Source organism: Centroberyx affinis, unplaced genomic scaffold (assembly GCF_046629955.1).
Source record: "Centroberyx affinis isolate AG114_WGS23_722 - 3 ecotype Tasmania unplaced genomic scaffold, CSIRO-AGI_Caff_v1 ptg001094l_1, whole genome shotgun sequence".
Classification (NCBI taxonomy): domain Eukaryota; kingdom Metazoa; phylum Chordata; class Actinopteri; order Beryciformes; family Berycidae; genus Centroberyx; species Centroberyx affinis.
In genome coordinates, this window is record NW_027279639.1 from 294,295 (window position 1) to 365,390 (window position 71,096).

Sequence of the window (71,096 nt, forward strand, 5' to 3'; positions counted from 1 at the left end):
AAGGAATAGAGCGTACATTTTTCACTGTGTGTGTGGGTGTGATTGAGAGAGAGAGACAGAGAGAGAGGAGGAGGGAATCCTGATAAGAGCTGTAGATTATTTTATATTAATGCAGATTCCTCCTGTCTCTGCTGATGATTGAAATGTGACCTATCTGTGTGCGTGCAGGCGGACTGAAGACCGGCAACAACCGGCCAACATCTGGCTGGAAAAAGGAAAAAAAGAAAACAAGCTGAACGGCAACACTGGCACGCTATTTCTCTCTCTCTCTCTATTCAATTCTATATGATTTATTAGCATGAATGTGACATTATATAATGCATAATGTTAGTTATATAATAAAACATAGAACAACAAGGATTTGATCCACTTTATAGTTTTACGATGTTAGCAAAGCAAAAATGGTGTTAAAATGGGACAATGCAGCAATAAGCATAACATATACACTATTAGAGTTGTGATGTGAGATGTAGCAGAGGCTTAAAGGGGCAATAAGTAAGATTTTTACTGCACCATAGCACAAAATTACAATAATACATCTGCGGGGGGTTCTGGCTATAAAAACGTACTTTCCAGCTTGTACTAGAAGCCAAAAAAGCAAATCACAAAGTAGTAGTCATAGTATTATTAGCTTGCTCATCTCTGTTGTGAAAATCTGACTTGAATCTGAATTACAGGCCACTGTAGCACTGTAAGTGGGCGCTGTGCCACAGGTGCAAGAGACTATCGATGTTGTTGCAGGTCCTACACCTCCAACAGAGGTCGAGGTCACTACCTTAAAGCGACAATCCATGAGATTATTGTTTTTTCTTGATTTTTGCGACATCTTTGGTCATAAGCGGCCATTGTTTTGCTGTTTTGCACTCAAAAGTAGGCGCTGGCCCAACATACTGTAATGATAAAGACAGTCAGTGTTGACTGCAGCTCCTTATATTTCTTCTGCCTTCTTAAATTTATCCCAAACGAACCTCTGTTGTTGCTTACGTAAACATACAACACATCACTTTCTGTGCAGCAGAGGACAGATGGACAAGCTCATAGATGTTTAGAACAGCATGTATGTATGTATGTATATAAAAGCTTTCATGAACTGGATTTAGGTTGAATCACTTGTATGGTATCAGTCAGCGATAGAGCATCAAAACGGACATTTATTTGTATGAAAAAGTTGCAGCTTATTACTTTCATGTGCCTTTAACCAACCTAACCTCAGTTTACTCCCTTTTTATTTGTGGAAAAGAGTTTACTCACCTTTAAAGGCTGACATGAATAAGTTCAGAGTATCTGGTATCAAAAGGTGTACAGTTCAGAAAGAGCTGGATCTACTGAATTAACAGATAGTAAGAAGGGCTGTTGCCAGGGCGACTGTGCTTTCTGTGATGGTTTATTATAACAAAGATATAAGATTTATTAGGCTGCATGAGATACAATACATGTTTGTAGCATTTGTATACCATTGGACCCACTCTGACTATAAAAGAAGGCTTCTAAGTGGCTTACATTATCTGAACTCAGTTATCAATGGTGAATGAAATTTAGTCCTACTGTTGCATATCAAGTGCGCTGATATTCTTTCATAGGATTCCTGACAACAATTAACAGGCTGCACTCATATTCCACCGGCACAGCCCTGTACGGGCAACATGAGGCGGACTGTGTGAGCATGAACTCTCTTCACATCCTCTGTGACCCAGTATAGGCTACATTAAAAGAAGAATGAACACTGTGTCTTAATGAAGGGCAGCGACAAGAATTGTGTGTGCTATATTTCCTTTTTCCCAGCTGAGTCATATTACTTTTGCCGACCTCATTTCAATCGATCGGTTTCATACGCTGCTCTGGATCTGTCCGTGTTGGGTATTGATCGGCTATTTGTTACAAACCCGGCCTCTTTCATGTGAACACACTCATAACTGGACAGGTAAATCCCAGTGTTTGTGGGGTTTGTGAAGCCGGCTAACGCAAAGTACAGCCTGACTATGTTGAAGTCAGTGTTTACCCACCTTTGTATTTACCACTGCATCACTGGTGTCAATTGTGATGTCAATATAATTTTAGCTTTCAGTTCTCCTCATCATTCTCTCTCTCTCTCTCATACACACACACACTTCTTGCTTTCTTGGCACTGCATATACAGTACATACCACAGAGTCCACGCACACACACACACACACACACACACACATATTCACAGTGACATAACAGCACTTAACTAAAGGAGGGAAAAGGAGTGCGAGCGACTTCACAGACTTGCAGGTACAGGCAGTTTGGCTGGTGCGATATCATCCGGGCCTCAGTGTGTATCAGACACAGTGAACGCCTGTGATGACGGTGTAGCGGGCGAGACGACAGCTGCGGCAGATCAGAAGACGCCGGCTGACACGCGGCGCCTCCGACAGATGTCGGTGTCAAAACACTTTTATAAACTGTCTGTTCCGCTGGATGGGCTCTGATCTGGGAGTCATGTCTGTCTTCCCCTTTCTGCTCGTTCTCCGTCTCTCTGTCGCTGACACTTACACACAAACACACAGAGAGACGCATGCGGTCGTGTTAGTCAAGTCAGGTCAGCCCAGCACAACTGTTCCTGTGTTGAGTTACCCGTGTTTCCTCTTATCGGCGTTTAAACTGAACCAAAATACACAGTCCAGCTCATTTCAGCTCAATGCGACAGACCTGCTCCTGGCTTATAACGGGTGTGATTTGCCACATGGACCATACACCGGGTGGCAGACTGTTTACCGTTTGAATGTCCAGTCCACTGCAGTCCAGGATTGGAGTTAGAGAGATATATTTGTTTGTTGTCATGTCGCCCACCTCCATCATATTGGAGGTTATTCCCTGACCACAGTGACATAAAAGCAGTCTGTAAAACCTGCAATGAAATTCTACTTTCTTTTCACAATTTAGTTATGTGGGCAAAGCAAGATATAACAACAAACATCTGATCCACTTTGTACTGTAGATGTATCCCAGAGTTTCTTCTACAATTGAATAGGTGTGGTGGGTCAGCCTGCCTTAAAGAGCTGGCAACCCACCTAAAAGAATTTAACTAGTGGTTTCAGTGGAGAGTTTTAGTGTCCCATGATGGTCTAAATGCTGTTTCAGAGGCTTTTCCACCCTGACAAGAATCAAATCCAAGGGGAAAACACTGAATTTTTGGGCTTGAAAGTGGTCAAATGTAAAGATATTGAATATCGGCACAAAATGTCGGCTATTGTCAACTTCAGTCTAAAACATCAAATATGTATCAGCCTTGAAAAACCCGTATCAGTGTGAACCCTAAGCCATGTTAGGGTCAATTCACTTCAGCTCTCACCAATTCAGTGCATGGATTTTGTTTAAAATAAAAATATCAATATATCCTACCTCGAATGAAAGTGTGCGTCCATCCTGCATTGTCTTTCTGTCTTGCAGTGTATCAGCACCAATTAACACCATTATAATTGGCAAATAACATTAATTTTGACTGAATTGCATTTTAACTCCACATTTTGAATAGATTAACTTGAAGGTGAATTAAACCCTCAGTCTCTCTTTAATTGCATTTTGGGATTTTTTTATTTATTTATTTTTGGGAGGGGCAAGCAGGATGGAATAGGGGTTTGTGTGTGGGCGGGATGGGAGGGGGGGTAGACTGGTTTTTGTCCCTGTTCTTTGGAAAGTACATTGTAATTCTTGAGTTTTATGCAATGAACTATATTCAGAAAAAGAAATAAACCCTCAGTCTACTGATCCCCGTAAACTGACCTGAGTCTAATTAAGTTTCTCCAGCTCAGCTCATTCCTCTCAGTTCAACCCAGTCTAGTCCAGTTCATGCACTCCGGTCCAGTTCGACCCGTTCCACTCCAGTCCAGTCTTCCGGCTCTGCGGTCATTATCGGGCCTCAGAGTCCCGGTGACTCAGCTGTCAGCCGCTGTGTTCGGGGGGGAAAAGACGAGGTGGCAGCTCCACTGGCATACAAGTGTCACTGAGTCACAGTGAGGCGGACTGATCACAGATGAATGGAGACAAATAGACAGGGGAATAACAGAGTGCACAGAGCAGACATGTTCGACCAAGTCAGCTCTTCTGCCTGTCGTTGGCCCTCCGGCATCATGGGAAATCTGCATGTGAGAGTCTGGACACGTGTGGGTTGATTCTGTGTGTGTGTGTGTGTGTGTGTGGAAACAATCTCAACCTCCGCCTTTAAGTGTTCTTCAAAATGCATTAAGACTTGGAGAGTGTTGAGAAACGGCCCCGTGTCCAATTTCCTTTCTACTTGGCAGTTGATTGTTGGTTTAACAGTCGCTGTGTGGCACGGTGCAATCAGTGCATGAGATGCATGAGCACACACACATGCATACAAATGAACACATATACACATCTCCTTTGTAATTGAAAGCCTCTCAAAGGAGAAAGAAATCCAAATTTTACAGAAGTTCGATATGTTTTAGGGACAAAATACAGTTCAAACCTGCATCATTAAAGATGGCAGTTAAAAGCGGATGAGCGCACACACACACACACACAAACTTTTCTTTGCTACACACACACACTGCCATCTATAGCTATGCACTCACCTGTCTTCCATCCATCATTTGAAGCACCCTCGAATTTACATCAAGTGGTCTGAACAGCGGCACACCAGCCTGTCTCCATGACCGACTGACAACATACGATGTGAGTGGACACACAGTATCTGACATGAGTGCAGCATGATTGTACCCTCAACACACACACACACACACACACACACACACACTGACAGTATCTGTCATGAGCGGTGTCCGTGTCCATGTCTCCATCAGTGAGTCAGAGATGCTTTCCGCAGCATTGAAACCACAACACATCACTTCCATTCTAGTTCACACTCTGAAGGGCTGTGGGCGGCATGAGTGTGTGTGTGTGTGTGTGTGTGTGTGTGTGTAAGTGAGTGAGTGAGTGAGTATGTGAGAAAGGCAGAGACAGAGAGAGAGAGAGAGAGCGAAAGGGCGAAAAAGACAAGATAATTGATGTGTGTGTGAGTGTGTTCTAATTAATTAACAGTGGCTCTGCGCTGTTGATTTCCGAGTGGCTGCAGATTGCCACACTAGTGGTTTTTCCGTTGAGCGAATGGAAGAGCGGGCCCACAGTGGTTTGACATGTGGAAGATGCTGGAGAGGAGAGGCGCTGTCCAAACATGGCACACACACACACACATACATACACACACACACACACAGTGATAAAACACTGATAGCCACACACAACATCTGAAGCACAGTTTCCCCCTGAAGGCACGCAGCCGACCGCAGAGAGAAGAAATGGGACGTTAAAAAAAAAAAAAAAAAAAAAAAAAAAAAAATACACATCCTGGACTTGGAATTGTAAGATTCCTTGTGCCATTTTTTTTTTTGGTCAGAATTGAGTTATTCATATGAAGTAGGTCTACCAAAACTTCACCTGTGGCTGAAGTGAGATTTCGCAAAATTGTTTCTTCAAGTGGGCAAAAAAAAAAAAAAAGCAAATTGAAAAAGTTATATTAGTTTTGCTATGTGGGATATCAAAACTTCTCTGAAAGCAGACGGAACCTCATACTATAATTCCAAGCTCACAATTTTATTATTTAGCCTCCAAAAATACAAACATTAGTGCTAATATTTAAAAGTACAGCTTTTAACATTATGATGCATTCGCAAAATGGTAATTGTAGCACTGCAGCCTCCACTAGAAGCAAAACTGGGGCCAAAACAAGCACAGACATTTGATTAAAAAAAAATCCCCCCCAAACCCCACTGCTACAACAATTACAGAGGAAACACTGATTTAAAGCATTTCAATCCAAAACATAATAAGCACTATAACCTCTATTATTTTCCATATTGAGTTTGTTGAGTTCCAATTTACGTTTCTGCCAGCAATCATTTTGTAAGTGCAGGCATCACATTTTCAAAATGGCAGGTATCTCATTTTGCAATTAAACTCTTCATCTGGAAGAGTGAGTCAGGAGAGGAATTCTAGACTGTTAGTTCATTAAGGCATGAAATGACAAACAGGAAAACAACTTATTGAGAAAAAAATCTAATTAGAGGTATGGTTGGATGTATGGCAGAGGCCCAGGGAGAAGCTCAGCATCTGGACCTGACTGCAGGCAGAGCGTCAGGAAATACTGCAGTTTGAAAAAAGTAAATGGAAAATGTTTGTAAGCAAAACACATTATGATGTTTTCAAACAAAATCTGATCAGAGACGGAGAATGCTGGGAGAGAAATGTGACAGCAGGGCGAAGTCCAAGGAGAAGACCACTGCTGGCAAAGTCAAAGAATCAAGGTTTAGGTCGGACCTCAGAAAATCTAGAAAACATAATGCATGCACAAGGAAATGAGGGATATGTATGAGAAATCATGCTATTATGGAGTGGAAGATTGCCTAGTTTGGTTTGGTAATTTGGTTTCTAGCCTCTTTCAAGTTTATTCAGTTTTGATTCATTTCATTCAGTCATGTGAAAGTTTATACTGTCAAGTGACAGTATAAAAAGTGGGCACTTCTTGTTTTGTATCATTTGAATCATTCATCAATTACACATTATGGGAGAGAACGGCACTGGCCAGTAAACTTTCCCATTTAAGGTTTTCATCCCTTTTCTTGTGGCATCTATTCTCAGTCTAAAAGACAACAACTGACACAAAGACAGCTATCATCACTTCCCGTTTGCTATACAGTTGTTTGAAATGATTGAATTGTTCATTCATTACACTTTATAGGAGAGAAAGGCATTGACCAGTAAACTTTCCCATGGATTCTCCCATTTCCCCTTCCTTACGGCATCCATTCTCAGGAGCTTTCTCAAGAGTTTTAAAGACCTTTTGTCTTCTGTATTGAGCCATAATGTTCTAATGTCATAATGTTATCATGGTGGTTGCAGTGCAGCTCACTGCTATTGGACCGGCCTTGTAAAGGGGAAGCTTGCTGAAAACACGGCCTGTGGCGCCCTCCAGCGGCTGCACGCGGAACGACAAGTCCTCACCTGTAAAATTATGCCGAGTCCAAAATAGCTCCAAAAGCGCACCGTGCGTCAAGGTCCGGATCCGGTGATATGACGCGTGTAACAGCTTTTCCATGGTCACAGTCTGAAACACTTATATAATTTCTGATGTCTGCGCCTAATTAGAAAAAAATGCAGAATCTACAATTAACATTTTAAGATCCCTATCTGTTTTTTTTCTCACCTCAGCCAGCAATGTAAACAACTGTTCTGAGGCGTCCAGCGCGCGGTGACGGAGGAGCTGCAGCCGTTTGTTTATGATGCTTCAGCCTCTTATAAAAAATATATTTTTGAAGAGAAAAAGATGCAACGATGATGATGATGATGATGATGATGATGACGATGATGATGGATGATGATATGTTGCTGATAAATTGATGATAAGTTGAACACAAAAACGCACACACGCACTTTCAACCGCAACGAAGAATCATTGTAATCTTCCTATAATCTTCCTATTGGGAGTTTATCATACTTTATGGGGCTTTTTTATGGTATTACTATAATATTCCTATAGGGACTTATAGTTTTGCTGTGATATGTATGCTATCCTGCTAAAGTTTATTATAGGATTATGAGGGAAACATATACTTTCCACTTTTTCAGTAACTGGCAAAATTAATATTTCTCAGTACAGCTTTAAGTCTTGTCCTGTGCAGAAGGTGTGTGTGTGTGTGTGTGTGTGTGTGTGTGTGTGTGTGTGTGTGTGTGTGTGGTAGGACTGGGGGGGCGAAGGGGGAGCCACTCTGTCTCCGCTGTGACTGTATCACTTCAGATGCTCAGAGAGAATTAAAAATGCGCTCCTCCGCCTTGTCACAGTTGTGCGCATTTTCTTGACAAGCCCGTTGCCACAGCATGGTGCTCGGAGTCAGAAGCTCGCCTGAGGGTCCTCACTGTCTCCACACATAATCACTAAACTATCTCGGACGCCTGATTAGCACGCAGACCGCGCGCAGCACCCGCTACCGCCTCGAGAGAAGGTAAGAGGCTCAAGTTATTGGGGGGAATATTCGCATTACTTAGCTGAAGTGTTCTTCAGAGGAGCGAAGGGTTTTGATTAAAGAGTTACTTGCCTGGAAATAGACAGCGGCAAGTCAAAGCGCCGCGAGTTTCCTGGAGAGTTGGCACGAGCTCAGAAGGTTTCGCCTATCTGCCGTTTCTGGTGTTTTATTTTCTCCTGCCTTTGAACGTCTCTTCTGCTCAAGTTCAAAGCGCGTTGGCGTTTGTTTGTTTAACGTAGTATCCGGTCAGCGGGGCAGTCTTGGTAAACAATGCAGCTCGGTGATTCATGTGTACGTCCTTTGACATGCACACTTTTACCCCCCACTCCGCGTGCAGTTAATTAGCTACTGCATCCACACATGTTTGATGTAAACGTTCGTAAAGCATGTCAGCCTCCCGGGTGATGTCATCCACTCGGCTCAGGCAAATCCCACAATGCAACTTGTGTGCGTTGGGGAAAATCCAATCAGGTCGTTTGATTAATGAGAGCAGTTCAAGGTTCCACAAGAAAAAAAAAAACAATTAGTGAGGGATTTACTGATTCACACTGGCGCTAAAGACAAAGAGGAGGCTCAAAGTATCAAATTACTGTCAGTCACACTTTTATGCTAATTAACCCTCTGGCTATCTTGTTGATTCAACTGGTGCCAGGTCTTGTGTGAGCAGTTGTTTTCACTGTGCGGAGTGGCAGCTAGCTTGCTGGTAAGCTTATAGTTGGTTTGACATGTTTTTTGGTTGATGATGTAAACATGTGAATGCTGTTCCGTAGCAAGGAAAACTTGACACTTTGAATATTTTCAAGCAGAAATTCTCACAGTATTTTTGCAGTAATCTGGATCAGTTTGGTGCAAGATGGTGCTCCAACTGCCAATTTAGATTCATTGATGTTTCCAAATGAGAAAGATATAATCACCGCCAAATAGTCCAAGTATCTCAGATCTTCTTTATTATAGCTTCTGAACTGTGTAAAGCTTAAAACAGCATAGAAATACAAATAGCCAAGTTAGAGCTAAACTGATTTGATTTATACACCTGTGTTTTGGGTGAGCTGTAACTTTAACAGTGCACCGCTCAAGTCTATTAGCCGGAATAGTGTTCAATTAGCCACTCAGACAAATGTGAGTAGCCTTGATCTCTTGTCTCCCCTCTCAGGGCAAAGTGAATGTAATCTCACACCATCGGATTGTTACATAACTTTAAAACTGAAGTGCCATGCTGCCTGCGTAGGAGTGGATGTGATGTTCCCACTTCCTTGCTGTTGTTTTTCTTGTTAATTCTGAGAGGCACATTACTGTAAGCCATGTTTTGTGACTTTGCATCAATGTTAATGTTCAGGCTTTTGGTTGCAGGAGCAGCTCAGAGACAGATAGAAACAAAAAACCTAACCGAGTCTTTTTCAACCCTTGCTGTGATCATGTACCTACTTGAAGTCTGTGAATTGGGAGTGTGGGATGACATGTTAATTTTGAAGGTGGCATGACCAAGTGTGTATGTGTGTGTGTGTGTGTGTGTGTGTGTGTGTGTGTGTAGGGGGGCTGCATTCTGCCCTGTGTTGTGTAGGAGGAGTGTGATCGCAGAGCGCCCAAGCATGACGCTCCAAACTGTTGGAGAGAATACAGTACTGTGCTGAGCAGCCTGTGCTGTGTGCTGGAAGTGGTGCGCAGACAGACAACGTTACAGTAACCTGACTCACGTATATGGCAGGCTTCCCCCATTGGTGCCCGGGAATTATGTCATCATGGCACACACACACACACACACACACACACAGCAGCAGCAGCAGCAGCAGCACCCCCCACACCCACCTCCTCCTCACTGAAAATGAGTTTCTTCCCTAAAACAAATGTCCGCCATTTTGAAAATGTGACACTTATTGTGATAAAATGATGGCTGGCTTGCAAGTAAAACTCATTGTTTACATTCTTAGTTAAAGACTTGTTGCTTACCCAATAGTAACATTTTAGATTATATAATTACATTTTTGATATACTGATCAATGACATCACACAGCATCTTTTGCCAAAATGTAGTTTACCATTTAAATGAATATATTCATATGGAGCCTTTAAAGCAAAAATACACCCTAAAACACCTTAACACTGTTTAAAAAAATCAGTTATTGGCAATGTATCTTGGGTTTTGGTGTCCATTTTGTTGTTTGGTGGTGTATTTTTCTTATTGCAGTGGATAACTGGTCAAACATAGACGATGTGAGGCAGAGAGACCAATTTCTCCACTGACAGCAGCCTCAATAGACCAGAATGCAATGCAGCCACAAGACATGTTGTGTTCTGAGTAAAGGGGTGTGAGTCTCACTTTTACTCAACTGTAAAAGCTCACTCTCTTGCTCTTACTATCGCTATCTATCGTTATCTCTCCACCTACATGTATAAACCACAGCTGATTGGAACAAGTTCAGGCCCGCTCCCTGGGAGTTGTCAAAAGGCATTCTGGGTAACGTAGGAAATCACTAACTGAAGTAGAAGTGGACGAGGCAGGTTGAGGGAAAGCGGATTCACCAAAAAGGGAAATTACAACACTTCATTACCACAAGATCACTCCTGGAAGGCATCGAACGTCACAGGTGATTCCTACCAATCAAAAAAGAGACATAGCTGATTGGCCCCGCCCCCGACATGCCTGAGCCTGGGTTTGACTGGGACTGTGATTGGTGGAAATCATCAGACGTCAGTTTTTGAAACGCTCTCAGAGAGGTTTAGGGATTTGAAAGGCGTGATAATGGAGGAGGACTTGAAAATGAAAAAGTTTGACTCATCAGCTGAGTGTGATGAGTATTAATGCAGCCTATTGTCCTCTTGTGGTCACTGTAACACAATCTTCTAATGGAGGATGAAAGTGATACATCATTGTCACTGTCAAGACTCCACTGAGACAGTTCATGCACCGGGCTGGACAGTCTTAAGAAGCACTACATCATTGTCACTGTCAAGACTCCACTGAGACAGTTCATGCACCGGGCTGGAAAGTCTTAAGAAGCACGGAAAATGAATTGGATTACTTACAAATCTTAGTTATTTTGAGAAAATTGCACAAAAAGTCCAGAGACTTAGAGGATAAAATAAACAGTTTTTCCATCTTAATACACATTTGAGTAAACATTTGATGTAATTGTGGAGTCACTGTTATTTCACATTATTGTGATGTTTGTTTTTGTGAAGAAAAATCTTTAGCTATAGAGAGATATGACCTGATTGACAGTTTATATCAGATTAAACCCTGACCCAAGTAATTAAATCCAGTCAAGAATAGGAAAAACTGCTGAATTAGAAATGAAAAAGAATTGGTTGAAAACCTGCACTGTCCCTTACTTGTTAAAATCAATCTTCATACCCTTGAACAGAAAGAAAAATCCACTTAGTCTGACATTATCTAACAGTCCTTTTCAAAAATAACCTTTTTTATGAAGTGTTCCTTATGACAATTCCTCATCACAATGTTAGTCACACACTGAGTCACAGAGGATCACAGAGAGGTCAAACCGGATCAGCAAAGGCACCAAATGTGACATTAAAAACCTTTAGAAGTGCACAAATCGTATCGATCCACCCACAAATATTCGGATTATGGATTGCAGAATGCAGCTTTAATCCTCAAAATCTTTCCATCTTTGTCTTTCCATCCATTCCAGTGGCCACCTAATTTCAAGAGGAGGGAATTTTATTTTTCCCTCTCACAATGCAAAAATGTCCATGATATCACATCATTTAGTCTTAGTATTCAGTAGTCAATCTGATTTTTTTGTTGAAACGCAAGTGGAAAAATCTACCGCAGCAGATTGAGATTTCACTTGTTTCCAATGCAGTTTCACTTGGACTGGAACCAAGTGAAATGATCTCACCACATTGGCAGATTTTCCCAATTGTTTTAAGAAAAACAGTGTATTTTAAGACTCCATACTAGATGAAATGACGTGTTAGGACGGACATCTTTTGCAGTGCATCTCAAGTACGGCCAGTCATCTGTCCTGGTGCGGGGAGTCTTGGCAGTGAGGAGTTTTCAGCTCTGATGGTCTTGAGTCAGAGCTTGAAAATACAAACTCCACCCTCCCACCCCCTCAATTTGGGCAAATGACCATGAACAGACGACCGTTTTATGCGACCAACCTGTGGTGTCACTATGTAACCAACTGAGTAATCGCATGAACACACAGCTGTCACCAAGGTAAAAGCCCAACTGAATGTATCCTCCATCTATCCTGCATTACTGCTGCTTTTTTAATGTTATACAGTAGAACCAAATTAGTATCTTTTAACACAAAAATTCTGTTATCTCTCAACCAACTTCCAAGAACTGTAAAGTGTGCAAAACTTGATTCCCCCCCCGCAAATAATTCCTCAAGGGGAAGGAGGCCAAAGTGCAGCAACAGCTCATCATATAGATTTCTGAGTTTTAATTTCATTTAACCTTTATTTAACACCCAGAAAATACATTAAGGGATGGGGAGGGCTAAGTGAGAAACGTAAACAAGAGAAAGACACAATATTTATTCACCAATCATCAGTTAAAACATTCACATTTCAAGCGAATCAGGTTCTTTATCAGATTTCTGAACTGTCCCATTGCCACCAAAGTATGTATCAAGTTTCAGAGTATTTCTGCAATTCATCCCAGGTGTGTGGAGTACAAAATTTCCCAAAGTGTTGAGTCAGAGTTGGATTTATTCAAATAAGTGTCACTCTGCAAAGAAAAATGAAGGAAATACACTGTGGACCATTCATGTCAAAATATGAGGCAGTTCCGGAAGCATTACAGGACATTAGAGTACACTTACATAGTGATGGACACATAAAAGATGCACACACTTCTCTCTTTATCATTCTCTCTCTCTCTCTCTCTCTCTCACTCACTCACACACACACACACACACACCATAATGATCTGACAGAACTATTTGTGATAATGCCCCTTCTGAATCACCGCACCAATCAACCGATATGCTTCTAAAATTATGAATATTCACAGTTATGCTAACAGTCCCGTCCCTCTTCTCTCCCACAGCCCAAGTGTCGGTTCTGACTCACACTAATGCCGTTGTACAACTTCATCACACACACACACACACACACACACACCAGCATACATCTCTCACTTCCTTGTCACAGCCCCTAAGTACCATCGCTGGGGCACTTTTCCAGCAGGCATCAAAACGGACACCTGTCATCAGCCGGCAGGCCCCCGTTGCCCACCGTTGCCCCCTGCGGATACTTATAGCCCACTGCAATTATGTTGTTCCATTAGTCATCCTACGCAGTGATGTGCTGCCGGCTATACTTAGCCAGTGTCATGGTCACTCTTCTGCAAATGGGAAATTTTACAGACTACTGCTTGTGATGCCGTTCAGACACGACGGACTCAGATGAAGAATAGGCACTCTCCTTTTTGTTGTAAGATTTTATTTTAGTTTTCAATACAAACACAAGCCATGACATCCCATACTTTTGTTGCGAACAAAAAGATAAATACAAAATAAATATCTGTTGTGTTTTCCCTCATGGTGCAGAGGGAATCAAACCCCCAAAAAGAAAGACAGAAGGTTTCCATACACACATGTAGGGCTGGGCGATTAATCAATATTATCGTTTATCGTCTTTCAGTGGAGTCAAATCGTGATGATTTGGTGATTTTGGGATATTCTGACTCACAATTCTGCTGTCTAAACTGATGATAACAAGCTAATTTTATTTAAAAACCCTTGACAAAATGAGGTATGAAACATTTTAAGTGATTTTGCATGTGAGCCATATTGTGATATATATAACAATATCAAAAAAGATTGATTTCAACCATATTGCCCAGCCATACACCCATGTCACCTTTATTTTCTATGTTTGTGATGCTAGAGAACCTTTGACCATAATGTTAACAATGTGTGTGGAAACTTTCTCTCTTGATATGGACTGTGAACTTTGATTTAGGGTTTGAAACCCTGCACCATGAAGGATAGTAGGATTGAGTGTGTGCCTGTTATTCCTCTCTGTTAGAATAAGATGTACAGGTGATAATTCAAAATCTGGTCTCCATCAAGGAAACCCAAACCTGTAGAGACTAAGGGAAAATCCTATGTTGAGACAAAGGCTCCTCTACCAAATTGCCATATGAGAAAGTTCAGTCCAAGCTTCCATTTGTACCCAGACCAATAGAGGCTGTGGGAAATTAGGGATATATTTATTCTTGTGTCCAAAGTAGGTATCTATGCACTATGTTGAAGGGAAGGCTCCCACCTATGACTGTATGACCTTTTACCGTTTTATCTAAGATAAGATGAAACATTAATGATCCCCATGGGGAAATTGAGTCATTGCAGCAGCAAATAGTGAAGAATACAGCAAAGAAAAATAGAATATCAATAAGAATATAGCAAAAGGGGTCTTATATAAACACTAGATCATGTTAAGTAGAATGTATGAATGGGGGGTGCAAAATAATAGCAGTAGCACTTATTGAGACGAAGAAGAAGTTAATGCATGATATGAATTAATGTATAATATACCAAAAATATGACATATATGCAGAATGCAATAAGTGGAAACAATTATAAAGATATCAGTGTATATGCAATATATAACAAATGAGAAGGAAATGAAGAAAACAAAAGGCCGTACATGTACAGAAAGTGTCCAAGTGTGTAGACATGCATTGTAAAAGAGTATTCACCTCATCAATACATTCAATTTACAGATGTAGATAACATATGTACATTGTGTGCCAATTTGGTTATGTGCATTGCTAGTTGTCCCCTTATCAAAAACTCTGGACGTACATTGTTATGTCACGATCATTACATCTTTATGAGTGGAGGTGGCATACGTGAAGTTGAAGAAAATGTATCCTGAGATTTGTGGAGACTGCGTTGCACCTTGGATGCTCTGTCTGTAGCTGCATCGGCTCAGCACAGAGGGGGTGGGAGAAGTTGTCGAAGATGGAGATCATTTTAGTCCTCATCCTCTGCTACTGCCTCCAGGGTGTCCAGGCTCAGTGTTATGACAGAGCCAGCCTTTTCCACTAGTTTGTTAAAGGAAAAAATCCAACCTAAAACACTGCAACACTGTTAAAAAAAAACAGCTATTGGCAGTGTATCTTACATTTCTGGGTCCATTTTGTTGTTTCTGGGTCCATTTTGTTGTTTCTGTTTTTTCTTATTCCTGTGAATAACTGGCCAAACAAAGACAACGTCACATCGAGATATTTCCAGCGCAGCTACAATGGAGTTTAATGAGAAAGCATCGACAGTAAACGTCAGGTTTTGGTGTCAGTCCCTCAGAATCAAAAAGCGAGGGCTTCTTTCTTGACTCACCGTTTTGCCCCGATGTCCAACAATCACACAGGTACAAATCCATCGTAGAAGAGGCAGAGCGACCAATTTCTCCACTGACAGCAGCCTCAATGGACCAGAATGCAATGCAGCCACAAGAGGTGTTTTGCGTTTTGAGTAAGGGGCACGACTCTCGCTTTTTCTTGACTGGGAACTCTCGCTGTCTTGCTCTTACTGTCGCTGTCGTTATCGCCCTGTCCACCTACACCTAAAGTTCAGCTCAGCGAGTTCACGTCCGTTCTCTGGGGGTTTTCGCAAGTAATTTTGGGAAATGTAGGAAATCACCAACTGCAGTAGAAGTAGAGGAGGCAGGTTGAGGGGAAGTGGATACAACAAAAAGGTGAATTACAACACTTTGGTAGAACTTTGAAAGACCTGAGCCTCCTCAAGAACAACAGTCCACCCTCTCTTGTACAGTGCCTCCGTGTTTTTAGCCCAGCCTGGTTTCTTGTTGATGTTAATGCCAAGTTACTTGTAGGACTGCGCCATCTCCACCTCCTCACCCTGGACTGTTACAGGTGGGTTCTTGCTCTGTCAGAAACCCACTACTAGCTCCTTCATCTTGCTGACACTGAGCTGCTGATGGTTCCTCTTGCACCACAGAGGAGTTATGAGAGAATATCTGGAGGTGGCAAGACCCAGAGCTGAAGGCAGAGGTGTGGAGAGAGAACTAGCGAGGTGAAACCACAGGCGGACAAACTGCGGCCTGGCCATGAGGTATCCTGTGATCCAGGTTGCAGTCAAAACAGCCATGAAGAGCCTCCATAGACTCTCATGCTCTAAAGTTCGAGGTGGCAATGGGCTGCTGCCCAGGCTCATACCTGGTTAACAGATGTGTCAAGTCTTGGTCTGATGAGGGGGGAGACGGGTGGTGATGCTATCTGATGAACAGCTTAGCAGACTAATAGCTCTGCAATGCAAAAACGTCCGTATTAACAAGTCATTTAGCCTGCATTGTTTTCATCGTTTCAGGAATTTTCTAGAAATGAGTGTCAGTCTTGACACAAGTCAGAATAAGGCAGATCACTGCACTACTATAAAGAAAATTACATTTGATTCTCCAACATTCTTGAAGCAAGTTGATTTGCATTGGAAATAAGTGAAATTATCTAACCCCATTATTTTAAGAAAATTCCTATTTTAGGATTCAACTAGTCCATACCTGGAGATGCGCGCGCCAAAAATGCGCATAAACAGCGTAAATTTTGGAAAATGGAAAAATCAGCTTTGTCAGTCCCTGCCTATGCCAATGCTCAATGCCCATGTGCAGTTTCAGATTGATTGGCCAACCCATTGAGGAGCAAAATGGATGCAGACAGACAGAGTTCTCCTCATTTTATAGTAGGATAATATGACTTGTTAAGATGGATTTTTTTTGCAATGTAATAGCTCTTTAGCTGTACATATTCCCCCATTTGTACCAATCCATCCACCCCCAAAATCTAAATAAAACTGCACTACTGGCCAAGTGGAATGGAGTTTTCTCAGATCTCCTGCTGAAAAGTTGTGTTCTGTGAGCGGTCGAATCTCTTCATCAGCCACTGACTCACTCAACCAGCCGGTCGGTCCGTCCTTCTGTCCAGTTTTTGCCTTTCTGTCCAGATCTCAGTCCAAATTTCTCAGCTCTTCCGCAGCAGGTGTTTCCTGCTATTAGTTGGGTTTTCTCCAGTCAGTCCGTCAGTCTGTTGGTCAGTTTTTGCACATGCAAATTTGGGCTTCCCTTTTCCAAAATATATATCAACAACAGGCATTTCTTCGCTGCCCATGTCTAGCACTGTCTCCATTTAACTTTACTGTACTGTAAGTTTACTGCCCACTCCAGTTTTGACTGTACTAGTACATTCCTTACCTAGCAAATCTGTCTCCCAGGAGTCTCCCTGACATTTTAATGCACTAATTTAATATAGTCTGGTTTTCCAACGCTCCACTTCCCCCTGCAGTTCCCTGGAGATTCCCACTACTGGGCCCAGCGCTCCTTTTCATCCCCTTCTCCTAACTTCCTCTCCTTCTCCTTCTCTCTCCATCCCCCTTCAGACAGAAGTGGCCCTATCTGTCTCTTCATCTACTTCCTTGTTAGTGAGCGCGCTCAGTGTGTTCGGCATCAGACTTTGGTATACCCCGCTGGGTTGCAGCCTCAGGTGTAGAAGTACCTTGTTAGACACTCGTCTTGTTTTGCTTATTACGTTCCAGTCTGCCAACTTGAACCGCAGCGCTCGCTGGCCCACGTAATGTCTTTTCACACTGTGATTCCTTACCCAGCTTTAATTTTCAGTCGCAGCTTTTTCTCTTTTTATTGTTTTGTCTTTCATTTTGTCTCCCTTTCTCTCCTTGCTCCGTTCGGTTTCTCTCTCTCTCTGTCTCTCTCTCTTTCTCTCAGGGAATTACATAAGTCCTTCAGTGTGTGGGCAGCATTGCGTTTTATGTAAGGCGAACCTGGAAATGGCTAGCGATACACTTGGGTCTCTCTCTCTCTCTCATAGCTTTTTGTGGTATTGTATGTGGTTAGGTCATCGGACCGTGCGCCTTTGAGGTGGATGACTTCAGATATTCAATAGGGTGACTCTGCAGGCCCACTCAGAGTCAAAGTTTTATACACACTCACTCTCACACACTCACTCACTCTCTCTCTCACACACACGCACACACACATGGCTTATCATTCAAACCACATCTTGAAATCCTAAGTGTAATATAAAGATTGTGATTCTTGTAAAAGTGTCAATGCAGACTGTAAAGCAAGGCTTACGTGAAGTGTGTCTGTTTTTTAAGTTACGCCCATCTGAAGTGCATCTCTGACAGATTAAGTCAGTCACATTCTGTTTTTATAATTGCAATTTTTCTCATGTTCAAACGTAATTGAAAAGTTCTGCCGGAGTTCCTCCCAAAGTCATGAAGATGTCTGAGCAGAACCTGTGATTGTTATATAACACTCCCCCTCCTTTGATTGATATCTCCTGCAGTTGATTCCTAACCCCACTAATGCTGTTTACCTCTGTTAATGGCCCTGCCACTTTCCAATTGGTTCATGTGTATCTGGCTTCCCTGAGCAGGGGGAGAGGGGGGGTAGTTATGTAATAGGTGACAGGAGGAGATGTAGAATGTGAAAATTTCAAATGTGCTATTGGATAAAAATCAATAATTTTCATGATACCGTATCGTGTAAACAATACCACTGAAATAGTCAGCTGTATCTGATTTGGAGCAGGATATTCGTCGCTCGGAAATGAACTTTACTGCTCTGATGTGAGGGAGGAAGCATCCAGGAAAGCTACTAAAAAAAACAAAACAAACCAGATTATTAATGGCATCGCTTTTTGATATTTTTTTTTATTTTTGAAGGGAGGGGAAGTCACGAAAAAGCTTCCTAGAAATAAAACACCTCTGCACCCCAGCCGCCCCGGAAAACCTGTCACCCCTTGAGCACTGTTTGTGTGTGTGTTGTGTGTTGTGTGTCTGTCTGTGTGTGTGTGTGTGCGTGCACATCAACTTGTCAGAGAAGGGGTGTTTCACTGAGTGGGAATGCCTGGTAGGATGTGTAGGCCTGGGTTGCCATGGCAACCATCTGCTGCTACGCTCGCAAACGTTCTCCAGCAGCCCACACAGTGTCACCACGGTGACATCCAGCAGCAGAGGAGAGAGAGAGAGAGCGAGAGAGAGAGAGAGGGAGAGAGATGGAGAGAGACAGAGAGAGGGAGAAAGAGAGAGAAAGGGAGGGAGAGAGGAGGAGAGAAACAGACAGCGAGAGAGAGAGAAACAGAGAGAGAGAGACAGGAGGAGAGTGAGAAACAGACAGCAAGAGAGAGACAGAGAGAGAGAGAGAGAGAGAGGTACTTGTGTGCTGAAAGTAAATCTGTGATTGAATTCTCACATTAAAGTGCCACTTTAGTCAAATATCATCAAACACAAACAAAACAAATGCCCCCGTAACTGAATCATTTTGTTTTAATTACATAAAAATGTGCATTTTTTTTTTCTTAAAATGTGGCGTGTTCAAACACTGGTGTTATTCGTGTGGTGCTGATGGGTGAGTTTTGGTTATGGTGACAGGGAAAAGGTAAGGTGTTGAGTAGTGCTGAAGCCCACAACAATGCTTTTGACAGTTAGAAGGAGGTGGCTGCTTTAAAATCTCCCTAAAATCTAGGAACTTTAAATTGAAGTGCACTGAAGGATAGGGTCGTTAAAATGTGCGTGTGTGTGTGTGTGTATGTGTACCTCAATGCATATGTTCAGGTGTGCATTCATGACTAGTACTGTATGCGTACACATTTGTGTTTGTGTGTATGTGTGATTGGCAAGGGCATAGGTTTCACTTCAACTTGGCAGGACACACTAAATAAAACTCTGGGCAGCAAATCACACCAACATACTGTGGGAATAGTAGTAGCCTAAATACAATTTGTCCTCACTTCGACAACACACAAACAGAAACAAACAGAAAATACAAAACAAATATGTAGAAAAATGTGAACTATGATAGCGAGACTGCGGAGTCGATGTGAAATACAGTAGGCTAAGAAAGTGCTAAGCTGAACCTCTGATCTGAATGGTTAAGAGTAATCAAAATATGAAACATGGCAGTCTAATTTGTTGTGGAAATGGATTTAAGGAGTTTTAAACGACAAGAGGAAGGGCTTCATCTTCTTGTGTGACCAAAGCCGATCAGAGAAAATGTGCTTCGGTAAAACTCAACTGTGCTTCAAGAAATGCAGATACGAGTAAAACTACAAAATATGCGTTTGAGGCATAAGTAATTGCAGGTGGCAGTTCATTCTTCTCCTAATATTGAGGGGTGAAATCTCAAATCTACACTTATTTTTTTTGGATGCTACACCTGTGATGATTGGTGTGTGATACCTGACGTCGGCCCGTCTCTCTCTCTGTGTTGAAGATGCAGGAGGTGGGCTGCCCCCCGCGAGGCTCCCAGAGGGCCTTCAGTGTTTTGGACCGTCTGCTCGTCACGCACCCCGTCTGGCTGCAGCTGTCACTCAACCAAGACTCCGCCCTCTATATCCTGCTGAGAGAGCCTGTCGGGGTGAGGACCAATCAAATTGCCCCTAAGTGCCGAAAACGTAGACACCAACATCGTCCGTGTGTCCCTGGTAGATCGTTCGCTCTGGTGCTTCATGCTAACTCTTTAGCATGAAGTTCAGTCTTCTTATTTTGGTTAATGCTAGTCGCCAACTGTCACTCGTCATGCTAACTCTTTAGCATGAAGAGTGACAGTTGGCGACAAAATAAGAGGACTGACCTTTTAGTAATAACAAGTTGTCAGTGTTTTTTTTTTTATTATATGGCGTGGAAATTCACACATTTTAAAAAAGGAAATATCATTAACTCATATCTGATGTAGCCAGGTTCATTTTTGGAACTATTTCAGGTGCATTCATCATCATCATCATGATTTTTAGTCTCCCATTTTTCACAGAAAATGGAAGTTCAAAACAGTATCTTATTTTTATATCATATTTTGTGTCAGTTTTACCAACCTCCTACACAGACTTAACCACATATCATTTAAAATGACTTACGCTTTAGCTTTAGCTTGGTGGTGAAAGTAAACTGTGGTTGAACTTCACCAAAGTCATAACTTTACTTTTAAGACAATAACATCGGTGTAGAAGAGGCGACCTCTGCACACTTAGATCAATGCAAGTTTTACTCGGTGACTGAGCTTTCGATCTATTTATCCTTAATTAGGGAACACTGATAACATCAACAGGGAGATATAGGGTTGGAGTATAAACTTTTGTCTATCTGCTTTTATATAACTATTATTTTCATGCTTGTAGTTTATGCTATTTGCTCCTTCTGTGCCATCTCCTGAAAAAGATTAATGAAAAAACATACATAAAAAGACAGTAACATTGATGTGTTTTGTTCTTGTTTCTCTGCTGGTTGGCGGTGCTTCCAGACATTTTTGGTGCGTAAATGCAGCTCCACTCAGAGGAAGGTGCTGTGTCTGAGAGTTTCAGGAGACAGAAGTGCCTCCTCTATGAAGGAGTGCTTCATCTGCGAGGAGAACTCCAGTGAGTATGAAACAAGCCGGATTAACGCATATTAACCGCCCGCAGCTACAGCAACACACTTACACTTATCACACACATTTGTCCGCCCAGTATCACCGTTTATGGTATAGTGTCGCTCTCACAGTCATTGAGTAAATTGATGTGGGATGAAGAGTCTGGATCCCTCCCAATTATTCACAAACTACCATACTCCCTGTTAAATTTGAACAAGTCTCCCACTGCCTCCACAGCTGTCAATCAAACTCTGTCTGTTCTATAACCAGCCTTCGCCTTGGAGAGCTCCGCACTCAGCTTCCCAGATTTGTGTCGATTGGTGGCCTTCTACTGTGTCAGCAGGTAGGCTAATGTATTTTAGCGGTATTAACTAACGCCTAACGTCATTCAGCTATAGTACCTGAAGCTCATTCTCCGTCACACGTTTCATGAGTTTGATTTCTAGAGGTGTCAATTTTTTTTTGTCTGCAGGGATGTGTTGCCCTTCCCGTTGCAGCTACCGGAGGCCATTGCTAAAGCCGCGTCCCACAGGCAGCTGGAGGCCATCTCACATATGGGACAAGGTACAGTACTACATGTAGCACTCTTAGTTTTAGTTTAATATCAGTAAATCATCAGTAAATCATTACTAGATTAATTTTGAGACATTAGTATTATTACTGTAAACAAACAAGCACCATCAGCAAGAAGATCGTCAGCCTCTACCTGCCTCTCCACTGCATTTTACATTGTGCGTCACTGGATTGGACCTTGGGAATCTGCTGGATTGCTTTATGGCACAAAACAAGAGGGCACTGTTCTTCAGAGCTAAAGCTTTCAGAGTTTCTTGCAATGGCAGATGGTGGAACAAGTGAATGGATGATGGAAAAATCACTCACAACTTGTTTATACTCTTAAGTAAAGCCAAAAAAAAGCAACTTTTACCAAACATCCAGGAAGCAACAGGATTTCTGGGAAATGTGGTCTTAATTCTGAGAAACACTAGCACTAACAACACCACTGGCTTGAGGCAGAGGCTACTAATCGTGGAGCATGATCTCATTTGTTAACGATAATTATACCAAGGTATCCCAACTAATTTCAAAATCAAAGTTTTTTTATTTATCAAATGCACAGTATAACACAATGTCATTCTGAACAATGAAATTCTTAGGACAATGGCAAGCAACAACTACGTAGTAGGCATAAAATATATATATATATATATATATATATCAAATATTAAATTGTTAAAAAGAGTCACAAATAAGGGCAAGAATAACAAAAATATACATAGTAGTGACACTGATATACTGACACTGATATATATATTGACACTGATATACTGATGTTTAAAAATGCTACACCTTGATTTGCCATGATTCACCATTCTCTGGGTTAAGGTATTAGAGATGGGCATCCCTGTGATCATAGACATCTCAACTCAAAAAGGTTGAGATCTACTCTTATTCCTGAATCTCCCACTAGAGTTCTGGAGCTTTCCGAGTCCTTCAGACATGCAGAATGGGCCGGTGGACCAGCTGGCATCGACCAGTACCAGTCAGGACCAGGCGGGGCTGACCCTGCTGACCCGAGGCAGACAAGGCAAACTCTGCTTCATCAACCCCCTCTTCCTGCAACTGGAGGTTAGTGGCAAATATCTGAGGAGTCTCTGAGGAGTTACCGTACCTCTCACTGCTATCATGTGACAGCCTCATAACTCCTCTTTGGGTGATTTTTATGTTTTTTTAATTTTGATTTCAAGCAGTGGTTCCCAATTCCGGTCGTCAAGACCTGGAGTACTGATAGTTTTCTTTCTGGCTGTCTAACAGAGACTGATTTAGATCTGAGATGCCAGGTGAATGCCTACCTAATTGGACAGAAAACCAGTGGTATTCTGGGTCCCGAGGAACCACTGATTTAAGGTTTACATGGTCCTCTATGGGACAAGAAAGGTTTCATGACACTAGATCAATGAAAACCCATTTAAGGCCAATAAGATTTGTTGTTTGGTTCCTGAAAAATTTGGTTTTTTTGAATTGTGAAGTTTTTGTCCAATAGTAGTGCTCTAAATCCATCCTCCTATATAACTGCTAATATATCTGCCATTCATCTTCCTCTTGACTCCATCCCCTGTGGAAAATAAACAGTTCACCGGTCAGTGGATCTTGCAAGGTGAAGTGTTGTATCCGCTTAAGAGCAATTTCTTTTCCACAGCAGCCACAACACACAAACCACGGCGCCTCCAATAAACGGCACCGCTTCAAACGCAGCATGAGGCTCCGGCTCTCCAACGAGTGCTCCATGAATCTGTCTATGGAGGGGGTCGGCTCCTACTCGCCTCCCCCCTCGGTGGAGGAGCCCGGCGGGGCGGAGAGGCTGCAGAAGGCCAGCACTAACCCACAGAGGAGAGTTCACCCTGGGGCGGGGGTCCTGAGGCGAACCCCTGCTGTTTCTCCTGGCTCCGCAGAGGAAGACGACCTGATGTCGGTCTATATGTCACATGTAAGGATAAGTTAACATCTTTATTTATCATTCACAGACCCAGATAATTCTTAGTGCTTGTTTTAAATTTATTGTGGTACCTAAGGGGTGGAGTTCTCCATATACTGTAGGTGAATGGATGCTAAAAAGTTAAATCAGTGTTTCTGTTACTGACAACTTACCTGCCCCTTCTGTCTTTCTGATGCTGTTAACTGAATAATCTGGTACTTCAAGCTGGTCATACAAACATCAAAGAATTAGTTGCAAATACTATTGAACATACGGCTGCTCATCTGCTCACTAACTCACTAACTCACTGACTCACTCATTCATTAATTCAGTTCACTCTGTTTTATTGGCATGAAAGCAATGAACAATTTTGCCATCAAGATAAAGGATCAACATTTTACATGAAACTCCTTTCCCCCTTGTATCAGTGTGTGTGTGTCATTCACTCATTCCACTGTCTAAATCATCATGTTGTATAATTGTCACCTCTTCCCTGGTCAAGGCGTCCACCAAGGCGGAGGAGCCTCCAAAGCCCCAGCAGCAGTCGGCCCGAGCGGAGGAGCCGAGCATCGAGGTGGCGGTGCTGGCCCTGGAGGGTCGGCCTGCCCCCTCCCTGGCCGAGCTGGACAGCAGCAGCTCCTTCAGCAGTCTGGACGAGGACGGCGACTCGGATTCCGACTCAGAAACTCTGGCCCAAGCGCGAGCCCAAACCCTCCAGCGCCCGCCCCTCGTGCGCTCCCGAGGCCGCGGCGGGCTGCACCGCATGAGCGCCGCGTTCGTGTGTTTCTTCGCGCCGGAGAAGCGCCTGACGCGGCTGGTGGAGGAGCTGTCCAGGGACAGGCGCTCGGTGTTCGGGGCCATGGTGCAGGACTTCCTCCTGCAGCAGAGAGAGGTGCTCAAAAGCCTGGCCTCCTCTTCATCAGCATTGCCGTCCTCTTCCTCGTCATGTGTGTCCTCCGTGGAGCTCCTGCAGGGCCTGCGTCTCTTCCTGTCCCAGGCCAAGTGCTGCCTGTTGGACAGCGGAGAGCTGGAGCCTCCCATTGAAACGCTGGTGCCAGAGAATGAGAAAGGTAAACAAACAGATCTTGGCAAACGTGAAGAGTTTCAATCTAAAACCCAGAGATATTCACCATTTGAAAAAACCGATGCCTACTCTGTTCAAAATGATTGCTGCTATAAAAGTAAATCACATTATAGTTAGCCACTAAGGTAAGAAGTCATTCAAGACCATTGCTTACAAAATAGTTTTGAAGCATGGTCTGTGTTTACAGTAAAACAGTAAAAAGGAATCTGATCACAAAATTAATAACTTAAATATGTTTTTGATGGGAAAAAACAAATTTAAAAAAGTGTTTATATTACTCAGATATACTGTATGTTTCAAGGAAAAAACACATTTCCATTGTGAGATTATAGACATGACTACATACGTCAGATTCTATTGAATTTTGAGTGTCAAAGACACCGGAAGTAATCAGAATTAGTGTAGTTAGTGTCCATTATTTACTGTGCTGAATTACATCTCGAGCACAATCTTCTCAACCATGTGAATTTCCCATATGCATACATGATAGGCTATACAGTAGTCTATCTTTTTCACATCGGAAAAGGGAGACAGTGTGCATTCGGGGGACCAGGGGAGAGAGGCACGTTGGCAAGAGAAGAAATGCACTATTAGGAAACACCGATTCAATAGAACAGACTGCCAGAGGACGCAGGTCTATGGAAACAGACAGCCTTGTTTGATAAGTGGTGGGTTGCCCAGGCAGGCTGCAGTGAAAAGGCATTGTCAACACAAAGTAGTTTGCGTAGGGGTAGAGCCTCATTCACTGGAGCTCATATTGTCTCTGGTATTTAGAAAACAGCGTTAGGACGGCCCTAACCAGAGCGCATCCACTCACATCTATTACATTCAGTCTGCCTTGGGAGATTTGTCTCATTATTGTAAAGACAATGCAAGGCGTTACTTTGGATGGATGGAAGTATTGTTGTTAGATCTTTTGACACAGTCCTGTGCGTAGGTGTTTCTTTTTGGATTCCTTTATGTGTGACTGTGCATGTGTGTCTTTGTGTGTGTGTGTGTGCTTGCAGGTGTGTTTGTGTGTAAATGTGTGATGATAGATGGTTGCCTGGCAGTGCAGAGGCTTTAGGGGAGAGTGGTCGGCCGCTGTGGCTCTGCCTTCCTGCGCTCTGATTCTGATTTATCTTGTATTGCGTCGGTGGGAGGCATTTGCATTTTTTTTTTCTCCCCCACGTTTATCATAAAAAGATATCGCAGTCCCACGCTCACTTGAAGAGCAGCACGATTCAAGGGAGGGAGAGAGGGAGGGAGGGATAGAAATAGGCAGGATTGTGAAGGTTACTTTCGAAATGTAATCGGTTACATTTACCATCTGTGAGTAGTAGCTAAGAAATCACCTTTTTCAGAGCCAAAACGGTGTGTAATTAGATGGCTGTAATCGCATTACATGTCATCTGTTACTCCCCAACCCTGGTTATTAGAGAGAGGGATGATGGGATTGAGCAAGGTAGGGAGAAAGAATGATATGGAGAGAGAGGGAGGGACGAAGGAGAGATGATGGAGAGGGAAAAGAGGGAGGCAGAGGTAGAGAAACAGAGGATGGAGGGCGTGAATGATTAATCACAAGGGGAAATTATATAGTGATATAGATGGGGAGAGAGAGCGGTGTGAGATAGGTAGGTAGGTAGAGGGAGGGGGGGGGCATTATACAGTAGGGAAGCAGTGAGGGATGGAGAGGAGAGGAGGATATTGATGATGAGTGGAGAACAGTGTGCGCTGGAGAATTTTTACCCACTTAGTCAGGACTACCCACTGACTGCAAGCGAAACCACTGTGTGTGTGTGTGTCCACGTGTGAGAGCACGCATGCATGTGTGTGTGTTCATGAGTGCTCTTACATATCTGTCTAAATGTGAGAGCTTTTGGTTTGTTTCCCCTGCTCATACAGTTTAAACAATCCTCTCCATCCTCTGCTACCTTCTGTGCATTTCACCACACACGTACAGTACATGCATGTATATACAGTTTGTACTGTATTGTACAATTGGGACTCTCCATACAGTCCATGCACAGTGTTTGGAGAGTCCATTGAGGCTTTCAAACAAGTGGTATATCCTTAGATTCAAAGCATTAAATGCAATCATATTGCACATCTACTCTATTCTTGGGATGGGGTTTGGGTGCATAGCAGCAGCTCTGTTTGTTGATTTTGTGTGTTATGTTTGTGTCTGTTTACTTGTGTCAGTTGATATAAAATATTGACACAGTAAACACACAGTTTTTTCACCCTCACCCTGATGACTCCATTGCATACATTATGACCAACATCTATCTGGGCCTCTGTCCAATCCTTCTGTATATGAAAGCTTTCAATCCAAATCATTGCATGTCCATTGTGGAAACATTTCACTACCAGCAAATGACCAAGAGTCTCACAGTAGCGAATACCTAGTAATAATATTCTAGGTGTCAGTTTTTCCTCATTTTGGATCAAAACCTTTCATGTATCCCCAGACCTGGCGCTGGAGCGGGCCATGTTCACCTGTGTGCTCCGGCCGCTGAAGTCCCTCCTGGACCAAGCCCTGGTTACGCTGCACTGTCAGGACGGCTCCAGCCAGCGCCTCAGCCAGAACCTGCTCCATCTGAAGGGGGATGCGGCCATGGACCGGCTGGGGGTGCTGACGGGGGTTCCTGACAGCCGTGAGGTGGAGAGGGTGAAGCAGAAGCTGGCGCTGATGCAGAGGACGCACTCACCCATTGATAAGGTGCTGCTGCTGCTGCAAGTGTGCAAGTGTGTCCACAAGGCCATCGGGTCCTTACATGGTGAGTGTCTTTGATGTTACCTGGTTGAAAATGTACTGTAGGCAGTGCTGCTATTATGAAGCCTTCGTAGAACAAAACACATATCATGAAAATATTGACGGATTTGGGCAGCAGGGTGGCATACCATTTAGAGAGTTGGTTGCAGGATCATGGTTCAATCTCGAGTTGATCCCAAGTTTTAACCCTCTTGAAGTATCCCGACCAGTTTTATGGGTTCAAATTGAGGGTGACACCCCATAAGAGACAAGGGGCCTCCTATAAGAAAGATAAATCTAAACTTGAGGGGTCCCATGTAACGTTACCAGATAAAACCCACTTAGAGCACTTCTAACAGTAGTTAGCTAGCTAGCTAACCTAACTGTTATGCACCAACTTACACTACTAATGTTTGCTAGGTCTAGCTAGCTAGCTAAGTAACATAGGCAGAATGTGAAAGGCTAAACAGAAGCTCTATGACTCTGAAAACACTGTTGCTGGTGGAATATTGACCAGAAAACATGAATAGCATTATTTACATCTGTAGCCTCAGATAATCTCCTTCATAAATCATCAAATTGAGTGTTTCATGACAGGAAACCACCACTCCTCCCACCCCACTCCCTTTCTGGGTGGGACCTCCAAGACTTGGAACTTTTTCAGGGATAAATAGAAGAAAACTTCTCATGTATCATTACAATTAATTGAATTCAAAGTGTCAGCACTCCATTATGAACGATGATGATATATCTTACATTATAGCCTCTTCTAATGCTGCCCTCCTGTCGTCTGCTTCTCAGGACAGGCAGTGAACTGGGACGACTTCCTGCCCTCGTTGTCGTATGTGATTGTGGAGTGTAACCGGCCTCACATCCTGATAGAGGTGGAGTACATGATGGAGCTGCTGGAGCCCTCCTGGCTCTGTGGAGAGGGTAAGACCTGCGTTTACTACTTATGCTACTTGTACTATTGAAAACCTTGTATCTCCAAAATGTCAACGTTTCAGCAACTAAGAAAAATAGGCTAATTGCTTTTAGCTTGACCACCATGCATTTTTGAGTTTATCCGATGGGTCCTGAAAGGTTTTCATAAGCCCAAAGGTTATATAATTTGTTAAATCCATAAAGGGCCATGTAATCCTTCAATTGAAAGTAAAACATGAAAATCACCAAAATTGGAGTTATGAGGTTTTCACTTGACAACAGCGGCTTGCTACTTAAATGGAAAGACTCATGTTTAATAAAGGATTTCCATATCAGTACAGCACTGATAGGACAATGTATTAGTGCTAGCACTAGCAGTTAATGTACAAAATGCAATTATACTGTAGTAGTACTTGACCTTAGCCCTTGGCAGACTGTGTGAGACAAGTCCAGTACTTTATATTCCCAAAGACCACACAAGTGTTTTCAGTCAGTTGGCAGATGTAGCTGAATATTTTTCCCATTACTTTCATTTGACGTTGCAAACAGCCGCCCTCTGTGTCTGCCTCAGTTAAGATTCAGTTTAATTCAATTGAGGATGAAACATTGCAGAAATGACAACAACCACACAGGCAGATGAAGGGAAATAAGAGGGCTATAAGATGTGGCAATACAATGAGAGATGATACGATGCAGCTTTATTTGTCCCCTCGGGCAATTCATTTCACAGTAATTCAATTGTGCACACAACATGGACATGAACACAGGGAACTTTGTCTAAAACAACAGGATACAAACAAGATCAATGTTGACATGAAGTGGCAAGATTCACAACGTTGCAAATAACCTTACAAACAAACAAGTGCAACCACCAAACGCTTGAGTCGTCACTGCAGGGTCCCAGAACCAGAACACTGGGCTGATGCCTCTGCTCTGATAACTAAAGAAGAGATCTGTCTTTATCTTAACATCATATTTACATTTGACTAAAATCAGGTAATTAGTGTAATATTTTCAAATTTCATAACAATCTGACCAGTCTATCTTAAGTTAGAAAGAAAAGTATGTAAAAAAAAGTAATGGCAAAACAGACACATTTGGTGCCATTTTGGAACATGGGGGTTGCTTTGAACTCTGCTTTGAGGTCCGCAACCTTTCTGACCCCATCTGGGTCAGGAAAAAGAGTCATATCTCAGCGATGGTATGTCTTTAGTCCATAAACCAAAATTCCTCACAGTATGACATAGTATATAAAATGTTAAGCCCTTAATTTTGGGCTTTTAGTTGCCACTCTTATCCAGAGAAACCGTAGAATAAGCTTAAATTCTTAGATCACCATCATTACAAGCAGCCAATATTAAGTGCAAGGGTTTAACGCCACCATGCCCTGACAGCACCCTCTGACAGAAGTGCTAGTGCTAGTGGAGTACCGTTTTTTAATTGTTAGGCTTGCTCCTCTTGAAGCCCTCTGCTCTCTTTCCTTGCCTCCAGGTGGCTACTACCTGACCAGTGTGTACGCCAGCCTCTGTCTGATCCAGAGCCTGGAGGGGGACCAGCCTCTGTCAGGCTGTCTGACCCAGGACGCTCAGGAGGCGCTGAGGGAGTGGAGCTGCAGACGGAGCCGAGAAGCCCAGAGACAGAAGGAGAACCAGCAGAGTCAGGTACGAGATGCTGTGGTTAGACTGGTACTACTCTACAGAGCCGCTAGTACTGTTACGTGCGGGTTTGTCTTACTGTTATCTTCTTGTATCTTCTCTCATCAACCTGTCCCATAGCTATGTTACTTCAGGTGACGCTGTTTACTGTACATATTGAAGTGCTGATTGCTGTGTGGACAGTAGGAATTAGCGCTAACTATGCTGTCTACTTACCCAGCTGACATCAGTATGATAGAAATTGAGTAGCTACATGCCATCTGAATGTGAGGTGAAATTAAATTTAAGATTTACATACACTGTTGTTTTTAGTGTTTCAAAAAATGCCATATGTAATTTTGCAATTTGTGTGAAAACAATGAAAACATATCTTATTGGACAGATTGCAGATTCAGATCAGGATTTAGCAATTCAAAGTTGAATATCCTTTTTGGCAACCCGCCGCAATAACAGCACAACAGCATAAACAGCAACAAAAACAGGTCAGACAACACATTAATTATGTTGATGGTGATGTGTGCCGCGTGACATCAGATTGTCCTATATCTGCGACCCGATGGCAGGCGGGGTGGGATAAGCAACGGTGACCCATATTTGATTCAGCTTTGATCTCAGGTCCTGTTGCTGTTTCCTGGGAAGTTCAAGCCCTCATATTCTCCCATGATAGGTGATAGAAGTGATGCAGAAGTAGTACAAGATGAGGTGAAGATTATCAATCGTTGCATTGTGAGTGTTGGTCGGACGTTAGGCCTAGTCGTCACACAGCAACATCAGCAGCTGCACTTCAGACAATACACCTGAATTCCCCTCCTTTGCGTGCAAAACACATTTCATATTCATTTGAGAGGATTAGTTTATAGACATTTTTAGAGGTAATCCACTGACCTGGGCACACCGGCTTACTCCACACTGTCAGCCAGACTGGCACGCATTAATGCACACACACACACACACACACACACACACACACACACACACACACACACACACACACACACACACACACAGAGACACACACACACTGACTGCTCCTCCACTCTCCTATCACTCATTCTTCTGGCCCCAAATTGGTATAATGGTCCACCAGATGCCATGGAAGGCATTGTCATCCACAACGTTCCTGCCTTCGTCACGTGGTTCCTCTCCTGGCTTCAAATAGCCAATCTAACTCACCCGGCAGCCAGATTTTCCTCTGACACAGGCGGGGATCAGTGAGCCAAGTGCTATGAAGAAGTGGGCGGTCAGATAACATGAAATTTATTGAGCCGCATCTACCCGTCGAAGCAGGCACACACAATATGCACACGGACAGTGAGGAGCTCAGTGACTCTGTAAGTTGACGCTGCTGGGGGTTTTCTTGAATGCAGACCTGTTGATGGTAATTGCCGGTGTGTGTGTGTTTTTTTTTTGTTTTTTTTTAATGTTTTTTTGGTAGATATTTGGCCACTTGTGTATCTGTGTATGTGAAGGGGGGGGGGGGGGTAGTTGTGTTGTATTGTGTGTGTGTGTGGGTAGGATGGGCGGTGTGTGTGTGTTTTTGTGTGTGTGTGGCAGTGAATGGGTTTCTCACTGGTTTCTCAAGATTGTATATTTGGTTAATGGAGTATGTTCAGTAGTGTGTGTGCGTGTGTGTGTGTTTTAAAGAGAGTTGTGTAGGCGTTTGCAGGTGGTTCTGACATTGTATAATAGGTTTAAGTAGTGATTGTTGAGACAGTTATGATCACTTCTATCGTTTTTTGCTCATTCAAAATGTAAAAAAGTTTTTGTACAGATTCAAGTGCCGTTCACTGTGTTTTGGTAGAGCTGTGTTGATAAGTGTGCAAAAACTTTGCCAGAACATCAAGCTTAATGGATTACGTTTGATGAAGTTGGATATGGACATGCTCTTGTGGATTAATATTGAGATTTTTGTCATTGAAGCTGTAATATGCAACAGAGTTTAATTTGTGATGATGACGTTGTTCAGATAAAGATGAGGATACTGTTCATATAAAGCTGCTGTGTTTGTGTATCTGTGTAGAAATAGAGGCATGGCTTTAGAAAGCTTTAAAGCTATGAACATCATTTTGACTGATTTATTGTAGTGTATTATCAGCCGGTAAGCTTGTACAGTTCTCATTCCTCCTCTTGCTCTCGCTCCATCCTTCTCTCTCTCTCTCTATTCCTCCCCCTCTTTTGCCCTCCCTCCATAAGCCTCTTGACCTCTGCATTGCATGTGCACAATACGTATTCACGCCTCTCTCTATCTCTTTTTCTCTCTCGCCCTCTCGCCCTCCCTCCCTCTGTTCCTCCCTCCCTCCAGAGGTGCGTTCGGATATTGTTCCAGGACGGGGAGCGGAGCGCGGTGCGGACGTTGCAGTGGAGAGCCGGGGAGACCAGCCAGGCCCTGGCGCAGCTGTGTGCCTCCACCTTCGGAGTGTCCGACCCCCAGCAATACACCCTGTACTGGCGCAGCGGCGGGGAGATGCGGGCCCTGCCGGCCCAGGCGCAGCCCCAGGACCTGGCCAGCCACAGCGAGGGGGGCCCCTCGCTCTCCTACCTGAGGACCGACCACGACTTCAGCAAGATGAGGCGGCTCACCAGAGGTGGCGCCGTGGACCTGAGCGAGTCGGTGTGTGAGGAGTGAGTGGGAGGGATGGAGGGAGGAGGGAGGAGGAGAGCGGATGGTCGCTCGCACTTTCTCTCTCTCTCTCCCTTGTTCTGTCTCTTTCTCTCCGGCGGTGTCGGTTGCTAAAAAGCTGTGTTGTGTCTCGTCGTGGGTCAGGACATGTCAAAAACTACAGCCCTTCTCAAGACTAGGAGCAGACCTCAAATGGTAAACTATTCCCCAATGGACCAACATACAGAACAGAGCAGGACCAACATAGGGACCATTGCCAAAAGTTGTACTATGTACCACATAGTGGCTGGTAGTCAAAAGGAGTGTACTATTTGTGACATGGAAAATATGTAATAAATGGATTTGGATGTTATTTGAGACAGGAACCCAGAGTTATACACTGAAGAGATTGCATCATTAAAACGTGAGGAGGCTCAAATCCAAAGAGAAAGTCTGCGAGACTACTGTTGCCTGGAAACAAAAAACAGTTCCTGTATGCACACAAGAAGGCAAAGTGACCCCCTCAGTGATGTAACCCTTTCACAGTATAGCTCTGGGTAAATCTAAAAGACAGTTGGATGTTTTATTGCTTCACTTTTATGTGTAACAGTCTGCAGGTCCTTGGCTGGAGCCGTGTTGTCGAGGGTTTGGGGGTGTAAAGCTTAGCGTGCCCCTTGGATTATTATTATTACTCCTGTTTGATTGACAAAAGGGTGAGATGTTTTGTACTCGCTGAAATAGCCAAGACCAAACCTCAATACCAAAGTTAAGGAAAGAGAGTTTGCGATATTCTTAAAACCGTTTTTTTGTGCTGAGGACAGCAGGAGTGCAAGTCAATTAGAGGAGATCACGAGAGATAATCTTTGGAAGAGAGGCCATTTTGTGATCCTATAGATGAAATGTTTACTCTGAAACAAGTGATTCATGAAGCAGGCTTACATGTCAGGCTTTAAAGCAACTGTTTATTTTTAGGATCACCCACAGAGACATGTATTTTTTTTTTTTAGGCTCTCCTCCCTACTCCAATATTGTGTTGTTGTTTACGGCCGGTACAGTGAGGCGGACTGGGAGAGTAGGAGGGGACGTGATAGAATAGCATCAGCTGGGAGACGAATGTGGAAATCACATCCGGAGACCGAGCCACCAGGACGACCTGCGACCCGTTTTACCGAATGACTTGAGAATGTATTAAAAAAATATTTTCGTGTCAGAATTGTATCCTTTCAGAATTGCGTTTCATTTCACGAATTCACGTTTTCAAACCGCTTTTGAGTTCTACTTTTCTCGCACTGTTTCTTGGCCGTACTTTTAAAAAAAAAAAAAAAAAACATTCCACCACAAGGAGGAGGACTGGAAGGAGGACAGTCCGACCGACGCCAATAAACCGGGACCATGCCGTACCTCATGGTGACTGGTAGAATGTAAATGTTGAGTCACCAGCTTTTGGTGGCTTCTGCTGCAAGTCATCATTATCAACTGACTGTTCAACTCAGTGTCATTACTAATTATCATATTGTGTATTAAAATAACTAATCGTTCAATTTGTTGGGTAGGTATCAAAACATAAGTATGGATTCTCAACATATCTGGAGTTTTTATCGGCAGAGGAAGTTCATTTGGAAACTATATTGTATTTTGGACATTATTGCATGCTTTTTCATTTAATGTACATGTGACGGTTCTGCGGATGTGGTGTGTGTGCGTGAAGCATGTGTTCATTGTATGCCACTTTAAGGAGCTCACTATTTCTTTTTAATGTGAAAGCACATTACTGTATTTTGTCAGGTAATTCAATATCGCAATAAAAATTGCAATATCTGTTCATAGTGTTGTTACATCCAGTTTTGTATTGCAGTGTGATTGTGAACGTTGTAATTTGATGCCATAAAAAAAACTCGCCACCAAGGGGCAGCAAATTACAACATCATCAGCAATTAAATCCTCTGAGCTGCCATACTTCTACCTTTAGATTTAACTAGTGGTTTATGGTGTTTATTCAAGCTTTGTGGTTTCAAATGAGAACATCCTAAGTGATTGATTTTTGAATCATAATTTTCATTGTATGACATGTGCAAAAAGTAATCATACTTATCATTCAGTTCATTTTCATGTTTGGTTTCGGTAACAATGTTTTTGAGTTTTTGACTCATCGAATACAGCAATGCTCACTTTGTGCACTCACTAAGAACAAACCTACTTAGCATTTATGATAAAATTCATTTAATAGCATGTCAGACACTCCTTATAAAACCACCTTACATTTGACCGATAAAAGAGTTTATATTGTCAGAATGCAAAACAATAACGAGACAAAACAACTGCATGCTGTTACTATGTGATCTAAATCTTTTCTCAAGGTCTATCTGTGTAATGGACTGGTGGAAATGACAAGAATAGAGCAAACCACTGTGTTCCACTTTACAAACCTAATGGCTTGTTTGACAGGTTTATAGTTATGTGCCGCAATTACATAACATTTCACATTTTTTCAACTCATTCAGTGATGTTTTTCCAGCATGCACTAACACATTTTCCCTCATTAGTTCCATTAGCCTTTAGCACAAAAAAAAGAGTCCAATGCATTCTTTGATTGGCACGATAAGGGTGTAGATCTACTCCAGGAGTCCCATTTGATTGGCTATAGGAAGCTGTTTTGATTTTTTATTGGACATTGATGTTCTTATCTGACCCCACCCCCCAGTTTGTCCAGCACCCCCAGGCCTTTCTCCAGGTACTCCGCCCTGCTCAGCCAGAACGAGTCCTTGTCTTTCATGATGTTGGCCAGCACAGCGCCGCCCAGGAACACCATGTGTTTACGCCGGGGAGGATCCTCGATACGGATCTTAAACTTCTACAGAGGGGGAGGGAAGGAGAGGGGAGGAGGAGTCCGAGATATAGACGTCATTAAAACACAGAGCATAACACCTACATTCCCTCCTTTATGTGCTCGTGCATGTATTTGGGTGTGCATGTGGGTATGTGCATAACTGTGTCTAACTGTATCTCTGTTTCTTTGTGTTAGAGCTACAGGTAAAACGCCTGTTACAACTGCTAATGAAAAAACTTTTGTTTAATGTAATAAAACATCAACGTAATAATAGGAATTTTCAGGTAATAGTGTAATAATCCTGTTAACGTAAAAAGTAAATCCCATTATTGTAATAAATGTTACCTACCAGTAATGTACTAACTGTTTTTCCTGTTAACATAATTGGGTTTTATTACAAAAGAGAAGGTTGAAATTTTCAGGTTTCAAAAAGGTAATAACTGAACTGATAATCTAATAATAGTCAAAATTCAATACATAACTGTTACCAATTCACAAATTTGGCCATTAACTATGGTCTACAACTAGATCTGAAAAGAGATGAATTTGTATGTAAAAGATCTTAGATGATCACTGTAATTCGCTGACATTTTAAAAAAAACCTGTCAATGTAAAAACAAAAAACAATAATGTAGTAGTTATGTTAACAGAAAGAAAGTTATTACATTGATGATAGGTAACTTTTATCACATTAATGGGAAATGTATTCTGTTAACGTTATGGATTATGATACAGATTATGACAATTTTAGCTGTAAACTGTTGCTGCCTTGATGGTTTATTACCTTAATAGAAAGTTATTGTGTTAACAGTTGTGTAACTCTGTGAGTCAAAGTGCATGCATGCACTCACAACAGCATGAATCTGAAGCTGACTCATATGTTGTATGTCATGCCCTATAACCCCCCCCTATTTTTCCTGTCCATCTCCACTGTTTACCAGCCGATAAAGCAGAAATTCCGTGAATACGCTTGAAAAAGCTCTTACTGATAGTTTCTGAGTGTCTCCGTTCAGCACTCTCTCTAGGTAGAGCTGCTTGATCTCTCTCTCCAGTCTGGAGGGAAGGCCGGGGTACATGGTGGTTCCTCCTGACAGCACAATGTGCTTATAGAAGTCGGCCCTGCGCAGGAAAACAGAGGGTGGAAGGCGAAATTACGCATTTTGTGTGGATTTAAATAATAAAAAGGCTTGATTAGAGGGGGCTAGAACTAAATTAAAATCAGCACCTACGCATATCGAAATCCACACTAATGCCTGGACTTGGATTTTTTTATGCCACATATACTACATTGATGGTCATAATTCTTCCTTTTTTTCTTATCATAATTCCCTTCCAAGAGAATGTCTAGTAATATACACTACCAGTCAAAGGTTTGGACACACCTGATTGAATGTTTTTCATTCTCTTAAAGCCATTTTGATCTAAAGGCTTATGCTTAAATGCTTGAAATTTGTTTCTTAGACAAATATAAATAGTGAAGTTGATCCTATGTATGAATTTCATTCCAAAACCTTTGCCTTTCCATTAAGGCAAAGGGCGGCTACTTTAAAGAATCTAAAATATAAGATAGCTTTGATTTGTTTAACACTTTTTTGGTCACTACATAATTTCATCTGTGTTATTTCATAGTTTTGATGTCTTTACTATTATTCTAAAAGGTGGAAAATAGTAAAAATAAAGAAAAATGTGGTGTGTCCAAATGTTTGACTGGTAGTAAGTAATACCTGAAGCGCTCCCTGCAGTTTTCTGTTCAGATATGTATTTTGTTTGTTTACATCCCCTGTCTATAGTATCTTCTACAATTACATCATGAAAGAAGATGAAAAAAGTGCTGTGCATCCCCATGTGTCTACAAGCAGCATGACATTCATCCTCTAACATTTACATTTAAGGCATTTAGTAAGGTGAGGAGCTCAGTGAGGAGAGTCGGACCTGAGGTCGATGTCGGCAGCCTGGATGGTGTTGAACAGCAGCTCCGCCACTCCTGCTCCCTCCACGTTGATGAGGTGAGGCTGGAACAGAGCTTCAGGAGCGCCAAACCTCTCACCACCCACCAGCACCTGCCGGCCGTCAGGGAGCTGCACCAGAGAAGGGAAAAGTTAGAGTGGAAATCTACAAGATCTGTGTCTTTTTTTTTTTTTATTCTGGTGACATCTTTGGTGCTCACTGCTGTGGTGTTTCTGCACTGCACTTCCGAGAAATCATCTGTCAATCAAACAGTGTTTCCAGTACTGTGCACTGCAGTTTGAGTTTCTTTCCTGAAGTGGGTTGAATCACTGACATTTATTTAGGTAAATATGTCAAGGATTATTACTTTAAAAACTACAGTACTACCTGTTTTTTAAAGCATTTCAGACAATACAAAAGAAAATAATTATTAGTGTTTTAGTGACCGACTTGGAGTATCTCATGGTTGGAGTAAACAAGTTAGGAAAATTCACTCAGTGCCAGACAAGCTGAGCACATTATACTAACTTGTAAGTATACTAAACCACAATAAATTTCCATTCAAATACATTAGTGCTCTCTGCCATACCATGTATGACTCCACCAGGACGGTGGTCTCTGTGGCCAGGCGCTGCTCCTGCTCAATGTTGTATCCCACGTAGCACAGCTTCTCCTTCAGCATGCGCACCGTCTCAAAGTCAGCCGAATGGTTGAAGGCGTAACCTCGTAGCAGCAGGAGCTGATGGAGGGAAGATGAAAAAAGAATGGTTAAAACTGTGATTAAAAGAAGGGATACTGCAAAAACAATTCTGATGAGACTGTACCTAAACATCCCAAATCAGAATCTATAGTAGATCTAACTGAACTGTTTATTTTTTGGCATTTTCCCCACATATGCTGCTAAAGGCTCTGTAGTCCAATAGTATGGCCTATTTTTCCATTTTTTCCCACTTTCCCCCTAGAAAACTCTTCTGTTAAGTCCAATATTCAGGCCCTTCATCCCAAATATTGGACTGAGGGGAGTCATGGCTCTCACCTTAATGAGGTAGCGTGTGATGTCACGTCCTGCAATGTCCAGCCTGCGTGTGAGGTGGGGTAAAGAGTAGCCCTCATACACGGGACAGATGTGGGTAACACCATCCCCCGAGTCGACAACCACACCGGTCAGCAGACCTGTAGACAGGATCAGAGAGTAGTTTCCAACATCTTTCCGTTAACTAAACAATCAATCCAGCCATCAATGAAATCAGGTTTCTTAGGGCAAATAGACAGAACACTGGGGTTGAATGAAGAAGTTTGATTTCCACAACGACCATATGTCCTGTTGAAGTGTCTGTGAGCACAACACTGAAACAACAGCATCGCCTCAGTACCTAAGATGACAGTGTAAAAATGTAAAGGCGCATTAAATCCACTGTACAGTCATCTTACCCTGGGCGTACAGAGTGAGCACAGCCTGAATTGCCACATAGATGCCGTGGAACTGGTATTTCTCGAACATGACCTCTGCGATCTTCTCGCGGTTCTTGGTGGGGTTCATGGGCGGCTCGGTCAGCAACACCTTGTGCAGGTAAAAAATAAATACAAATATTGCAATATGCAGCAAGACAAGAGACTTTAATATTAAAATATAGAGCAAAAAATAGAATACAATTGAGTCAGTGCATGTTATTTTCGCAGTGTTACGGATTTTGGTTATACTGCTTTTCCAAGTCGCCGTATGCACTAAGCTCAAATAAAAATTATTGTTTTTTTGGCAAACAACATTAAAACAGGCAACAGGTCCATAGAAGACTGGGCAGCCTATTTCATGTTCAAGGAAAGTCCTGCCTACTGTCTCTTTTATATGCAATTTAAAAAATGAGAAAATGCATATAACATTTTGGTCTTGTAACCTTTGTCATGTACGTCTTCACCTGAGACGGACTTTCCTTTCCAACGTCAAAAGACTGAAAGGTTATATGTATTTTCTCAGTAAAATATTTCATTTGCAAATAAACAAGACCGTGTGCAGGAGTTTCTTCACAGTTTTTAGAAGAATAGGTTTTTATGAAGCGTGACTACAAATGATTCCCCAGGATGGTAAAACTTTATGCCCGGCTGTACCTTACAGTCTGGGGGGTTGATGTCCAGGCGGTCGGGGCCGAAGGTGTAGTCCCACAGGTGGAGCATGTCTTCCCAGGAGCGCACCATGCCGTTATCCATGGGGTAGGAAACCTCCAGCATGGAGCGGCACTCGCTGGCCTCGTCCCCCACCATCAAGTCCTGGGTAAAGAGGATTTAGCCGTTCTAGAGGAGTAGTTTATATGGTGCGGGGCGAAGGGACAGCAGCTTCCTTTAAAACACTCCTGAAAATCTATTTTTATCAGAAGGCCTTTCTATAATAACTCTACTCCCTTGTATTTGTGTTTTATTTTATTTTATTTTATTTTATTTATTTATCTATTTATTTTAATGTAAACTTGTTTTATCTGACATTTTATCTGATGAACTTGGTGTGACTATGGTTTTATGTTTTATCTTCACGTTGCTTTTATCACCTTTTGGTTTGATTTGTTTGTGTGAAGCACTTAGTAACAATTGTTTCGAAAAGTGCTATATAAATAAAGTATTATTATTATTATTATTTTTGCGTAAATGTTTTGCTGACAATCATCCTCACCTATAATAGGATAGGATATCTGTGAATATATGTGTGAAATGTGAAATGTTCTTTGTAAAAAGAAAGAAAGGGACGCTCTTTGGTGTCCGGTGTCTCTTTGGTGACGCTCTTTCGAATTCGGCCTTGGATCTGTTATTCCCATGGATGTATTAAACTAGGTTATTCCCCTCTCTCTCTTTCCTGACTCTCTCTACTGTCAGCTAGCCAAATCAAATGAAGGCAAAAATGCCAAGACATAATCTTTAAAAGAGAGTGCATTTTTTCTTGCCCCACAAAACGCCTGTGCACAGTGAAGTCCTGCAGGGATTACGGGGGTAAAAAGTCTGAATGATCTGCTTGACCTCAGCCTGTACAAGTGCTGCTGTTAGATGACCGCTCAGGTCACATGACCATATGAACTTAACTATGTCTTAGGAAGCTGACAGGTGTACGGCTCTAAGACACTTTAAAGCATATGAGCTCAGAGGTAAGAAGGCCCGAAGGATCAGGGGAAGGTCAGGTGTTTAATTAGCTGAAGAAGTCTTGTAGTGTGTGTCCAGCCTTACCAGACAAACATCTCCCTTAGACATAAACTCATATTGCAGTGTATGGATGCTTGCAACTACATTGATATTATATCATATTGTTGTTATCCTTGTTGATGTCCATTGCCAAAACTAATTCACAACAGATTTGGTGGAAGAAGAAAATCCATCATGGAGTAACTGATAAAGATGAGCGTGTTCACTATACTGTACGCTCAGCATGCAGTACATGATTAATTCACATTATGCGAAGCCAGGCATGAAAGACTTTTATGAAATGGTGCTCTTGAAAATTTTATGAAAAACCTTTTCATGTTTTATTCTGTTGAATTCTCCCTGATCACAACCCGAACGCTGTCAGACTCAGAATCACTTTAACCGCCGACTCGAGTTCAGTAAGTGTGCAGGAAACAAAGCAGGGTGTCGAAGCAGCTGAGTGAGCAGGCTTTGGATGGTGTCAACCTTATACAGGAGGAAAACTGACCTCACCTTTATCTCGATGTTGCCCACTTTGGTGGTGGATCGAATGATTGGTCGACCCACCATGGCAGGGAAGATGTGCTCTGGGAAGTTGGATCCAGCAAAGCCGCATTTGACAAACTGGGGAATATGAGAATATGAGAATCAAACATGAGAGATTTTTTTTGATGGAATAAAGTTCTGCTTTTCATGTGTTACACTGAAACTGAAACTGATTGCGGCAGACCACGTTCTCACTAATGTCAACTGTTAAGTCAGAGCATAATCTTATCTTATGTTTACTTGTATAGCCCTTAATCACAGTTACAGTGTCAAAGGGCTTCACAATGTCCACATTACTCAGTGAGAACAAGGAAAAACTCCCACGGTATATTATCATACTACAACAGAGTGTACTGTGTATATATAATGGTGCTTATATTAGATTGTCTTCTATTTATCATATCATCTAATTTATCTGATTTCATTGCATTGCATTTGCAAAAGTCTATGGAATACTTAAGTAAAAAAGTGCATGCAAATTACTGAAATATGGTGTTATAAAAAGCCAATACACCAATTACATGACCTTCTTAAATGGCATGTGATTGTGTATTATCTATTTACCTCTCTGCCTGTCATGACTACCCTTTGTAAAGGTCTCAACTTGTCTTTTTGGCTATGCACACATTCCTTAGCCTGGGGCTGTGCAATGCATACCAAGCAGAGGCTACAGGTGAAGGCAAAATAGGCTACAACCAGTTGAAGCTTACAGGTATGGTTTACACCTCATATTTGTCCATTTTGTTCCATTGAGAAACTACAGTACGGCTGCCTAAATATCAAAATTTGAACAATACAGTGCAGCATTGATGGACAGCTCAAGAGGTTTTTAGCACCTGAGCACCTAAAATGTTCCTCTTCCTGGTTCTCATCCAATGTTAGCTCACTTCAAAGCATCACAACCATTTATGGCTGTGTGTGAGTGTGTGTGCGCATAAGAGGCAGAGTGACAAGTCCAGACAGATGTGGGATCAGTATGAGCTATGCACACTGATTCACACCCTGGCCTCCTTCAACTGCTGCAACCTAGTTACCACAGTTGATCCAGAAGCAAAGCCTACTCCTTCATACAGTCATTATGAATAAATAAATACATAAAAAACAACACCAACATAATAATAAAACACAGATAGGCCTATTAAATAGCCTATACCAGGTGTAGTTTGGAATGCAATGGCTTAAACTGTCAAAATGAGTTTGTAGGTGACATGGAGAGTATCATACATTAGAGATAACACTTGACATGACAGAAAGAATCGATTGGACAATTTACCCACGGCAGAAGGTAATACTAATACTACTGAATAGTGTAATACTAACAATTTAGACTTACCCCTGTCCCATTATCACAGACCACCACCTTCCTTCCCTCGCTGTCCATGGTCAAACGATGCAATACAACACCTAGTCCCTCCGCTCAGGATAGGGATTCAATGAACAAAAAACCAATTGCAGATTATTTATAATAGACTACATGAATGTTGGTGACAAAACTGGCAGATAGGACGAAGCCCTCTTGCAACTGCTTCAAGGATGGGCGGGGTACACAAAGTGAGTATGACGACGCCCATTTTACGGAAAGGGAGGGGGAAGACAGGTAAGGTATCCTTTAGCCGATTTAACGTTTCTGAATGAGGCATTTGAATAGCAGCTGTCTGACAAAGTAGAACATTTGACTTTCTATTAATCTTTAACGCACTACAGGTATTACTAAATGGTAAAAACGTCGACTAAATCAATCTGAAAACCCCCTCACCCCTCCCTACCTTTCTAGTAGGCCAACATAAATTGGCGCAGCTTCCCAACGGCTAAAAACTTCACCAAAACTGCTTCAACCGACATGATAAGTCTTCAAAACATTACTGAAGAAACTGGAGGTACGGATTTAATAGCCATGTCCTTCGTGATTTGTTGAAAAGGGAAAATTAAAGCTGACTGCCCCAGCATTAATTATTTTGAAGGCAAAAAACCCCCCAGGTTTAGGTTTAAGGTTTTAGCGAACAGCTGTCTGTTGGCCGTTTGGACAGGCTAACGTTACATGGCCGAAACAGTTATTCTGCACCTGAAAAAAAAAGATCGAGCCAAAATGAGTTTGGATAAAAATAGGTTCATTTATTTACATAAAACGTTTACAAAATACATCTTTTCAATGAAATGCAGTGATGTGTAATGTTTAACTGATGATGGGTATAAAGTAAGACAGGAAACCGTAGCAGGTCTTGTTTTGACATGAGGACACAATCATATCCGACCAGGTCTCACTGTTCTCAAATGTAATAGGCACATTGAGTTAAGACCGAGTAGTGCTTCACATTCTCCCCTTTTCATCAATCCTTGAGGTGTTGTTATCTTTTCTGTTTTCCTCTCCTGCAGGGATTCATCGTTGGGGCAGCTGAGGAGCATCTGAAAATGCCTTGAAGTATTTCAAACAGTCGTCCAAGGAGAGATGAACAGGTACAACACAGTTGGTAAGAAGTTTTTGGATCAAAAGCAGCACATCTGCATAGTTTATTACATTGTTGTGAAAGTAAGTTGAATAAGGTAAAGTCTATTTAAACTTGTGATGATGGTATTGCATTGTAAAAGAGTGATGCCCTTATAGTTCCTCTTTAAGGCAGTGAAGTATGTTGAATGGAAATCATATATTTTCGGTCATTGTAGTTTCACCAATGACTTGTCACTCGCTTACAGCAATAGCCTACTCAAGGCATTGTTCATTCAAAGGGTATGTCTGAGCGATTGTCAATAACAAACGTATTATGTAACTTACATAATAACTATTAGAAAATCATCTACTCCAAAATATGTTGAAACCAGTATCAAAACATACAATATCAATATTCAAGTTATCTAAAGACCGTGGGCATTTCTATAAATACTTTGCCTGAGAATTTGTAAAACACTATTATCGATGTAGAAGTACCCGTAGGATATTTGCCTATCTACAGCGCTGAGTTAGTACCATATCCAGTGGGAAGCTAATTCAGCTTTGTTTTATATAACAGTCAAGGTTATGTGCCATGGTGCTTTTTTTAAGTGCATATTGTTTTTGTATTTCATTCCCTTACAATGTCCACTAACAACCACATCAAGTGGCTTCACCCTCCAGTTGAGAACCTCCAGTATGTCCACAGCCACAGATAGTTTGAGATTGTCTAATTCATCCGTGTCTATAATATATCTGTGATGCTGATGACGGGCAAAGCTCTGGCCTCAGGGAGCGAGAAAGTCAGAGAATCCGTCTCCTCAAGGCTCGAACTCGCTGTCGCTGCTGACGGAGATCTCTGGGGTGGAGGCCCCCGTTCCTCTGCGCTCTGTCCCGCTGCTACAGTCACTGGCCTCGGGGCTGCCCAGGTGGTGAGGGGACGCAGGCAGCAAGTGGGGGTGGTGGCGGCGCTCCTGAAGGGAACCGTCGGGGGAGCTCTCCGAAGGCAGGAGGGAAGGATCCTGCTGCAGTCTGGGTGGAGGGGAGGAGACGAGAGTAAGGTTTTGAGTCGTTGATTGGGGTTTGAAATACAAGTATTTCTCGTAATAATCTCATTGGTTAAGTTAAACCTCAATGGGCAGACACAAAGAACCACAGGTTTTTGGAGCACAAATTCACTAACGGGCAAACCTGAATGGTAATTAAGGAAGCTTGGTCAAAATATGAATAAAATATGGCAATGACTTATTTTTTCATTCATTCATGATCTCAGAAGGCCAGCAGACTAACTAACTAACTAACTATCTTACCTAGATAGCTATAGGCTAGTATGGCTAGTTTGAGTGCTACGCTTCAAAATATTAGCTAAATCCTCTCTTACCTCTTGTCTTTTTCACCGGGCTTCAGTCTAACATTTATTTGACTAGAAAAGCTGTAGTTCTTTGGTTCCACCCACCCACTGACATTTAACTCAACTAATGAAATTATTTTTGCCTCCACAGCAGCTCTGCAAATGTTTGTATAATGCAAACTCCATCCTGCTTTTGAGTCAGTAGTGACAGCAAATTTGAGTCGTGATGAGGCTGTTTGTCTTTCTCTTTCACCCTTTTACTCATAATCAATAGACAGATACTTTATTTATCCTTTATGTAATAGTGTTGCTTTCTGCTTTGCAATTCTACTATACGTGCACCAGCTGTAAGTTTGAATTACTGTCCACACTCAGTATGGAGTCACTCTAATCACATTACTTTATTAAGTGGTATCATCATTAGTAATTCTCGACGTACCTGTTCTTTGCCGATGCGGCCCGGTCTCTCTGGCGCCGATTCTTGAACCAGTTGCCGACCTGTGTGGGTGTGAGTCCTGTGGCCTGGGCCAGGTGCCGTTTCCTGGACGGGTTGGGGTACGGGTCTTGGAGGTACCACTCTCTCAGCAAACTGCGAGTTCTTTCCTGGAGAAGAACACATGGAAATAGGAAATATTTAATCTGTCTTGCTTGATTTAAGTATCCAAGTAGATATGTCATGTCACAACCTTTTCAGTAGATTTAGACATGATATGGAGAGTTTCAGTCCAAAATGAGATTTCCACCATTTGAAAACAGTGATATACCCTGGCAGAGGGTAAGTAAATGTAATTCATTAGTGATTTTAAGAACTTTGCCTTCAAATTACTATTTTTTTTAGCACGGATTCACCTCTTTTTGAGCAATTAAACCTTTTTTTCCCCGTGATAATGGATACATAGCATTTTGGAATGACACCATATGGCGGCACAGCGATGTGGTTAGTGCCGTTTTGATGTCATCCTATTAAACAATGCTAAGAATAATCTTATTGACAATCTCATGTGATGCCGAGTGTAATCGTATTAAACTGGATTTATAAATAGTGCAGTGATCATAATCTACATCAGAGGTATACATAACAATGTACTGTATATCCAGTAAATTGGATCATGTTAAGGGGCTTAATACTGGAGAGACGATCCCTCCTGAGGTTTAGAATTAAAGATTAACAATACTTGTGAACATTACTTCACTCTGCCACAGGAGGGAGATGGCAAGTTGACCATACACACACACACACACACACACACACACACACACACACGCACACACTTTCAGACACACACAAATCCCCAAGAGGCTGGGAAGAATAGCCTCTTGGGCAGTTAAGTGGATGTTTCCTTGCTCTCTCACCCTATAGAATATTTTACAGACTTAATCTTTGAATCTTAATCTTTCCTATCAGCAGCTTCCTTTGTTTTTCCTCCTGGTTTCAATTCACTTCTCTCTCGTGGGTGTTAACAAATCACTGGTGTTATCACAGTAGACACAGGAGGATTGGTTTGCTTTCACTGTAAATTTTCACTCTAGAGTTGAGGAGAGATGAAGTACACACCACACAACAACCTCAAGACACTGAAACTTGCTTGTAAATACTGCTATATTTGCTCAATGCATGCTGTCAACCTATGCTATGTTTTTGGATCATCAAATCCTGGCATTGTGGTTCACTACAGTGTGAGAGGAAGAATAGTTTTAGTAAATAGTAAATAGTAAACTAAACGGCAGCTTAGTGATACAGGTGGCCCCTAACAGGAGAAGCCTCACAGTATATCTAAGTGACTGGGTCATGTATTCCTGAGGCTGAACAGCAGTCTGCATGTGACACACTGAGCATGTTTGTCTGAGCTCTTAAAACTGGGATGAATGGCTCTTAGCTGTGGCTGCCGGACAGCAGATGGTTGGCTCATTTACCTGCAGGCCACCTTGACTTATGTGTTCCGAGCTGCAACAGCTAGTTAGAGTGGTGTTCATATTTTACTGAAAGGAGAGGAGTGGCAATTAAAATATGATGCAACTTGAATGATCCCTGTGTGGAAATTTGGCTGCTGCAGCAGCAAATAGTAAAAGGTTACAGGAAACAAAACTAGAATATATAAAAATTGAGAAAATGGAAGCTATGTTAACATACCCAGCTGACAAATTCAACGCTAGAACTTATTAAGTAGCCTAGACATGTATGGATGAAAGTATGAAAAAAGTACATTACAACACTGAGGGTGTGCAAAATAGCATCACTCTGAGAAAAATGTGTAAGATTTACTTAAAAAAAAGTAGCAACAGAATTTACTGAGACAAAGTAATGTGAGACATATATAGCATGAAATAAGTGAAAAGTGATATTAAAAAATATCAAGATATATAACAAATGAGAGGAATATGAGAATATGAAGAAAAACAATATGTGTAAATGATATGAAGTGTAAAAAAAAATGTGATTGTATTCTCATTTACGGATCTACAGACTAGAGTGAGTAAAAATCTAGTTGTCTTTTGGCATCTGGGAAAGCTAGATAAACTGTTAGTCTAACCTCAGATAATAGTGTCTCAAAGCAGACATATCCTGATCACCTTACAGAAACGACTCTCCTGACCTGTATGAGATCTCTGACCTTGCAATAGGACACCATGCCTAAGGTGCTTTAACCGGGGCTCAGGGCTGAAGGCAAAGGGATCAACGGGCTCTTATACCTTTATCACCTTAAGAGCTCAGAAAGCAGGCTGCTTGATACAGCACACAGGTTAAACTGAAATGTTTGAAATATCAACTGGGGTGAAGTTTCTCCTGTCAAGTTGCCATCTGACAATGCGAGTCTGTGATACTTTATTGATGGCCCAAGGGAATTTATTTCTTCTGGTAGGGATTCTTGCTCAAGGACACTGGTCTCTCTACTAGACCACCAGTGGAAATGTGAATAAAATAATATTACACCGTGAAATCTATCCTGTTCCGTTACTTTGAAAGCAATATTTTGCAGTATATGACAGACACGAGGCTAGACTCTACGGGATGTTTACCTTAAAGCAGTGCGTCTTCTGCTCGCCGTCCCAAATGGTGCGGGGCAGGGGGAACTTCTTGCGGATCCGGTACTTCTCCACCGGCCCCAGCGCCCGCCCCCGGAGCCTCTCCGCCTCTCGGTAGTGCGCGTCCAGCCACAGGTCCTGGAGTTTGGCGTGAGACTCGCGCGTAAAACGGTGACTCTGGAGGATCTGGTAAAGAGCCTCAAAGTTCCCACCGTGGAAGGCGACCAGCGCTCTCGCTCGCATCACAGACTCGTGTCGGTTTAGCGCTTCCCCCGCGGAGCCAGGGACGGCGGCGGGCAGGGACCAGAGGAACCGGCCGAGGCGCTCGATGTCCCCGGTCTCCTCCAGGTTCTCGCACACCCGAGCGACCTGCTCCGGTGTGAACATCGGCAGTGGGAACATCTTTCCTTGTCGCTTCTTAGTAGCTCAGTGAAGACTGTGCTCTTTGGTCATCGGCTGGTAAACGTTCACAAGGCGCATTGGATTAACGTATCCAACCGCGCGTAAAGCTCCGTGCGTCCGCGGTGCAGTGTGCCGTCTTGATTTTATGAAATGGTGCCACGTTTGTCGACACTTAAACGCTGCTTACAAACCCTAAGTGGTGTGAGTTCCTTATGTAATTCAGCCTTCCCTGGTATTCGGGCAGATTGTTTCAGATAAGCCAATGCGCGGTGACGGAAGATCCAGGTTCCTAGAGTTGGGACGAGTAAAGAAACAGCACCAGGAGTCAACCTATATTTATAGCTAGATACAATTAGCATCTCTGTAGTTGTTTTGAGAAGGATTAGACGTCCCGGCCATTAGCCTCTTAGTGGGGGGTGGTGTGTACAGAGGTGACTGGCTGATCAGCTTGTTTGGCTTAGCCTGAGGATACATTGACTGGCAGGATGATTGCAGAGAGCAAACAAGCAAGGATAGCTTACTTAATTGGTTGGATCTGGTGGAAATGTAGGTGGCAGGCCTACCCCAGGAGGAGATGGATGAGTCTGAGTAAATGTGTAGTAAAAGAAAACAATTCAGAGCTTTTGAGCAGCAGGCAAAATCCAAAACGCATGCAGGCAAAATCCAAAAATAAAGTTTGATGTAGTAGCCAATCTGCCTAGAAATGAGTGAAACTTTGAAAACCTAGGCCTTTATCCCACACTAAGTTATTTTTTATATCAACAAAACAAACAGCTGCACAGCAGACACTAACGCAAGCTTAGTTTAATAAGGTTTGGATTCCGTGGTGTAACGACGGCGTGCCCAGGTCATGAAAACCTGTATCACATGAGCCTCTCCATTTGACCAATAGGACATTTCGGGACACAAAGCAGCTAAGAATCCACAGCGATCCCCGACAAACTAATGCCCTTGTAATTAAAACAGACATGGCTGGACCTTAGGCTATCCCCCACGACCTCTTGCCAGGCCAAGACATATTGAAAATGTCTCTAGACATCGATGCGCTGCAGAGCAACTCCAGGACACGGAATTAATGATCTGCTGCCCGGTTCAATCCTTCTGATCTCAGTAGCTCATTAATCAGTCTTAGGATAATTTTCTTATTAATCAGGTTAAGGATCCTGTAAGCATCTGTCTACTAATGCAAACATGTTGCATTAATTTGCACATTTGACCACAATACAAATTTAGAGCCTGAATAAAGAAAGTAATAATAATATAGATTTAATTCACAATTTCAATTAGTCTAATAAAGCTTCCATTTATACTTAAACCTCCAGCTTGCACCACAGTATGCCTGTCAAGGCAGACATAGATTAGTCTCTGGAGTGAATATGGGCTTTGCATAAAGGTTGCAGTCAGGTAAGAGGTCATGTGGTTTAATATAAGGTGAAGGGGCTTTAGTTCTGTCTAACAGTCTGTCTGCAGAACACAAATGTGACCCTGCCAGACACTGTGGGCTTAGCTATATGAACATATGAGGTCCCAGCTTGTGTGGTTGCAAATAATTAGGATATTTGATTGGATTTGATGAGTAGACTGAGGTGGGAGTCTTTTGCAACAATTAAGTTGTTAGTTATCAGGATGTCAGTTTTCCTTTCACATCACTGTGTTGTGGAGTTTTACATCCATCTAAATTAAAATTGAGTCTAACAAACATGTCTTTCATCATCATAATTAATACACCCTTTTCAGTGCATAGTGTGCTTTATATTTTCAGTTATCAACTATAGATGCAATTAATTGCATAATTGAATAATTACATATGCACACATAGGCTACATACAACAATAACAGAAACCCTTTCAATCTGAACAGAATGAACTTGTTTACCATATGTTGAACTGTAAATTGTTTTCCACTAACCCTATTTTTTTAATAGCTGATTTAGTAGGTCAGTTTTATACTTTAAAATAATTTTGATAAAATTAGAAACTTTTTTGAACATCTCAATTAATATTAGATTACCATTTGCCTAATCTGCAATTTAAACACTCCCTGGTAACATTTTATCATTGCAACATTTTTAGCAAAAATCTCTGACAAATAAGTAACTATTGATCCTGTAGCAGTTGTCCAAAAATATATATGTTATAGTGGAAGTGTCATACGAAACTGCTAACACTTCCATTGTCAGGGTGGATGCTTTTTTAATCAGTTCCTGAGACTCTGTTCAAGTTTAAGGTATAGACAGTGATTAGGGTATAGAATTACTTTATGAACAGTGGGCAAGCGTTTGATACGTGTTAGATCCTAAATCTAGATTAAAATACTAGGTGGGATTGGGCTAATGGAAAGGGGGGTAGGTGTGTGTGTGTGTGTCACACACACTTTGGCACAGAAGGAGAGAAATGAGCTCAGTGAAGATCATGCTCACGGCTAATCTAAGCCTTCCAAGTTTCAGACACTCTGCGGCACTGACCACCAACGCATGCACACACACACACACAAACACATACATACACACACACATACACACACTCACCATCATTACAAGGAATCCCCCCCCCCGCTCAAAAGACCCCAAACCCCAATCTGTTTAACACTTCGAGAGCAGACTGACCAGCAATCTGCTTAAGCGCTCCCAAGCCGTTAGACCAGGATGAATCATAAGATGATGATGGGGTGGGCAGATGTATGTGTGTGTGTGTGTGTGTGTGTGTGTGTGTGTGTGCGTGCGCGCGCACGTGTGTATGTATGTGTGTGGATGTCTTCCTGTAACATCTAAGCACAGCTTTTGACATGACTGATCATGCTATTTTAGATTGAGGAATTACTAGCCTAGACATTTTACCTGTCATAACAACGATTATTATAAAATGTGGCGTAGCTCAAGGTTATTAGATCACTACAGTTTTTATAGATGTTGCCCCATGGCTATAGTTTTTGTCAGCATAGCGTCTCCTTTCGTTTGCTATGAATCCAATGATACTCAGCTGCATCTCTCAGTTACACAAAACAATCTCAGGCACACTTTTATTTTGAAATTATTGCCAAAAAATTGACCTACTGTTCCACTTCTGTCACATGACAAAAGTATTACACAAACACTTAACTAGAGCTGCTATGAATATTTTGTTCAGGTGTCATGATTGCATTGAAGTGTTACTGTTGGATTTTTCTTTTCATGTCTGGAAAACTGGTGTTCTGCAGCCTTAGTGGTGACAGCGGATGATTTAAAAAAAACAATATTTTCACAAAACCAACAGTATATTTATGTAGAGAGAAAGTATCTTTCTCAAGCCTTTCATTCAATTACATACAATTTGTGCCAGTAGTTACATCGATTGTATTTGATGTGTAACTATAATCTTATGCTTTATCTTTTGATTCAAGAACCCACTGGAGAGTATGTTATAATACATGTCTGTCTGCAACTACAGGCAAATGTACACACACACACACACACACACACACACACACACACACACACAGCCTGTTAGGCTGGACCCATTATGGTGGAACCCCACTTGGCATAATTAATTAGTGGCTTAAACAGAAGCCTCCTGCTTAAAAAATGACCTGTTGATTTTGCCAACAGGCAAAGCAGGGGGCGTGCATCTGTGTGTGTATGTGTGTGTGTGTGTGTGTGAGTGTGAGGGGAGGGGGGGGGTATTACCACGCTGTATAAATCCACACCAAGCACAATTAACAAGCAATTGGGAGGAGAAGTAATTAGTATTATCTGCTTATCACCGTCAACCCCTATTGTAAGGAAAATGGGTTAAAAAACACACAACGACACACACACACACACACACGCATTCACTCACACTTTGCATAGACACACACACACTCACACACACACACACACACAAACACACTAATTCCCTCCAGGCAAATGTGTAAGGGCTAATTACAAGCTCGTTTGCAACTCAATAGCAGTATCCTCTCAGACAGGTCTATCCCTCTGCACCCCCCCCCCCTTTTCCATCCATCCCTCCTTTTTGCCCCATCCTCATCCCCAACATACTGTATTAGCTTTACCTCTCACCCCATGGCAGGAGCATTCACCAAACAAACAATATAATTTACTTCCCCATCCATTGCTGTGGGGTGAGAGGAGGAGGATCTCTTGAATCAATAGACACAGGTGATACAGAGTAAATGAAACAAATGAAACACATTTTTGGTGAGCGATTTCATTAAAACTTTAGAACCTGGTAGATTACGTCTGCAATTTACTACGTTTTGCAGGGAATATATATTTCTTAACACATACTGTATGTTATGCCAATGTGATATCCACAAAGCATTGTTGGGCCCGGTGTATTCGGTGTCCTATAAAGATTTCTGGACTTAAAAGACAGTTTGACAGACTTGATGATCATGGGGAGGCCAAACAAAGGCAAAGCAAAGTTTTGATCATGATTCAGCCTTCAGTCTCAATTTTGAAGTAGCAGTTTTAGGGTTCCTCATAGATTTATTTGTTTGGTTTCCTTGTGCCATCCCAGCCTCATCCAGCTCAATTGCATAAAAGCAGTTGAAAGTAGTATTTTGACCTAATGGTTTGCCTTGGACGAGTACAAGATTTCTTAAAGAAATCTTCAAGATTTCTAGATTTTAACTGGATCTAGTAATAATTAGGTCATGGCACATATTTGAGAGATCATGTATCTTCCTGTAGGCTTTCATGAAGTACCTGGAACGCAGAATGACATTTTGATAGTGACTTGTTTTACTGTAAGAGATCTTATGGCTTTTGTCTAGCCTTACTGAATACACTTTACTTATGTATTCCTGTCTCACTATGTCAGGTTACTTAACATTATAGTATTTCCAGGGGAAATCCCCTCCGCTTGAATTAATGAATGACTCAGAACAGTGTTACAAGCTCCTTTACACCTCAAGGTGTTTGAAAAGCTGGATGGAGATTATTTATGTAATGAGATGTTCTTTCCAGGCATTGTTAAAAAGTGGATGGGGTTGTTGCTCACTCCAGATAGTGAACCACCCCAAGACAGTATCATCATTGTTGTGTGAGGGATCAGGTTACCACAAGCTCTTGGTTAGCTGGCAAACTCTAATTTAAGCCTTTAAAAAATAGCCCGGCAAATCACTGCTTGCTGTGGATTGTTTGTTTGCTTGCGTGCTCATTGTGGTCATGGCACTTGGTGCGTTATCCCCCAAAAGGCCTTGAAACCCCATGTCCTTTAAAGGGTTTCTAAATTAAAGAAATGTGCAGGCCAATTGTGTGTGTTGGCCTAAGTGACTTGACATTTGTGGTCTTTACAAGCCGTGCCCTTTTTCCTGGGTGAATGTCATTATAAAGTTTCAAACCATCATTTTGAGTGACTGCTGCACAATGTCCTATAGGGATAAAACCCAACAAGCTTCACATTACAGTAAATTATTTGAATATATAACGTCGGGGCCAAAAGTCACTACCTCACTTGATGTTACATGTCCAGTACGTTAAATAAAATTAATGGACACCCACCTGCCAATCAGAATCAAGTATTCTCTCAGGCCATTGTATAACAAATTCATCAAGTCTACATTTATTTTGATTGATCATAGATTTAGTCTAGTCTATTGATCTGGTCCAGTCTATGTTAAAAATACTGTCAGGACGATGACATCATCTTAGATTGACTATAGAAATCAGTACCTTTGATCACTCAGTAAAGATTTATTTACTTTTTTTTTATTTTGTATGGTGAAAATTAGTTTCCAATCTTTTTTTAGTTAAAATGGCTTTCTAGTATCCAAGAATACTATCACAGCAGTTTGTTGGTACTGAAGATGGCTTGGACTAAAAGCTATATAGTATAGTAGAAATACTTTGCATCCTTCATTGAAGATTAAAAAAAAAAAAAAGGCAATACAGCTGTATTGAAAAAAGTTCAAAAGCCTGTAGTAGACCATTTTGTTTCAGTGCCTGATTACTTAATATTCTTATCAAAGTGTCCGTTTAGCTTCACAAAAACCTCCTCTTCCCCTGCTCCCCTCCATGCTATGTAACAGGTGTTATTGGAGTTGTTTAGGAATCCTAAAGGGATTTAAGGTGGGACTTATTCTCACCTAATACTATAATGCTCATTAATTCCTGCTTCGGTGACTTACCTCCCCTTGATCCTCTCTGGACGGCCCGGCCCAGCCGAGCCCATCCCTGCCCTCTGTGCTGACGCTGTCATGCCCTTGCTCAACTGTTAGTCTGCAGACGGGATCCAGCACCGGAAGGATAATTTGTCTTGTATGAAGGTTTAGAAAAGTAGCATGGCAGATGGATGGATGGCTGTACGCGGGAACAAGGGATTGCAAGATAGGGATAAACTGCATCTGCATAGGTGTGCCGCCATGACGGGCTATTTGTCGTGACTTGACAAGCGCAGAGTGGGGGGTGGGAGGACTGTGGTTCTCTGGAACAGTGATTCTCAACCTTTTTCATATCAGCCATAAACCATAAAAACCAAGTATGCATTAGGGACATGGACCCCCATCCCAAATCTGAGAATATTTTTATTGTTAGATATGATTTTGTCCAGAATTCCATGACTATTGTAAATGGAGAGATAACGGTGAAACTATGATCAAAATAGTCATTCTTCTACATTCTCTAATTGTGTTAACGTGTAAACAAATGAATAGTTAAGTTTAACAATTCATCAATTTGCTGTGACCCCGTGGAACCCCCCCCAAGGACCCCTGGTGGCCCCTGGACACCATGTTGAGAACCACTGCCCTAGAAGGAGAACTTGTCCTAGAAGGAGAACAATTTCTACTGTCTTAACATTGGGCAGGGTGTTGAAGGAGGGATAAGAGGTAGGAAATGACCTAGGTGCCGAAAGAGCAAAAATCCTACTCATTTGATGAGTGTTGAACCAGTGGCTGCCCTATATTATGGCCTGCAGTCATGTGCCAATTCAGGCCTAATCATGTGTCATAGCTGTTGAGATTCCACCCTCATTTAAAACAAATCACACTATCCAGGATGTCCTAGACCTAGAGCTGCTGGGACACTCAAAAGCATTTCACACAAGCTGCAGGCTGAGTTGGAACTTTTTGCATAAATTCATACTAATATATCTTCATTACATTTTTCTCAACTATCAGGAGGTATAGTCAGGAGCTCATATGCCTGTGAAACTTTTCAGTTTTATTCAGACGAACACCTTGGGTGCACAGGGGCCACTGACAGAGCAGTTTCTGCTTACTGCTGAGATGGACAGTTCATGAAATGTATTCTGCATATTATAGGAAATTAGGTGGAAGAGCAGACAGGTGAGAGCTCTCGGGTTAGGCTTAGTGTGTCTTGACATTGACACTGAGAGTAATGATGGATCTAAGAACTCAACACAACAAAGACAGCTCACCATACATAGCTAGTGAAGGCAAACATTTGCCTCATGATTGATGGGGTAAACATAAAGGAAATAAACACCAACTATGACAAGAAGCATTAAGGTCCAAGATGTTTGTAGCAGTGCCCAGCTGACCCATAAGCTCATACTGTCTGTCTCATTCATTCATTCATTCATTCATTCATTCATTCATTTTCTCTACCTGACTAATCCTTTTCAGGGTTGCAGGGGGCTGGAGCCTATCCCAGCATACACTGGGTGGAAGGCAAGGACAAGTCGCTGGTCCATTGCAAGGCTACTGTCAATGTACTTTGTACTAACAGTGTGTACTACATACTAATTGTACAGCATGCTGCACAGGCATTAACACAGAAATGTAGTCAATACATTGCTGTATGTGACCTCTATGGCCAGCAGGATGGCCTAGTGTGTAGGGATAAAGTTCCTCAACTGGAAAGCCTGGGTTTAGGCCTCTGAGGCTGCAAGCATTCGCCTTGCTGAAGTAGCATGGGACAATTTGTCCCACCTCCAGGGGTGCTGTTATGTACATAGTAATCCTGCACTCTGACCTGATCTGATAAAAGTCAGAATAACTGTAGTTATTTTGCTGTAGTTACTGTAGTGTGCCATTTTTGTTGTATACTAACTGCTCAAAAAAATGCTTACTAAATCCTGGATTGAACTTAATTTGTACATTTCTGCAATAAAAACATCCAGGTATTAGGAATAAGAGATTTATCAAGGGACAGAGGGATAAGAGATGGGCCTCCACAAAAAAAACGACTGTCCTCAGGTGGCTCCGGATGTAATTTGTCCTGTTTTAACATTGAGAGGGGTAGCCTGGTGGATCCCGCCAAGGGATTTAGGGTCAGAGGGATAAAGGATGCGCCCCTACAAAAAACAAGGGACTGTCCTTCTTGACCTTGCTGTCAGGATGGGGGTGGGGTGAGGGCGCGAAGAGAGGCACATACCCCTATGGCGGTCACTTTGTGTAATTTGTTCTATAGGCCTGTATTTCAAGAAAGCATGGGGAATGGAAAGATAGACAGAGCTCCACATTCATTGTGGAACCTGTCAACATGTGTCACCCCTGGGCTGTGTGGCTGCACTAGAGCCAACAACAGGGTCGTTTTTTCTCTTGGTGCAACACGTGGGTATCAGGAGCCAAATTCAGGTCAGTCAGTCATCAGACACTCAAGATAAAAGTAACAGTTCAGTTATTTTGAACATTTAACATACTGTAGTTATGCATGGAATTTTCAGACTATGTTTTTTTTAAACTCGCACAGTCCTTCCTTGTATTCAACAAGATGATCATCTGACTGGCGATCTCCCTGCACTGCACAGTCCCCCTTTTATGTGCAGCCTTGCCTTCTCCCAGATTTCATTTGGCAGTGCCGATGCTGATGAGAGTCATCAGTCTTTAACTAATTTAACAGTTAGATTGGCCGATTACTGATCCAATCACTGATTGAAATTATGGGTTACAGTCCCTTCTAACTGCTAGTCAGTGCATGGCAGTTATTAGTTCTAGTTTTGTAATGAGTGATGCTTGCTTGCTTCTGTGTGTAAGCTTTGCAACTGCAGTGGCTAATCTATGCGTGAAAACATTTTTTGCCAATGAATATTATAGTTACAACTAGATTGACCTAGCAAAGCAGTTCAGTATATAATTTATTTGCCCAGGTTTGCCCAATGCTAATGAAATATTTTGTCTAACAGGTTACTTTATGATACTGAAAGACAAAGCTACCTCATAAGACTATTCACTTTTACATATAACATTACTAAGTTGACCTATACAGCCCACACCACAACAATTATTTCAGGTATTCATAGTATTCTGTTACATCACCATATGGCCATCTTGGTGACTGTAATAAATGAACAGGTGATTACAATCAAATGACAAACACAGCCAATGAACTGTGTGTATTGTAAAGCGCCATATTGGTAAGAAATGCATGTGACATCACAGGAATACTATGATTGTGAGTGTACATATTATATAGTTAGTGTACATATTTACCAACATTTGCCCCATGGATATTTCCATAAACATCATAAGGATAACGACATCCAATTTACATAATTTCACAATGGTCTCTAAACGTCAAAGTTGTGAATTCACGAGTGCAACACTGTTGCACTAACTACTGGTTTCTCATGCTTCTGGTCTTTTATGTAAATTTCGCTTCTCATCCTTTGTATAAATCCCACTTAATCCCATATATTAGAAGAGGCACACTGTAGGTTTCTGTCTGAATAGCTTGCGGGTACCAACTGCTCCACTAGGTTTGTTGATATCAAAAAAATTGCTCCCTTCTACTAAATTTTGTTAACTTGAATCTTCACTATATGTGTGGCTTTCCATGCACATACTTACACAATACAGGGAGAGAGGAAATGACATTCTTCTCTTGTTTGTTTGTTTTCTATGGCCTGTCACCTGACCGTAATAGCAGCAGAATTGTTCCTCCAATAATGCATGATAATATCTCTCAAAATCCTTCAGGTAATCTTTGAGACATTGTTGGCATACACCCAGTTTGTGTTGTGCAAACAGTGGGGTAATTGTATCATAGCTTCCATCATCTGTTACTAAATGATTGTGATAAATGAGCCTTGTATTAGTGCATCGATCGAGACAGAATTAACTCACCCTGGCTACGGCAGTAGCCGTTGCAATTTTGTGTGTGTGTGTGTTTGCGTGGGAGTGGTCGAGAGCATATGTGTTGATGTTTCATGGTGTCATTGTGTGTGTGTGTGTGTGTGTGTGTGTGTGTGTGTGTGTGTGTGTGTGTGTGTGTGTGTGCGGGCTTGTACTGTATGTGCAAGTTTGTCTCCAGAAAGCCATGAGGGAGCTTATATGTATGTTGATAATCTTTGTAGTGCACTTATGATCTTTGTATTGAACTTAATATCACTTGAGTTTGTGTGTGTGTGTGTGTGTGTGTGTGTGTGTGTGTGTGTGTGTGTGTATGTGTGTGTGTACACGCCTACGTGGCGTTTGTGTGTATCAGGGTTGCCCGCCTACACTCCTCCCCGTCTGTTCCTGCTGGGTTCATGTGACAGCGGGGGTGGGAGGCTAAGAGGTGTTAGCTTGGTGAGAAGGATTACCTATATCTGTTAGGCCTGCTTTTCTTTCCCCTGGGCAGTGTCACGTCCCATTACTTCTGTACTCCAGCCTGGATAGTCCGGCTTTAGTGGGATACATTTAAAATGCAGGCAGCCTGGGCGTCCAAGAACACCAGGTTTAGAAGCAGAGTGATATGTGTGCGTTTTGCTTGAGAGGCTTTTTTCCGTAAGCAGACAGGTAAACTTCTCCTAAAGCTGGCATTGATGGCAGCTAAGCCTTCACTTGTTTAAGTGAAACGGATGTCTCATCTCCGAAAGGGACATGCTCAGCGTGAGGTTACAATCTGCTGTGATAGTCCCGAGAGAGACAATCAAACACTACTCGCCCTCCATATTCACAAATGCAGGTTTTTAACATAAGAGGAGAGAGTGGAAGGGAGGTGTGTGTTAGGAGGAAGGTGTGATAATTGCAGAAAGGTAGGACTGCCATGGGACCGTGGACCAGGGTTTAAACTCATAGAGGTGTAGAAAGATAGCGGTAATAATATAACATGAACTGTAATTTGAACCCATGCAGTTTCAGTAATGTAGAGGTTATACTCCCCACCATCTAACGCTACTTCAGTTGACATGTGAAGCTGAAGTGGAGAAGAGAGGAGAGGCCAATGTTGAGATGAAGCCCTTATCTTGGAACTTTTTATAACCTCTCTAAATCTGACGCTGCAGGTTAACACCAAACCTGAGTCAAGTAGCGTTTATAAAAAACTTCTTAGCATTTGTTTGAGCCTGCATGGAGTACCAGACGAGTGGGTTTTACTTCATCAGGACAATTCAGGTAGTGCTGGGTAAGTTGTCATTTAAAAAATATACTCAGCGGACTTTCACATATGTTCCTATGATTGTCTAAGGTTTTTTATCACCTATTACATTTTCCTGTGTGGTAAAAGCCCATGCAGTAGACACATAAGTAAGTTAAAGCAAACCCAAAAAAGTATTCTCAAATACTAGTTGATCCAGGTGCAATTACAATTTTTATTTTGAGTTACAGACAACACATTTATTACAGTTTTCAAACTGCTTAATCTATATCTGATTAATTGCTTGGACACAGCCCCACCACAGTTCCAATTAAAAGTAAATCATCTTGTAAAATATACAATTTTAGCAATGTAATCTATTCCATGTTTGTAAAAAGATACAATTTAATATCCCCCTTGAGACCATTTGCTCTAATCACTTGTAAACCTTCCAGTCAAAGCAATCGCTGATGTTGAACTGAGTAGTGTAAACATCCACTATAGCCCTATTCATCACAGGACCTTTAAACTGCTGTTAAACATGCTACAGTGGACAAGCAACCAATTCATTTGTACCCACATTTCATTTCACAAATGCCTGTCATCAGTATGGGTCATTGACTCCTTCAGTTGTCACCCATTCGTTGACCCGTGCAGAAGGCCCTATCTGTCTACAAGCTGACCCCTTGGTCTCATCGGCCTCACCCTTCCTCCCCTCTCAAAGAACCCCCGCCACCTCCTCATCTCGCCCTCCAGCTGGCTCCCTCCACTGTCCAGAAGCTGTGGAGCTCTCTTTGCCTTAGCAGGGCGGATAATCTAGATGGCGGGAGGCCTCCCTCCTGCTAGCGTACACAAGAGAGGGCAGCCCTAATTGCTTATGTCGTAAAGCTCTCTGACCCAAATAAGCCTTCACTCCCCAAAGCTGTCGAGATAAACCCCACTTTACCTCACCAAACCTGCCTCCCCTGATCCATACAAGCCACCCTCCTCTTCCTCCCCCAGCCCCCCGCCCCCCTTACATTTCTGCACCTTCTGCCACATTACAGTAACACCCAGTAGAGGGGGGAGAGGGGGATAAGAAAATGAATACCAGTAGGTAGAAGAAAGGTATATGTAGAATAATTAAATATTAAGTTTCGAGAATTTTCTCATCAAGTGAACTGCCACTGACCACTTAGGGAGCTGTGTGTTGCAGGAAAATAACGATTTTAAGTGATACAATAAAGAGATTTGAGATATTTTTATGCAACAAACGTCTTTAAGTAGCATGTTCTTTACAAAGCTGTTGACACATCAGACATCTCAACTGCCCAGCCTGTGGGAGGAGGAGGGGGGGAGAAAGGAGGATAACGGTACAAGAGGAGGAGGTGGAGGTATGTAGATAATAAGTGATGTGTGGTGATTTCTGTTGGGGGCAGAGAGAAGACAAGTTTGGTGGTCAAAAAGCAAATAAGATATTGTTTAGAAATCACTAATGAGTCAGGATAAGAGTTGATATTTGAAGAGAAAGGTGTGATAAATTGACCAGGGGAAGAAAGCAAGAGTGCCAGATATTTTACTAATGACTCAAGAATTTGATTAGGTGGGTGATGATTAGATGTGCCTAATGAAAGCAAAAGACCAACCACGTCTAAATCCAAAGCTTTGGAGTTGCGTGCTATTCCCTCTTAACCTGTCTGCCTCATTATTGAGCCCAGTAATGCAGGCTTAGCCACAAAATGCCACAGTGCCACGGACAGTCGTCAGGTGACAAATCTCACACGTGCTCTACTTCACAAACAGATGGCCAGCTCACTGATCAACCCTTGGTTGTTGTTAAAGCTCTGCAAATCGATAACTTGGTATTGAATTGATATCTTTGATTTCCTACATCAATCTTCTAAAATTGATTTTTGTCATAGAGAGATATTTAATAGGATAGTGACACAGATCCCTCCTCAGTGATATCGTTGGTTTGGTACTTGGCTAGTGTTGCCACCCTCCTTCCTGGGCTCTCCACTTTAGTCCACTTTAATACAGATCTTAATTACTAAATAGGAGCTTTTAATTGGATGCTGGCCTGAATCACCCTTTAATCACCCCTTGCATGCTATTGGTTAGGGATGCCTTTAAACCCCCCACTTAAGCCATGTTACACCACAGGGAATGTCAACTGTGTCAAATGCTCTGTGAATGATACTCCTCCTGATATGTTACATGGTTTCTCTCTGTGAATAACCCTCCACCTCACACCTTGCAGTTGTTCTATAACATCAGATGCAAATTCATCTGACTTGAGGGAAGTCTACTTCATGGAACTACTTAGGGACATGTTTCTGGGACTCTAAGATAAGGCGCTGTTATTCTTTGGCTTGTCCTGCATTGAGCGCCTTTCCTCCTTTACCTCCTTACCTTTAAGTGATACTTCAAGAAACAGTTAATTGGTTGGATTTGTATAGTGCTTTTCCAAGTGCTCAAAGAGCTTTGGGATGACTAGGATGTTCAGTAGTTGTAAAGATTGAGTGTATCTGCAGTTATAAGTAAAGGATTAAGTAGAGTCAAATAAAAGTCATATTGTAGGTTTAATAGAAATTCCAACAATACAAATCAGGCATTATCGTTTGTCAACAGAAATAATAAATAAAAAAAAATGCATACTCAAAAAGGAAAAGACACATGAGAAATAAAGCACCACACCACATCATCACACTTTAAGTCGATTCTTGAAATTCATCTCACTCCAAAATACCTAATTATTTCATAGTGGTTCTAAAACAAAAGCTCTTAAATGTTCCATACCAAATATAATTTTATGCTACAGTTTCCGTGGTCAGGGTCATTTTTCAAATATAGGATCAGTCATTTCCAGTTTCCACAATATAAATATATCATAGCAAACACTATAAACAACCAAGGAAGTAAATTATTTCAAATAGCAATTAATAACATTTGACACTTAAAAGTAAACAAAAAAATCTTTTAGATATGTATATAGCCTATGTGGTACATATACTGTATATATGCATTTCACTGAACAGAAATCAGTAGTGGTAGTCAAGGAAGTAGACATTGCTTAGCAGTTTAGTATGCAAACATCTGACGGGGGAGGGGGGGGGGGAGAGAGAGTATTATGTTTATATGTTTATGCCCAATAATGTATACTTTATTTACTAGTAGTTTTGAGATAAGCATTTCTCAACAATCCTTTTGATGACCAGGTTTATATTGTCCAGTAGTGTTTGTCTCTCTGCCAACTGCTACATTTCCACTCTGTCCTATCGCATATTCTTTTTCTATGTCAAAAGGTTTGGGCACCCAAAACCTAGATAATCTAGTCTAATAACAACGTCAGATCCTTAGTGTTATAATATAGTAGTTTTCCATAGGCTAAACCATCAATATACAGTGTTGGCAAAATGCTAGTGTGGCACAATGTCTCTCTAAAAAGTTTCTCAGTGCTTTGTTGTTCTCATGAGGCAAGAATAATCTCTTCAGACATACTGTAGTTTCGGGCAAGAATGAGCAGTCATAATGTACTGAAAACTTATGAAATGTGCTGACAGTTGTAGTGCAGTGTAGTTCACACCCCTCGAAGCACCAAACAACACTGGTGTTGTGTAATCCCTGTGTTCTGTGGTAGTGTGTCTTCCCCTTACTTTAGGCTAATGTACTGCAACCTCACACTTACACTTGGGTGCCATCTAGTGGTTGGACCACATATGCAGATTGGCTCAAAATTCACAAAGAATTCAAAACTGCAATTGTGACTCAGAGGTGATTTCCCACTGTATAGAAGAGTGGTAAATTTGTGGGAAAATGTGGGATAAAAGGAATGAGGGGACCTTAGATCAGCTGTTGTGAACTGTAGAAAGCTTAAACCTCACGTTAACACACATCTTAATTAGGACTTTGTTTCTTGGGATATCCCTCTGAGCCACATACATGTGCACATTTTACCAGAGCAGTCAGAGCACAGGTGCAGCCTGGAGGAAGTAAGGATCTGGTGTCTTGCTCAAAGACACTCAGACAGGGATGGACACATTGGCTATTTCAGAGCTCAAACCTGTGACCCTCTAGTCACTGCATGGACTCCAACTACCAGGCGGAAAAATGTTGCATTCATGACAGAAAAGTGTGTTATCTTAGCCCCCTCAGTAGTGGTGAAATGAGTTCAACTTATCTTGTAGTCATTGTTATAGATTCAGATAAGTGTAATGTCCGTACCAATAGGATGTCTGAGATTTTACAGTATTTTGTCCAGTACCATCTGTAATACTTATATATACTGATGTCACAAGAACATGGCAATTTGTCAACAACACAATACAGCATCTGCACTAGCCCAGGAAATGTTTTAAAATAGAACTGATGAAAATAATCCTGTGTCTTTTTACCTTGCATGCTTTAACAGTGATAACTATCAAATGCCTTTGATTCTAGATTTCCATTTGGGTCAAGCACCAGTTAGCTCATGGGATATAAACTAATTTCTCAGCAGTGCTGACGCAATGAGTCTCTAATAGTCATTTCTTCATTTCCAGTTGGGGTGGGTTTCTACACACTACCAGATTTGAGCTGATTAAGCACCAAAGTTTCCATCCCAACCCCAACAAGGTGCTCTCAGAAAGCCCCAGAGAACATTGTAGATTATAGGCAATTAACTGATGCTCATATTCAGAAGGACTTAGAATGAGCATAAGAGTAGGATAAGATTCAATTCCTACATTTCCTACATTACAAGAAATCACAGAAAAAATAGCACATCAGGTTTTTATGCTCATCTTCAAAGTTGGGTGGGGAGAGCCTAACTGGGGGCTAAATCTGGTTAAAATCTGAAAAGTGTACATCCTCCCTTTCAGCAAGAAGACCAATAACCTCCTTACAGACTGACACAGGCAGAACGATATGAGTCCTCAGCTCCTTTCAGCAGCGTCGGGCTGAGGACGGGTACTTGGTTTTCAGACCCTCTTTGAAGCTGCGGAAGAGAATCCGGTTCCGTTTGTTCTCCTCGTCTTTCCTGGAGTGGAACTCACCCTGGACCTTGAAGCCCCTGTGCACCACGAAGGCAGAGCTCAGCACCGAGAACCTGTATCCGGCCACATGGAGCTCACAGGCCTGGGGAGGCAGGAAGCGGAAGAGGAGGCAGACGTGGAGGAAGAGGAGGAAGTGATGGGAGAGAAAGGAGAGGAGGTGAGAAAGAGGAGGTGAGGAGGAGAATGACAGATGAGACAGATTGTGTAGAGAGGGTAGAAGAGGTGAGAAGAAAGGGAAGAGGTGACAAGAAGGAGAGAGGAGTGAAAATGTGCTTAGAAAAGGTGGCAAGTGGAAAGGAGAAGGGAGAGGTGACGAAGAAAAAAAGGGGGCCATAAGGAGATAGAGAATATAGTATGAAAAAAGTGTTGTGAGGGACAGTAGAGGAAACCATGAGAAGAGATGAGAGGCATAAGAGGATTTGAGTGAAAAAGAGATGGGCAGAGGTGTAGATATGTTGGCATAGCAATGAAGAGAGGAGACAGTGAGCAGAGGATTGCATAGGAGTGGGAGAGTAGAAAGAAGAGGGTAATATAGGGGAGAAGACAAGTACAAAGAAGGGACAGTGACAGAGTAGAGGTGGGGTATAAGAAGATGGCTTAGTAGGATAGAAAATAGTGATTCAACTCTAGACATGGGGCAAAATAGTATTTGCAAATAATTAAGTGTATCCTGCTTGACAATATAGTGTAAGTTAAGTTGTCAAGCAGATTTAAAGGAATAGTTCACCCCAAAATGAAGTTCAGACATTACCTTTTCACCCGGTTAATCAAAAAAAACAAACTGATAGATTAATCAATATTGACGATGATCGTTAGTTGCAGCCCTAGACTTGATATAGACCAACGTACCACTCAAAGGGAATGCTGACAAAAAGACATGTTCGTGTTCTCAAGGGTGGTGGTGGAATATAATGGGACAAAACTTGTGAATTTGGCATGCTTGTACGGTGCGCACGCAGCCAGAGCATTTTCAGTGAGGAAAATATAATGTTGATGGTAAATATTGGACTTTTGGACCCATAGTGCAATTGTTTGACTACAAACACTTGGATTATGCTGCACAAACTGTTTGGAGAAATTTGACAGACATTTTATGCTATTTTTTTAACTATAAAAAGATGGTCCCATACTAGCAGTTTGTGAGAAGGCTGAGATGGTCTGGTGGTCCTACCAACTTCCATGGAGTTTCAACATGGGTGTGAGCTGCTAATGACTGAATTTTCATTTTGGAGTGAACTATTCCTTCAAGAAACTGTCAAATATGTCCCTGTGATTGTCTAAACTTTCTGACAATTATTGTATCGCCCTATGCGGCAAACCCTACCCATCTAGCAGGTGGCCTAAAATAAACCACAAAAAGTATTTGCAAATTCTATCTGATGAAGTTACATAACCTCCTGCAACTATTTGTGTGTCCCATTGTTTACACCAACCTGGCTGATACGATTGAAGCCGTACTGCTTGAAGTTCTCATCGTAGAGAGGCACGGTGTGGGGCCCGATGTAGAAAGGCTCCCATGGGTCCACCCAGGTGAGTGTGTAGGCGACCTCCAGGGGGCCTGAGCCCCTGACGTGACTGTTGACCCACTGAGAGTAGTTGGTAGGGGCCTGACAGCGAGGGCACAGCTCTTCATAAAACGGCCGTACCTCCCCAACCTGATACAGCTGAACCAACTCTGACTTGGTAGCAGGCAGCTTCCTCACGTGGCGGATCTCGAAGGCGGGTAAGACGAAGACCTCGTCACTCGCTGGCTCATGCCTCATGATCATGGCTAGGAACTGCTGGTGCAGGTCAGCGCTTGGCACCATATCGATGTCGATGACCAGGATGTAGGAGGACTCTGTGCCACTACGGGCAACATTACGGAGAAGGTTGTTGGGGTAGGAGATGTTTCCACTGATGGCATAGTTCTTGTATTTATCCCTGTGGGTCTCCAGTCTGGAGAACACAGAAGCACAGTCCTCCAGCCCTGCAAAATGCTCACGGTCCTGCTCAGGGAAACTGGCCATCTCCCCTGAGAGGCAGACCAAGTGGAAGTCCACCAGGGTTTGGATTTGAGGGCAGAAGAAGCTGAGGGCATAGACCAATGCTGTGGCGAATTTAACATCTTGCCCATGTGCAAATATGGCCACAGAGAGAGGGTTCTGCCACCTTTCAAGAAGAGATTCCAGGTGATAGAGGTTGTTGATGGTTGTGTGCGTGGCTAAAGCCAGGACATTTGAACTGGCGTCAGATCCTGGCTTTTGATTTGTCGTGAAATCACTTTTGATCAAGTTCTTGTACACTCGGTATTGCCCGCTGTTGTCAAAGATACCCCCCGTGGACAGCGAGTACCTCAGACGCTCTTTCCGTGAGTTTTTCTCGGGGTGCGCATTCTTCTTACCAGAGCCTCCAAAGAGCTCAGAGTAGCGGTAACGCTGCTGCTTACCGTGGAACTTGGATAGGAAAGACAGGTATATGAGCTGCAGGAGCGCTACTATCAGCAGAGCACTCAGCACTACTTTGAAGACTGAACATTTCTTGGAGAGATGCATTCCAGAGCAACTGCAAACCGGCTAATTACTGTACATGAAGCAGGTTCAAACGCTGAGCAGGCAGCTATTTGTTCGTCGGGTCTGTCCAAGCGTCTCAGCTAACGTTACCTACATTGCTACCACAATGCGAACAGTGAAGCCAATAAGGCTGGGAATGCGGCACATAATTGATTCCATAATTTAGCGGTTTAGTGGCAACGCTGCCGCAAGTTTTCATATGGCTGCCGATCGCAATTTTTTGTACGAGTCTCTTTCATATTTTTTTAAATTGTGCCAGTTTCTGTGGTCTCCATCAAAACATACCATTCTGCGCTGCTGCTGCTGCGACACTGGCGCATGTCGATGCGTAATAACCGTATTGTCGGGAGTAAACGCGACGCTGAATTTGGTTCAGAGCGGTGTGTTATTAGGCTTTGGCTGTTAAAACTTACACTTCCTATCACGGGTGTAGAGAAAAGCGTATTGACGCTACTCGGTACAATTTAAGTTGGGTTAAATGATTTGTAGGCAAGTAATGTACAACAATCACCCAAAATAGGCCAGGACATAGAAACAAGTCACTATATAGAGTCATTTGGTAAACGGGAGGTTCTCATAGGACGAGGTGGCCGAGTGGTTAAGGCGATGGACTGCTAATCCATTGTGCTCTGCACGCGTGGGTTCGAATCCCATCCTCGTCGACATGGTATACTTTTTAATATTTGTGTGGTAGTGTAGTCCCCACGCAATTTTTGTGGCTGTCTGAGGGGTGTTTTTAGAAACAAGCATATGAGAAAAAGGCCGTTGTCATATTATTCCTGTTCCCTTTTTTATTCGTATTAAGACAAAGATGAGCTTTGCTGAATGGATGATTTTCTTCAGCCGCCCTTCTTAACAGGCGTGCTGCACACATTTACGCCATAGCCTGTAGAAAATAGATTTACAGCTGGAAACTGATTGACAATGAATAGCTCCACAGGAACAATTGGTAGTTTAGTGCCTTGCTCAAGGGCTCTGTTATGGCAGATGTCAATGGAGGGAAGAGCATTATTCACTTATTTGTACCCAGATTTTTCCAAACAGGCTAAGGATTTGAACACTTGAACTTGATCGTGTTACACACTTAATCATCTAAATCCTTAAAACAAAAGGACCATGTGGAGATGGGCAAAGCTAAGGCTAAGACCTTATATTTTTCAAATTTAGATGAGGTGATTATGTGTGCAGTCCTTATCTTTGAATAGAATTTTAATATCGTTAAGTTTTCCAGAAATACAGGCCTGTAAACAGTAACAGACAGAACTGAGACTTCTTAAAGAGGATTGCCTTCAATCCTAAAACTACCAAACATGGGAGGGTGAATACTGTCTTCTTGGGTGGCCTTCTGGGGTGACTATCTGAAAAAAAGTTTGGTACAGATCTCATATTGGGTTCTAAACAGTAGGGCAGACTAGGTGTTTATTGTTATGCGCCATAACAAGAATTTAAGAAACCACACAACAAAGCACAATTGTGACATTCTTTAATTCATAACCATTAACAAAAACAAACACTTTTGTCCTCATAACTATATGAACGTTGTGGACAGTGCGCTTCAGGTCCTAGGAGGCATTTCCTCTGTTCAAGCTAGGTTAACATACATCGATTTCCGGTTTCCAGAACACCTGATCCAAGCTAAAACGATCATGTGCTGCTACACATCAAATCAAAGAGAGAACGATAACCCGGTATGATGTTTTTGATAATGTGCCCTATTCATGAAGGTGCTATGGTAGTACTCACCGGTCAGCTGACTATAACTATGTATAATGGTCAATGGCCAATGACCTGTTGAGTGTGGCTTATGTGCGAGTAAATCTTTTGAGTTGTAAACAACATGTTAACTGTTTCACAGAGGGAAGGTGAACAACACAGTGAAGGATTCATTTGGATCCGGAGTGAAAAGGTTTACAGTATAATCTCTTGTTCATGCTTAAGACACACAAAAAAACGTCCACTGTCAAAATGCCTTCCAGGACCCGTTACGCCTTGGCAAGGGTGGCTTTGCGTACAATTTTAACCTACTGTAGGGCCCTATGAAATCAGCTTTGATTTCCCCGCATTTTTATCATTCTTACATTTATTAATCCAAAATCTGCATTGTAATACTTATCAGTGCTTACAAAATGCAAGTAACATGTTTTGCGGTGAAGTGTTTATTGATAGCCGCGAGCCCCCACATTGTCTTGGGTTTTATGGTGTTCCAAATTATTTTTTGGAGACCTTGCACTTTAATCTCATCACCTAGACAACCAACTGTCACATGGAAAAAAAATAATTTCCTGTAACCAGAGACAGTAAAATATTAATCCCTGGCTTTCATCATGTGTAAATGACAGAGCAAGACTAAAAGAAATATTTAGAAGCTTGAATATGATGATTTACGCCACAATGTTTCAGCAATAAAAAAAGAAAAAGTCAGCTTCATTGAAAGGCAGGTGTAAGACAAACGCCCTCAATTACACACACAGGCACACCAACATTCACTTTGAACATATGCAGAGCGTCTAACACATAGCCCCACTTAGATGTTATGGGTGCTGTTTGAATTTGTTTCTGTTCATCTAAGAATGTTGCAAATTATTTAAATACAAATGCTTTCTTTTTTTTTTTTTTTTTTTTTTTTTGCAGAAATGTAACCCCACATCTCCAATCCCAAATTATCCTGTGTTTAAGTCAGAGTTCCATTTTTAAACCTAGATTTTGTGACTCCACCTATGTTTTCAGTATTGCAGAAATCATAGGGCCCTACTATCGGCCTCCATTGTTACAAGCTATGACACTAAAACACCAGCTCCGCCTTTGGACCCGCCTCCTTCACTGTCCCTGGAGGACGCCGCTGACTGGCCCTGTGCCTCTCCTTCGCCTTCTCCCACCAATCGGATGTTGTAGCGTTCCCTGTACTCTGTGAGTTCCCGCCCTTTCGTCTGCATCTGTGTGTTGATGGACTCTATGATCTTTGAGATCTGTGGAAAAACAAAGGGAAAGACAGTGAGACTTCTTTTAAAGTTTCAATTTGTGCCTAAAATTCTCTTCTGACCGCATCCATTTTTATGTCTTTTAATGAATATAAATTCTATCAGTCAGTCAGGCAGGTGAAGTGAAAAACATAATTTCATACAGGAGTGTGAGCCGAGTTGATGGACAAAACTGGCAAGGTCTGAGCACCAGCTAATTATAGATTTGTCTATAGGTTGAATCAGCAGTATGACAAAATATCTACCAATAATAATAATGCATTCATACCACCTATCATTGGAAAAAAAAGGTTGCTGTAGTATTAAAGCATCCAAAATATTCTTTAGTCTACCTTAAATTGAAATAGATTTTTACAAAATACAACACTGATGTTGTGGTCCAGAGAACAGTGGCACATTCTATTCTTCACAAGTTTTACACAAGGGGATTAACAATCAATAACATAACTAGTTTACTTGTTTTCATTCTGGTACATTACCTGTTCTTTGTTGTTTTCCAAGGCTGGTAGAACTTCTTTTACTGTCCTCTCCACCAACACTCCTCCCACCAGACGAAAGCATTTCCTAGAAGGGTCCACTTCCTTCAGGGTGTCAACTACTAAGCTGGATGAAAAAACAGTGATGTTGAAAAATAAGAATCACTCCACCAAGATAGCTAAAAAATCCATGATAAAAACACAGAACAATGAAAAATTACTAATGTGTGCAGGTGAGAAAGAATATAAAAATATTGAGGCGTTTGTTCACAAATGAATTGGACAAGATGATAACAGAACACAACACACTACAAAAACTGGTAGATGCATGAAATGTCAAGAAAATGA

General features: G+C 42.0%; 5 protein-coding genes and 1 non-coding gene across 6 annotated transcripts in view; 2 read left to right on the plus strand and 4 right to left on the minus strand.

The window, feature by feature from the left end:
* Positions 1-16,189: 16,189 nt before the first annotated feature.
* rin1b (Ras and Rab interactor 1b) lies at positions 16,190-32,852 on the plus strand. Its single transcript, XM_071523559.1, has 12 exons — positions 16,190-16,205; positions 20,254-20,369; positions 21,249-21,363; positions 21,627-21,699; positions 21,829-21,920; positions 22,825-22,982; positions 23,518-23,841; positions 24,332-24,899; positions 27,364-27,672; positions 28,449-28,580; positions 30,063-30,232; positions 32,529-32,852. Exons 1-12 carry the CDS (start codon positions 16,190-16,192, stop codon positions 32,850-32,852), a joined length of 2,397 nt encoding a protein of 798 aa, XP_071379660.1.
* A 2,088-nt stretch (positions 32,853-34,940) lies between these two features.
* Positions 34,941-42,830, minus strand: LOC139647577 (actin-related protein 2). Its single transcript, XM_071523502.1, has 9 exons — positions 42,641-42,830; positions 41,275-41,385; positions 39,706-39,864; positions 39,031-39,160; positions 38,636-38,772; positions 38,189-38,338; positions 37,585-37,730; positions 36,639-36,771; positions 34,941-35,676 (listed from the first exon to the last, which is right to left on the minus strand). Exons 1-9 carry the CDS (start codon positions 42,686-42,688, stop codon positions 35,506-35,508), a joined length of 1,185 nt encoding a protein of 394 aa, XP_071379603.1. The 5' UTR covers positions 42,689-42,830; the 3' UTR covers positions 34,941-35,505.
* Positions 42,831-44,553: 1,723 nt separating this feature from the next.
* On the minus strand, positions 44,554-48,509 carry six7 (SIX homeobox 7). Its single transcript, XM_071523544.1, has 3 exons — positions 48,102-48,509; positions 45,523-45,686; positions 44,554-44,764 (listed from the first exon to the last, which is right to left on the minus strand). The coding sequence occupies exons 1-3, from the start codon at positions 48,507-48,509 to the stop codon at positions 44,554-44,556; spliced, it is 783 nt and encodes a 260-aa protein (XP_071379645.1).
* A 13,814-nt stretch (positions 48,510-62,323) lies between these two features.
* b4gat1 (beta-1,4-glucuronyltransferase 1) lies at positions 62,324-67,311 on the minus strand. Its single transcript, XM_071523552.1, has 2 exons — positions 66,176-67,311; positions 62,324-64,824 (listed from the first exon to the last, which is right to left on the minus strand). Exons 1-2 carry the CDS (start codon positions 67,274-67,276, stop codon positions 64,633-64,635), a joined length of 1,293 nt encoding a protein of 430 aa, XP_071379653.1. The 5' UTR covers positions 67,277-67,311; the 3' UTR covers positions 62,324-64,632.
* A 563-nt stretch (positions 67,312-67,874) lies between these two features.
* On the plus strand, positions 67,875-67,956 carry trnas-gcu (transfer RNA serine (anticodon GCU)). Its single transcript has one exon. It is a non-coding gene; the product is annotated as a tRNA-Ser (tRNA).
* Positions 67,957-68,761: 805 nt separating this feature from the next.
* Positions 68,762-71,096, minus strand: part of pfdn2 (prefoldin subunit 2) — a 3,293-nt gene continuing 958 nt past the window's right edge. The window contains exons 3-4 of the mRNA XM_071523534.1: positions 70,752-70,875; positions 68,762-70,260 (exon numbers count right to left, since the gene is read on the minus strand). Of these exons, the coding sequence (XP_071379635.1) occupies positions 70,069-70,260; positions 70,752-70,875 (316 nt within the window). The 3' untranslated portion in view covers positions 68,762-70,068. The remainder of the gene's footprint in view (positions 70,261-70,751; positions 70,876-71,096) is intronic.

Excerpts from the sequence above, each read along its gene's own strand:
- six7 (XM_071523544.1), bottom strand. The coding sequence starts at position 48,509 with ATGTTCCCACTGCCGATGTTCACACCGGAGCAGGTCGCTCGGGTGTGC. Across the intron at positions 45,687-48,101 it reads AGAAGACGCACTGCTTTAAG|GAAAGAACTCGCAGTTTGCT; the intron begins GTAAACATCCCG and ends GTTCTTCTCCAG. Across the intron at positions 44,765-45,522 it reads GCCGCATCGGCAAAGAACAG|ACTGCAGCAGGATCCTTCCC; the intron begins GTACGTCGAGAA and ends CCCTCCACCCAG.
- rin1b (XM_071523559.1), top strand. Across the intron at positions 21,921-22,824 it reads CATCTCACATATGGGACAAG|AGTTCTGGAGCTTTCCGAGT; the intron begins GTACAGTACTAC and ends ATCTCCCACTAG. Across the intron at positions 28,581-30,062 it reads CTCCTGGCTCTGTGGAGAGG|GTGGCTACTACCTGACCAGT; the intron begins GTAAGACCTGCG and ends CCTTGCCTCCAG.
- b4gat1 (XM_071523552.1), bottom strand. The coding sequence starts at position 67,276 with ATGCATCTCTCCAAGAAATGTTCAGTCTTCAAAGTAGTGCTGAGTGCT. Across the intron at positions 64,825-66,175 it reads GCTTCAATCGTATCAGCCAG|GCCTGTGAGCTCCATGTGGC; the intron begins GTTGGTGTAAAC and ends CTGCCTCCCCAG.
- LOC139647577 (XM_071523502.1), bottom strand. The coding sequence starts at position 42,688 with ATGGACAGCGAGGGAAGGAAGGTGGTGGTCTGTGATAATGGGACAGGG. Across the intron at positions 39,161-39,705 it reads TCAACCCCCCAGACTGTAAG|GTGTTGCTGACCGAGCCGCC; the intron begins GTACAGCCGGGC and ends TACCTGCACAAG. Across the intron at positions 35,677-36,638 it reads GAGACACTCAGAAACTATCA|AAGTTTAAGATCCGTATCGA; the intron begins GTAAGAGCTTTT and ends CCCCCTCTGTAG.